The sequence below is a fragment of the Leiobunum rupestre genome, chromosome 9 (genome assembly GCF_980474605.1).
Source record: "Leiobunum rupestre chromosome 9, qqLeiRupe1.1.hap1, whole genome shotgun sequence".
Lineage (NCBI taxonomy): Eukaryota > Metazoa > Arthropoda > Arachnida > Opiliones > Sclerosomatidae > Leiobunum > Leiobunum rupestre.
In genome coordinates this window covers 59,049,118-59,121,206 of record NC_143392.1, presented here as the reverse complement: position 1 = coordinate 59,121,206, position 72,089 = coordinate 59,049,118, and the positions used below count along the sequence as shown (strand labels likewise).

Sequence of the window (72,089 nt, the reverse complement as noted above, 5' to 3'; positions counted from 1 at the left end):
TGGTTTTGACGCTAATTAATGAGTTACGTGGTTTGGACCCTAAGTATAAATTGAGACCGCACTCTCAGGCTCAGGTTACTCACCTCGGTTATGGTTTGAAAGAGGTAGTTTTGTTGAATTCGAAAATATGTACGGCGGTCAAAAATTTTAATTCCTGCAATTTTGAAGAGATGTAAAGCTTGAGTGGGATTAAGACCGGAGAAAAGCATAGCAGCAGCAATCAAAATGTTTCCCAATGTCTTTCTGGAGAGCATGGGCGGACTTTTCTAAATCCGCACATGTTTTTGGGTGCAAACTGCTTTCACAGTAAGTAAAGAGCCGGAAGTTGTTTTTTGTTACAGTAAAAGGTGACAAACATTGTAAACAAATTTGAAAAAACTGTAATATGGAAGCTTCAAATACCCCAAATTTTCTACTAAATGTGGCATCCCTTATGTCCTAATCAAATTCCGTAGCACTAAAAACAAAAAAAATTGTCAAATATATTAAATTTACTTACGTTATGACATCATCTTCATTTAATTCAGATAGTGTATAATGTCGAAATCATTATTATAATCGTTGTAGATGGATGAAATGATAGGGTCCAGGTTTTCATTAACTTCAACACTATTTGAACTAGTTTGGCATCCCATATTAGCGACAGTTCGCAAATAAGTTTTTACTCTTTCTGCGATATGGTTTGACTACTTGTATTTGCGATAGTAATAGTGAGTGACTCAATTCCTTCCTAATAAAGGGCAAAGTAAATAATTACAATAAATAACTAAAATAAACTATTATGATTTCACCGATTTGCGCTGGTGCTGAGTCTTCAACTTGCATATCAATAACAGTGTTGTTTGGTAATGCCCCACTTTTTAAACTCACCTGTGTTTGAGGTAAACTTACGTTTGAAGACATTAAAAGCCTTAGAGTTTCTGGATTCTTTGAAAAACATTCCGCCGAAAAATGTTATGAACATATTCTACTTGACTTTTTCACTATTAAGTTTCCAGAATTCATTTGCAAATTCACAAGCCACTTTTGTTTACGAGTTTGATTTGAGGGGAAAGAATGGAACGATAAACGCGTTTGGTTGCTATTGTTCTTACAACTAGGAACAGCACAGTACATTTTCGCGTTAGGTCTTGGAGTATTGCTTTGTGGTGGCATTTTACCTTGATTATAAACGAGTTATAAATGCAACCTAAAATAAAATTAACTTAAAATTTCCTTTTACGGAGATTAAATATTAATAATTTACAATAAATACCTTGTTCTAATCCCTCTTGAAATATTGTAAACAATAGCTAATGTAATCAACGAGCCCCAACGACTTTACCGAACTTTTGCAATTATAAAATAACCTTACTCTTCAAAACTCCCGGTTTAATCCTACTAAAAACTGGAATGGAAAGCACTGCGAGAAACGCTGTTGTAACTTACGAGTAAATCCTCTTCTAAAATTTTATCCCCCCCTCCACGTAAACCGGCTCGAGTTCTCGACCAAATATGACGTAGTTTGCGGGGAAGATAACATTTCACAAATATTTTAAAGTAAATTTTCATAAATAAAGACTTATTTAAAGTGGTAAAACATATATATTTTCGGATTCACGGCATTCTACTCTATCCAATGAAGGTTATTAAGTCAATAAATTTAACTTTGCTCCAAGCTGTCACTATCTCTTTAACCATTACAGTACCAGTTTCTCGAAGAGGGTTTTCTAAAGTGAGACGCGTTTGAAGTCAGATCAAAAGTGAGGTCCTGGCAAAATAATGTTTATCCCGAAAATACGTAATCTCTACTTATTTATTTTCCCTGATCACTTCTCTGAGCGGTTTGCAGAGAAATATTTTAATTAGGTGGAATTAAACGATGACACGCCAATGTGATTTTTATTGAAATGTTAGTAATTTGAAGGACCAAGAGCTAAGTCCCAAAAAATGCACTCTGTTCAACAAAAACAACGTTTTTGAGGGATGGCCCTGTAAATAGATGGTCTTGAACAGCAGTCACGTTCGTTTTGGTATCGAAAACGAAGTACACTCCGTTCGGTTTGTTGGATACTTCGCTCTAGCTTTAATCAAAACGTTGGTGTGACTTAATGTAATTTCAGAAATTAAATTTATTTTCCGAATGTAAAAGAAATAAGGTAATAGATTAACTTAACACGGGATGTTAGCGTGCAAACAAAAATACAAGTTAGGTTTTCTACTAAATTTCGAAGATATTTGAGTTGCTGAAACAAGTCTAATTATTAATTACAATTACACCGTTTTGAGCGAATTCAGCTCTCTTCTGATGTTATTTTTGAGGTCTTTATTATATTTTATTATGAAACATAGGTTTTTCCGGTTCTTAAAAACTGCAATAAAACAATTCTGACAAGAAATCCTTGGCTACAGTCGTCGCTTCCCGTGTCTCGAGGAGGCCTGGGTATTCGCTATGCCTCTACTCTCGCTCTCCCGCCTTTCTGTCGTCGGTATCTAGCGTAGAGGCCTTAGTCCGCGCTATTCTACCTGCCTCTATCGACCCTCATGGGTTGGATTTTTACGACGTTTCATCTCACGAAGAGTGTTCCCGAGGTGTAAATCACCGATTTTGATAAAACTCGGGGGTATGTAGACCTTGGGGTAATATGAATTTTCACCAGGGGAAAAGTTACGCTGGGCTTCCGTTTTGCTTTGGCAAACAAAAATGTTTTTGACAACATAAAATGAAAAAATCTACATTTAAAAAAGCATGGGATTTTCTCGGTTTCACAGGGGGGTACCCTGTGAAAATTTTTGAAAACCGAAATAAAAATTTAAATTTCAACTAAAATGCTAAATTTCAACAATTTTGGGTGAAATTCATCAAGTAGTCCCCCTGTGAAACCGAGAAAATTCCATGCTTTTTTAAATGTAGGTTTTTTAATTTTAAATTGTCAAAAATATTTTCGGTTGCTATAGCAAAACGGAAGCCCAGCGTAATTTTTCCCTTGGTGAAAATTCATGTTACCCCAAGGTCTACATACCCCCGAGTGTTATCAAAATCGGTGATTTAAACCTCGGGTACACTCCTCGTAAGAGGGAAATCCTTTCGTGTGTGGTCTTGCCATCGCCGGATCTCCGAAGTCATCAACGCGCGTGGGAGGCCCCTCTGGTCGTGCAGTCTATCACAAATTTGCGATAAACAACGAGTCTGAACAACGTCATACTGATATTGATAAAAGTTTTTATAAGGGAACTCAACGATCATCTTCGTTGCGAAAAAGAATTCAATTGAAATGGTTTGAAGACGAAGTCATGGTATTTTGGCCACAAAAGCTTTTGGTTCAAAATTTCCGTATGACGCTATTAACCTTTTTGATTAACTAATGACTTATTGAAAAACAAGATACAGAAATGAGAATGGCTGTTCCACTAACCAAACGCGTTGCAATTTTATTATACAAACTCGCAACGAATGGACAGTATAGAAAAATTGACAATTTCTTTTGTAAAGGTACATCCACTGTTGGAATAATTGTTCTTGACCGAAACCTCATAGAAAATCATTTTAACGTTATTATTCTCAATGAAAAAAATTGCGATGGGTTTTCAAGAAGTTTGGGACTAGCCCCAGTGCATCGGTGCGATCGATGGTACATGCATCCCAATAATTGCTCCTGAAGAAAATCACGCCAATTATAACAGAAAAGCTTTTTATTCTATTATAATGCAGGCCGTTGTTGATTTTCGATACATTTTTCGCGATATTTATGTGGGTTGGCCAGGAAGGGTACATGACGCCAGGGTTTTCGCTTACAGTGGCATATGTGAAGATATTCGCCAAAGTTCCTTTTATGCACCGGAAAACAAAATTGAAATCCCTGATATTCTGTATATGTTATTGGTGACGCTGCTTATTCGCTTATACCGTTGATAATTAAACCTTTCCTTAAAACAAAGAAAACTTTTGGTAGGTTAAAGGGGTGTTGGATAGTTCAGTTAAAACGAGTGGACAAAAATCTGATGAATGTCAACTACAGCGTATCTACCTGTTGCGTTTTGCTGTACTTATTTGAACTCCAAAACAAAGATTATTTTGAAAATTTAAATCCTTTAACAAATGAAAGCCAGTGCGACGAAGCACCAACGAACGATACTTAATCGACGAGTTGATCAGCTGACGAGGCTTAAAATATTCGCAACGCAGAGTTTGAAATATGAACTTTAATTGAATACAAAAGTATTTTTTAAAATGCCATTCGTTTTAACTTCTTTTTTTCGGTGTTATTCATAATGATCACTTGAGTCCACAACGTGGAATCATTTTCCAAACTTTCCATCATTGATCCTGGTAATTGTTGACTCTGGTTTTGGTGATTGTCGCAGGAACCCCAACTCTGGTCTTGATTGACGTGGCAATTCCAGGGACCTCATCATTGGTGGCATGAACGGAAGTTGTGTGGAAGAAGTGAAACTTTTTTCCCAAATGATATGATATCGTACAGTTGCCGGTCTCGTTTCCCATCGTCGTCCATTCTTTTTCCCTTTAAATCGGTCTTTTTCATCGTCCACAAAATCAGCGAACATCTTTTGTTTCAATTCCAACATCTTCGAGCTTTTCTCCAAGAAAATCGATACGTCTCCAATTGAATTTTACTTTTTCTATTCCGTTAATTTTTAATTGGTGCAGCAGATTCTAAAATATAAACACGTAAACAAATGTGCAACGCAATAAAAATATGAAAATACCAAAGTTACCATGTGTAGCCGTTCCTATAGTTGTTTCCACTTGATCTATAGCGGTGATGTCAATACTTTCTACATACAGAACATGACATGTGAATTGGTTACAAATTACGATTTAAAATAAAATCCACTATTACAGTTTCAAATATTTAAATTGCGCGCTACGCACGTTTCGACTCGATCGCACGAGTCTTCGTCAGGACTTTCTTTTAAAACTTCTTCATATGTACAAGGCTTAGCCAGTTTTCCATTCTGACTATTGTATCTGGTTCTAGGATACGCGTACCTTCAGAAGCGAGAGGCTGTTAAACAGATACTTCACCAACTTCTTCGGGTGTTGTTGAACACTCCCCAGTCACACTTTTATTTTTTGGATGACGTGATATTACGAGGTTTAGTCAAGGACCTTGTTTACAAAATTTCGTTGATAAAACTGCTATATTTGCATTATTTTCTTCCACGACCAAAATTATTGTGGTTGTTGATTGCATCTCTACACTCTTTCTTTAATTTTTTTAATTTATCGTGGCACTGAATATAGGCTCTCTCGTATCCTTTCTTACGAAGTCCAATGGCAATTTTTTCAAACACTGGACTATTTCTTGTTGTATCGAGTTGATTTAAAATGTTATCCTCGCCCCAAATCGAAATAAACAACGCGTTTCGTTATCGAACCATATATTACCACGTTCAGTCATCCTGAATACCAACCACGCAACGACTGTTATTACCTCTCCGAGGGGACTTTGTACCCTAGGAGGGGTTATACAACCACCGTGTCAGTCTGTCTGTCTGTCTATGGGTCTGTCTGTCAGGGGCAAAGGGTAATCATTGCGTACGCAGTTTCTTGGATCTCTGCGTACGCAGTCAAATAACCGTTTTAGCAGTTTAAAGGTTGGCAAAACCAACGTGTGACGGCAAGCGTTAACGGCTAAATTTGCGATTACGTTGCGTTTGGTTGCATTTGTTTTTCGTTAAGGCTCACCGTCGCGCCAGTTGTTATGGGTGCGTACTCTCCAACTCCTTCTTATTGACTTTGGGACGGACCGAGTGCTGAGTGTTATGGCAACCTATCAACGTCCAATGGCAGGGTTTCCACAAATTGTTCAATGTCTTAGTATCAATTTGCGATCGCATCGGGCGGGTTTCGAACCCGAGACCGCCTGCTTGACAGGCGGACGTTCAACCACATAACCACCGACGCTTATTACGCTTCAATGAAAAGAAGACCTTCAGCTTTATCGGAAGCGTATTTAATAGAGTATGAAATTTAGGTTTAATTGAAATAGAGCACGATTTCGTGTAAGATTTAAATTATTTTAATATAATATGTATTTGGGTTTTAGGCAAAGGAAGGGTCGTATGTTATTTTTACTGATCGAGATAATGTTGTTTTTTGTCTATTCTTTGATCTTATATTTTTATCTTTGGTTTTTTTGAGATTATTTTGTTTCCACGAAAACGTCCAGTTTTGTAGGAGACTTTATTGTGTGTAAGTCGTGTTGTTTAGCTTATCCGGTTTCATGATAATAACGTCGAAAATTCCTGTTTGTTAATGGACTAACTATTCCGTCTACGGTCATTTATTGATATACGAGCTGTGGTTTAGTCAAGTGGCTTTCTGTGCTTAGTGAGGGTAAGTTTTTCGCTTCTTGTTAATACATTATTTATTGGTGTGGATATTTGGACAATCTCCGATTCCTAATGCAGTCATTGATTTCCTGGGTGTGCGAGTCATTATATGATATTGGAAATTGGATGGTATTGGTCTTTTTCATGCGATATGTGCCACAACGTCAAGAGGAAGTCTACGAGTCGTCCACTACCATCTTCATCAAGGGCGAGTGTTGAAATAAAATGAGCGTTAAAGATGCGGCAAGTATTTCGTAAGCGAGAAAAATACAAATACCCTCTGTAGATATTTCTTTCATTAAAATTTGCTTCGTATTATTTACTGATAAACTTGTTCTGTAAATAGGGTTAAATTCAATTGTGCATTGTTTTAGTAAGTCTAACTCGCTGTTGTAACTACTTAATTTATAATATTCTGAATAAATTAAACTCGGTTGTTTTGTCTCAACTATTTAAATTAAAATTAAAATTTTATACCGGGCAGGGATTGAACCGAGATTAGGTTTTTAGTATATAACTCTGAATTGCGGAGATATCTTTATGGGTCGTCTCGAGAAATTATTACCACTAGGGACCATTCTTCCGAGGAGAGGTATATTTTGGCTTGCCAACTTGTTTTTAATTTGACGATTATTTATATTACTAAACCACGAGATTACTTAAAAAACATTCAGCTATGTTTTAACATAAACATAAAACTATTTTACCTAAAAATGTGCTTAGCATAAGCATTTATAAGAATATGACCTAGGGCTATTAAAAAACTGTTGTATTATTAAAAAATAGCTTTATAACTGAGATTTATTTTAGGTAAACGTTCATATTCATACTGTATATTTTTATTATATTGAAAGAAACTTAATTTTAAATTTTTAAAAATTAAATTTGTTAGGTAACCAAAAGTTATATGTTACTAAATTATTCGATAAAAATATTTAATTTAAGGATTGCAAAAAAAAACCTTTTTAATAAATTGTAACTGTTACGGTTGATGCGTCCACACGGACTTTAACAATGACGGAAAGCATTTTTAAACTGGGTCAAGACTACCTCTCGAAGTAGTCTCAGGCTTGGCCTACTTCTAAACCGCTTTAAAGTGTTGATGTGGTAAGGGCTTAAGATAATGATTTGAGGGTTAAGCAGCTTACGTACCTTATAATAACTTATTTGCTTTAATACTTATGATCATCACAATTACAAATGTCATTGTTAAAACGATTGACCGTTTTGGTTTCAAGCAGCCGGATAATATCTGGAAATGTGATATAAATTTAAACCGTTAACTTACGTGGATACGAAATCTATCGAATCGTTTCTTTAATTGGTGAAAATACTTAAAATGGTGAAGTGGGCTTATAAGGTTATAATATAAATATGATGAACAAGGAATTAATTTACGTTAAATAATGTCAATGATTTAATACCTGGTGGGTAGTTTAACAGAGCTTTTCCGGATAATAACAGCGAAATTTTAGAAGATTGTGCCGTTGACGGATTTCTAAAGGGGATGAAATATTAAATTGATAGAGTTGACGTTCTATGAAAATCGAAGCTATTCGATGTGATAAATAAATTCGCCAAATATTTTCTTCTCCAAGCTCTTCTACTGCCAAAAAATTCTTTATAGGCATTTCTTAGGGAAAAGGATAAATTTTCTGTCAATTAATTTTACGTAAAAATAAAATTTTAACAACGACGGATACTACCATGAAATATCCGTCGTTGTGAATATTTTATTTTTAAATTATATATTAACCATGGTAAAAACTTTTAACCTATATGATTTTAATTTTACCTTAAGCTTATTTCAAATCCATTTTTTATAAAAATGCACCTCATGATTATCTTTAATGAGACTTATCTTTTGAAAACCAAATAAAACAACTTCCTCTTAAACGTGTTCACAAATATTTATGAAGCCCATAATTAACCCCAAAATATTTAAAAATTTTAAATTTTGAAAATATTTTTGTCGTTAGAGTAAAGTTTTGTATTCGCCTCGAAGGCCTATTGTCTGAAGTGCCACGCTTGTTTTCCTTAAAAAGCCTAGTTTTCCATAAATATTGGTATCATCTTACTTTTTCGAGTGATTAAGTTTTATGCAAAATATTTATAAAATAAAATTCCACTGTATCAGTGATTATTGTGCCGAAAATACGGACCATTGAATTCTAAACAAAATAAGTCTCTTTTTGCAGAAAAATTATTTTCCACTTCCATATTCAACGTTTATGACTCCGGAAGCCTTAAAGTTTCTAAACTTGAAAGGATTGAGTCATCCACCAAACCAATCATTTGAAAAATTTAATTTGCGCGAAATTACGCGTCCCTGTCTAGGCTGCTTATTATCTTATTGTTATTATCTAGTTGTTTCCTGCCTCTTTGGGTTCGTACCTGTCTCAAGTTACCTTCTATTAGTATTTGCTGTCAACTTAAATATTGCTATTTTCAATTATATGATTATAAACAAATTCATTATGAAAATGGACGCGAGCAATATCACACAGCTCCCAAAATAGTTAAAGAATTTTAACCCTTATAGTTACAAACAGTTAAAGGAGCAATTCTTATAAAAATCTGTTAAAATAAATTAAGTTCTTTTTCTTCCGGGCGTGGAGATCTTCAAAAGATGAAGCAATCGTGAGAGCGTAAAGTGTGCTTTTGATTTGTGTTATGATGCTATTGATCTAGGGGCTATATAGCCCAGGACAGATAAACTAAAAAAGGGCTTGACCCGGAACATTTTCCCATAAGGATGAAAATTGGCACATAGTTAGATTTTGACCCTAAAAAATAAACTAAAAGTCCCCACCTCTAGAGCGTGAGCTTCCGACGCCATTTTGGAAAATGGCCTCCAAGCACGCCTGACGTCCTAAATCTAATGAAAGTGTCCAAAAATGTTAAAAATTGGTACATTAGGGCTTTCTGAATAGTATTGTAATTTTTTTTTGGTGTACAACCGTTATTTTTGCCGCCATCTTGGAAAATGGCAGCGAAAAAGGGTTTCCACGTAACTTTCCAGTATATGTCTCAATATGATTGAAAATTGGTTTATAGTTTTTTGCGGCTGTGTGAACATATTTACAAAATCTTATGGATCTGCGACCGTTATTTCGTCCACCATCTTGAAAAAAAGCGGACTGCAATGCCGAATTTGGCCTTCAAAACTGTATGATATAGTCCTATTGTTTTAAAATTTGGTATATTTTTTACCGCTCCGAGTGGACAAAGTCCCCTAGGAGGGGTTATACAATCACCGTGTCTGCCCGTCTGTCTGTCTGTCTGTCTGTCCTGCGAACGCGTTCGCATTATCCGTGCGAAGGTTAATCATTGCGTACGCAGTTACTCGAAATTTCTGCGTTTGCAGTCTCGAAGGGCTGGCAAAACCACCGTGTGACGGTGAGCGTTTAATTTGCGATTGGGTTTGGTTTGGATGTTTTTTTTTCTTTAACGCTCACCGTTGTGACAGTTTTAACTCAGTTTGATTGGATATTTCGTTATTGTGTAGGGTGTGAATGTTAAGTTTATGTAATGACGGTTGTCGGTGTTGAGTCTGTTGTGTTATGATGGTTGAGGATGTTGAGTTTGTTGTGTTTGTGTTACGATGGTTGTGGATGTTAAATCTGTTGTTTGTACGGGCGTTTTCTCTCCAACTTCTTCTTAATGACTTTGGGACGGACCGAGTGCTGAGTGTTACGCAACCTCTCAACGTCCAATGGCAGGGTTTCCACCAATTGTACACGGTATTCGTCTAAGTATCAACTTGCGATTTTTTGGCGCCGGCCGGGATTCGAATCCGGGTCTGCCTCGTGCAACAGATGTACTCTAACCACTCAGCCACCAACGCTTGTTCAGTTGCGGTGTTTTTCTAAAAAACAGCTTTGGCGAATGTCCTTTACAAAGTTATAACGTTAGGTACTATAATTTAGTCTACATCATTTTAAATATTTATTAATTATATTAATCTCATTTTTAATTAATTATTTATAAATTATATTAATCTTTAATTAATTAAATATTTTTAAATTAAATTAATCTTATATTTTATTAAATATTTATAAATTATATTAATCTTATATTTAATTAAATATTTTAGTATTTTAATGCAAAATTTGATCCTGACCACGAATTGAACTCGGGTCGCATTGTTACAATGCAGATAGTTCACCGCCGAGCCATTGACTTCCTTAGGGAAAATATTAATGTAAAGGAACCATTATGAGAAGGCGGGTTTTTTACTAACGGATGAATACAATATCTGTATATATTGTTTATTGAACTTTGTTTTTTAATTTTTGTGAACTTGTTAAAGTCTAAATATTTTACGTTTGAAAATTAAAAGGTCAAATCTAGTTTTAGCGCAGTCAGCAGATAAAAAGGTTAAAGGGTATTACCAGATAACCCGTTAGTTTTTTGTAATTTATTTCGTTTTTTCAGTCTTTTTTATCTAGCGTATTAGTTTTCAAGGGTAGTAGTTCATTTATGAAGAAAATATCGAGTTGTTTACATAGTGGTCATTTATTTTAAACGTTTTCGTGACTGATTAAGATGTTTAATGTAGTTCAATCGGGTTAGTTTGTTGTATTTATAAAGAGCCCTAACCATTCCGTCTACGGTAATTTATTATTTAGTCAAGGGGCTTTCTGTGCTTTGTGAATGGTAAGTTTTTCGTTTCTTGTTAATTCATTTTTTATTGGTTTGGATATTTGGATATAATTGATTTCCTGGGTGTGCAAGTCATTATATGATGGAAATTGGACGGTTTTGGTCTTTTTCACGCGGTATGTGTCACAACGTCAACAGGAAGTTTACGAGTCGTCCACTACCAGATGTCGAATATAGCTTTTGACGGTATATTCATCAAGGGCGAGTGTTGAATTAAAATGCGCGTTAAAGATGCGGCAAGTATGTCGTAAGCGAGAAAAATACCAATACCCGTTGTATATATTTCTTTCATTAAAATTTGCTTCGTATTATATTTAACTGATAATCTTGTTCTGTAAATAGGTTTAAATTCATTTGTGCATTATTTTAGTATGTCTAACTCGCTGTTGTAACTACTTAATTTATATTATTCTGAATAAATTAAACTCGGTTGTTTCGTCTAAATTATTTAACAATTAAAATTTTATACCGGGCGGGATTAAACCGGGATTACGTTTTTAGTAAATAACTCTGAATTGTGGAGATATCTTTAAGGGATGTCTCGAGAATTTAATACCACTAGGGACAATTCTTCCGAGTAGAGGTATATTTTGGCTTTCCAACTTGTTGTTTATGACGCTGATAACGCTATTACAAAATCTTAAAGGTATCTGACGGTTACTTCGTTCGCCATCTTGGAAAATGGCCATCTGGAAAATATTCAACTTGTTGATAGCATTCTTATAACTATTTCGAATCACTTTAGGGTTAGGTTTATTAGCATTTAAAATCTGGAAAATGAAAACCAATGATACACATATAACACAATTATTTGTAGAAAACATTTTATTAGGAAATGCCCAAAACTGTTTAATTAACTATATAATAAGCACATGATGTTTTCTTTGGTTCGTAGGCGCCATTTGGCGATGTATCGTTTTTCATCATTTTGGATTCGAACTGTCGGTGGGTTTTCCTTTATCTCTTCAGGCCGCGTGTTTTCATTTAATAGAGAACTGTCTATATCCCCGGATCCTAGCAGTAAAGGGCCCATGTGGTTCTGATTGGGGACACTAGGTCAAGGAGGGGGAGAAAGTCGACAACATTTTGAAAACGTTAGTGGAGCCCGGTGTCTAAAACATTTGTCCCGACATTTACACGACGTTACTGGGATCAGCTAGGTTACTGATATAAGTTCGAGTTCTAAAGCAGTCTAAAAGGTTTCATAGAGGAGTCTATAGGAGTACTTCGAAATTTTAGAGTATAGGCGTTATACAATCTAATAAATCGATTCAAAAGGATCAACTGTGTTTCTTATAGAGGGACACAGTTATTTTTGGATATACAAAACCTATAATATATCAGTGATTAAATTTATGGCTTTACGAATAACACGATCAATGCAACTATGTGGGACCCGGTCAAAAGTCGGGCTCCCATCTACTTCCTAATATTTACAAATCACAAATTGTAAATCTCGTCATCTTCTTCATTCAAATATTTTCAATGGTTACTTCAGCTCATACCACACATTGCAGAGCAAACGAGACCAGATCTTTTGAAATCGCAGTTTTTAAGGCAAGTCGTTCTACAGTTTCACGAAATGAGTGTGAATATGTGTGTGTACGTGTTTTAAAGGCGAACGCTCATTCGTAAAGTGGTAATTTCCAAGTAATCAGAAAACGGTTACTTCCATCAGAATTGTTAGTTAGCAAAATATTAATCATGTAACGACTAATAGATTTTAAATTTTAATATCTATATAAATAAACCGGTGTGTTTTAATTTCAAACTATCTTGCTATAGAGAGATGGGCAATGACATTTATTATTATTTGGGATTAGGACCGTACGAGCTGCAGTAACTGATAAATATTTAATTGAGTATTTTCAGAATATTTAAATAGTTTTGGGCATTTCCTAATTAAATGTGTTATATTATTATTATTAAATGTGTTATATTATTAATATATACATTTGTATCACCGGTTTTCATTTTCCAAATTTTAAAAGGTAACAATCTAACGCTAAAGCGATTCGAAAGAAACTATATACCAATTTTCAATCATATTGAAACATATAGTGGAAAGTTACGTGGAAACCCTTTTTGGCTGCCATTTTCCAAGATGGCGGCAAAAATAACGGTTGTACACCAAAAAAAATTACAATACTATTCAGAAAGCCCTAAATGTATAATGTACCAATTTTTCTTGGACACGTTCATTAAATTTATGACGTCAGGCGTGCTTGGCGGTCATTTTCCAAGATGGCGTCGGAAGCTCACGCTCTAGAGGTGGGGACTTTTAGTTAATTTTTGGGGTCAAAAACTACCTATGTTCCAATTTTCATCTTTATGGGAAAATGTTCCAGGTCAAACCGTATCTGTCCTGGGCTAATAGTTTAATCTAATGCCCCTGCAAATGCTATGTGATCTGGATATCAATTTTTTTAGGAAAAATAGCCTATCTGGATCATTTGAAGTGGTACGCTGCATATATGAAAAAGAACACTAAAAAACAACACGGCTCCAACTTATTTTCAACATATAAAATCTTGAAGAAAAATTTAAATAATATTATGAAGCGCATGTAATCAGTAACACATTATGTAAAACTTAAAAACATATTTAAGACTATCATTTTGAAAAACAACGTTTTTATAAATATTAACTATGAACCCATTTACCTTCCACTTTTAAATTTTGACAATTACTTAACGCTAGTTCAGACTATGCACTGTATTTTTTTATTTTTTTATGACGCACTGAAATCGTTTTTGGATAATTAACAAATGGTATATATTGTTGGAACAGGCGCATACAGGGTGATTTTTGACGAAAAAGTTATTTTTTGCATAAACTGATTTCTAGAAAGTTGAAATTTATACTGTATATTATACGTTCCGGGGGACATACTCTACCAAAATTGCATCTTAATCGAAAAATATTTTCACGTTTTTTGAAAATTTAAATTTTAACCGCTAGGTGCTATAAGAAAATTGTCAAGGAGAAAATTGTAGAGCATCACCGAAAACGTACAAATAGCGTTGGCGCGAACGAAATAGAAAAGTGAAAAATTGTGCAAGCTAAAATATCTTTTTTTGAATTCCATTGGTAGAGTAGTGTTACTTTATGTAAGTCAGAAATTTGTTAATCTGGTGTTTAATGCAATTTGAATTTGAGCGCTTGAATGTTTCGATTCGTCTTGTTGGAAACCAAATAATTGGACCAGTATTCTTACCGCAAAATCTAAATGGCCAGAGTTATTTAGATTTCTTGAGAAATGAGCTAGAACGACAACTTGACGAACTGCCGTTAGCGCAACGAGCAAGACGGTGCCCCGCCTCATTACCAAAGAGCCGTGAGAGATTACCTAAACAACAAAGTTCCACAACGATGGATAGAAAGAAACGGTCCCGTACACTGGCCAGCAAAGTCGCCCGATCTGACTCCGTTGGATTTCTTTCTTTGGGGCTTCGTCAAGGACAAGGTGCACGCCACTACAGTTGAGACCCTTGAAGAGCTGCGTCAACGAATTGTAAGCGCTTGCCGGGAAGTAACCCTGGAAATGATTTAAGCCGCCTTCGACAATACGATTGTTCGCGCCCAATCCTGCCGAAGGTGGTATTTTCTAAACGTACTTATAAATTTTGATTGTAAGTAGATAAATAAAATGACTGTTTTTTAAAAAAATTCGCATTTTTCATCCTACGAAATTAAATCGTCTAATACCTTCTTCAGCATTGTTTATTGCATTAAACACCAGATTAAAAATTTCTGACTTTCATAAAGTTACACTAACCTCCCAATGAAATTCAAAAAAAGTTATTTTAGCTTGCCCAACTTGTCATTTTTTCAATTCAAATTTTTCAAGGAAAAGGTCGTCTATTATTTTCGCGCCAATGCTATTTGTACGTTTTCGGTGACGCTCTACAATTTTCTCATAGCACCTAGCGGTTAAAATTAAAATTTTCAAAAACATGATAATATGTTTCCATTTAGATGCAATTTTGGTAGAAAGTGTCCCCCGGTACGTTTAATGTACAGTACAAATTTCAACTTTCTAGAAAATCACTTTTTCGAGCAAAAAAACCACTCTGTACAGTTTAATACACAACACTGTAGCCTAATTAGAACTGCTGCTTTGATGATTCGAAAACATACAAGTAATGTGATTTTGGAAATTTTTACCAACTTTAAATAGCCGCCTTAAGAAATAATTAAATAAATTGTTGAACTTTTCTTCGTGTTCAGGCACACTATCTTTTGGCAAAATTCCGTAAATATGTGAGCTAGTCAGGTTAAATGAGTGTGTTGATTCTACGTGGAATGCCCCAAACACGAAAGAGAAAACCCTCATAAATTAAACAATATATTCGAACCAGTCGAACTCTTTTGACAAAATCATAAGAATCATCGCATTCGATTTGTGGTTTAGAGCCGGGGGGTCTCGTAACCGCCGAAAAAATGAGATTGAGCGTTTATTAATTTCAGATTCAAAGAAATCGTGACACTTAAAACTTATTTAAATATTATCTCACTCCGCCCTATCCTTAACGACCAAACAATTCAACGCGTGGTCGTTTGAACGAATCATCCACGAGTTATAGGTTAAAGAACCCAATTTTTCAATAAAAACGAAAGATTTTTGTAAATATTTGTATCAGAAGTTATTCAAATATTTGAATTTTTAGCCGATATCTGAAATATTGATATTGGAATAGACAACATTTTTACGGTTTATCAAAGTCAACCGTTAGATTCCTTTAAAATTTGATTAAAACGAGATAGAATGCCCAAAATTATTTTTGAATTGATACTAACAGAGTAGCTAGGCTAATACCCAAGGCACCACCTTAGGCCTAAGTCATCATGCGACTTTTGTAGTAGTTGTAGGACTAGTGCTTTAGATCTCCCTAGAAACCTAAATGTTATTAAACATAGACGTAGTGTCGAAGAGAAATTCCATTAAAGAGGACCAACACAAAAGAAGAAAAGTTGGAGTGGATGAAAGAACCTATACTCGAACAAAACTATTCTATATTTACGTTTAATCCGGGGAGCAGCTCACTTCGATGATTAAGTTTTCACCCTTGATCGATTTAATCAGACAAATTCATGATCAAGATAACTAAATTGACTAAATAATGTTTAAATCACGATTTAGTCGATTTGATCGTAATTTAACAGAATAACTTGTGATTAAAACATCATAAAAATATGAATGCTTGATTAAATAAAATCAAAAATGATATCGCGATTAACACGATTTAAAGAATTAAGTCAGAATAAATCTGATTAAGCATGCTTCTGAAAGAGGAGTTTTCTTACCCTCGGTTTAATCTTTGACCAGACGAAAAACATATCTTGGATATCGAGTTAAGGCGTTCTGCTCCCATATAAAAAATCACGAAAAGCTTAAATTTAAAAGACTGGATAGTTACGTTGAAGCTCATAAACTAAAATGATTATTTTATTAAATATGAAAAGATAAAACGGATAAATCAACTATTTCGTAGCGATTTTCAGAAAATGGGAAATATTTGTGAAGCTCTGATTTTCGTCCCGTTGCTAAAGTTGTCGGTATGCAAGGACCAGCGATGGAAATGCGAGAAATTGGAGTGGTTTTTGCCTGTGATAGTTTAAAAGCTTAACCTAGGAAAAACTCATAAACAGCAGGAAAGTAATTTGTCAAGTACACATTTTTAACGTCTAATAAGTCCGCAGAAAGGATCGGGCATTCCTTAAGAAAGGAATCGTAAAGGTCAATTGTCGCGGGAAAATCAAAACTAGAAATGAAGGCATTATCCGTTAATTAAAGATAAAGAGCGTTTTTAAGTAATTTTGATAAAATTTTTAGATTTTGTTTTACAAAAATTAACCAGAAGTTTCATTTAAACCAAGGTATACCTCTGCATGTGGTGCCATACCAGAGTGATTGAGAAAATTCATTTCACCTCTGGCAGGTATCGAACCTACGACCTATGAGTTACCGTCTCAACGCCCCTACCATTGGACTACCGAGGCCACGAATAATTAGGCCTTGGACCCCCAATTTAAGAATGACTCGATCTGGTTCACATTATTGACGGGATACATTTAACCCGTTGATGACGGTGCCGTAGCTTTTAACGTCAACAAATTTATAACACGTTCTTGATAGCCTGTTGTAATAACAATGATAATTTATTTTGGTTATTACGCAGGAATTTTAATTAGAAGTTTCATTTAAACCAAGGAATACCTCTGCGTGTGGTGCCATACCAGAGTGATTGATAAAATTCATTTAACCTCGGGCAGGAATCAAACCTACGATCTTTGAGTTACCGTCCCAACGCCACTACCATTAGACTACCAAGGCCATGAATAATCAGGCCTCGGACACCCAATTTATGAATGACTCGATCTGGTTCATATTATTGACGGGATAGAATTAACCCGTTGATGACGTTGCCGTAGCTATTTATTATTTTATAAGTTATTACAGTTTATATAGAAACTTTATTTTATAGTTTTATTGTTGGAGGTTTTAGGGGTAATTTTTTTGGCTTATCATATGCGAAACTGTGCTAAATCATGGTAATACTGATACGTTAATTTCTAAGTGAAGAGAAGAAAAATGGCTGTTGGTATAAAATTAGGTTATATCCCTGCTCGAGCAAATAAATATGTATTAAAGATTCGATCTGGCAGAAAAATAACAAAGTGATTAACTGCCTCAACTTGCAAAGAATGAAAAAATTATAATATCTGTCAATTTAATAATTCAAACAAATAAGGTAATTGTTCAAAGACCATTCCCGTAACTCGTAAATTAAAAACAGTTGAGATAAAGTTTATGGCACGAGAAAATCTGTTAATCAACAGAAAGACCACGATGGGTTGTGTTTCTTTAAATGGACTATACTGTTGATCCTTAACCCTAGCAAGGAGTCCGCCGACTGTGTTGGGCAACCGCTCTTTAAGGAGTCGAAATGTCCTACCGGCGCCACCACCCGTTTTGATGTTGGGAAAATTGCATAACCGAACGTTTACCGCCTGTTTGCCGCCCCTCTGCGGACTGTTTGCCGCCCCCTCCGAGCCATAAAAGAAAAATCGCTAACTACAATAATTATTATAGTAAGCGAAATAGGTAAAGTTAATTTTTTTCTGATACTAAATATACCTAATCTGATTGTGAATTTTATGTTTGAACATTCAAATACATTTATCATGAAAAATGGTTTTTATTTTTAGCATTAAAAAAGATTAATCTACATTTCCGAGTTTTCGTTGTCTTCAGATTCTTCATTGCTTTGCCTAAGACGACTTGCTCGTTTTTCTCTTTCAGCTCTGCCACCCTCTCTATTGTTTTCTTAGGAAAAATCAATTCAGTGAACTTTCCCTATTACCTTTGAGACCCTGGCCTTGACTTTTTACGTAATAACGAACCCTAGATACTAAGCCTTGTCGATCGCCGTGTATTGCTTTTCATTATGGTATCTGTATTCTGTAATAAGAAACGCGGTCAAAGGAACGAACGTCTTTCGCGTTATTTATGAAACTGAAGTTAGAAAAATTAATACAAATACCAACTTATTCGAACTTATTTCATTAAAATTAAGACAAAAAAATTGAGAATCACTAGTACGCGGTAAACGCGGCAAAAGCTACTGCTTCTAGAATCTACTTCACCGGGCTGCCAAATAAAAATATTTTTGGAAACCGGCCTCCAAGGGCTAGAAACAGCGACAGAGAAAAACACGAAAAATAAAATACGTTTAAAAACTAATAATTAAACTATTAATTTTGGACTGAAGTTATTAACTGCTAACTGATAATGATTTTCCATAAATACCTCATAGCAGTGTCAAGTTTCGAACAATACGGAAACCACAGAAATCTTAATTGATTTTTTTAGATATTTAGTTTAACTTTAACACGCTGCGGTGGATATGGATTTCAATATGGACGAAATATTGCTAATCGAGCACGCGCGCATCCACCACGCTATTTTATTGATAAATGTGATTGGAATCCAATTATAACGTTAAGCAGGATATCACATCGTTTACAACGTTAGTCGATTCTTACTAAAATATCCTCGACCTAATGTGTCCAAGCCATTATAGTTATGAAAATTAAGCGCCTCGTAACTGCCTTACCGCGCTATCTGTACGAATATGTGTCGGACTTGATAATTTAAAAAATTTATTTAATTTCAATAAGTTTTGACTTATATGTATATGACTATGTTTGGTGTATCACCCTGGTAACCCCCCTATTAAGAATTTGCCTCTGTGGCTGTAGCCAGAATTAATTTATATTTTTGCAAATTTAAGCTGGCGTTTCACTGTCGGCTAAGAAATAGAATTTTCTCAACTGACGGGCAACAAAAAAAAAGGACTTAAAAACGACCGCGACTCGAATCGGACTCCGCGACGCACAGCCGACTCTAAAACGTATTGTGTTGTGCTACTAGGGTACCCTTGCGGTACATAAAAGAAGGATACAGGATATAAGAAATATTCGGTCTTTGGCCTTTTTCCTGATGAAAAACATCAATAAGCTGCCACTTATATTAATAGTACTAATACATTTCCTAAGTGGCCTATCCTAATAGGTAAGCTGATAAAGAAAATTAAGAGAATACCTTAGAAGTAACAATTTAGTTTTTAATTTGGTAATCATTGCCTAATGAACCTGATTTACCCAATTACCTTGGCAATTAAATACTCGAGGTGAAGCCTGCTATTGCTGTTCAAACACCAAAAATTATTTTTGTGCTCCAAATACCCCATGGTTGGATGAACAGAATCATCGTGTTAAATTTTCAGTTTTTTTAAATGAACTTGTCGTTTTAGTACATTCAATGACAGCGGTAATGGTACCATAAAATGAACGTCATTGTTACCGGAAATTTACAACTTCATAGTCTAGACTCTTGGATGAAACTTTAAATTTCACGAGGAAAACAAGTTTTATTATCGTCAATTTGAGATCAGAAGCAACTGTGACGAAAACAATTTACCTAAGATATAAATGACATCTATACCTAGTTGCTTCTGTTTCTATCTGTGAAATCAACATGAATAATACTGGCCTTCCTTAAATGTTACTCAAATAAGAGACTGCAATTAAATCTTTTAGATGAATTTCCTATAGCATTATGCAATACGCTTAACCACAATTAAGCAGTACTACAAATTTAACATTTCAAAATTTTTTCTGCTCGTTTAAATAATATTAACTTGCCATTTTTCAATTTATTTTCTAGGGTTTGCGTTAATAACTCATCAATCAGCTATTTAACTGCTTATCTTTGCAGTGAACACTAGTGTAGCCTTATTATATACAGATATTAATAAAGATGATCGACTTGGATTATCTGGAAGGAGATGAAAAAGATATCGGTTTGTAAGGCGTGTCATATGAACCAGTGGCGTAGATAAGGCCCCCGCAGACCCCGCAGTGCGGGGGGCCCCGGAGCTTTAGGGGCCCCCTAATTTCATATCAAAGTATATACTAGATACCGGATAAAATTCCGAATATTGTTTTGCGGGGGGGCCTCGCGGGTCTTAGCTACGCCACTTATATGAACTTTAAGGAATCCAGCAATAGGTTCGAGATGTCGCGAGTCAAGGTGGGCTTCCATGGAGCTACCTTAAAATATTTGCTTTCAGTGCCTCAATTATATCTTGCAAAGTTTAAAAATAAGTTAAAATAAACGAAGATAAACAGAAAATCGAACGCGCGAGGCCAAAATAAAGTCCGGAACCAAACCCAATTTTGACATCGGTGGTAATTTGTTTTTAAAATTTCACTTTTTGCATTTTCAAAATCGCGAAAATGGTTCGGCTCAACTTGGAAGACTTAAGATACTAAAGATACGCACGAAGCACCCGGAGAATAGTGCAAAACGAAAAACAAAGGCTATTTAATTAAAGGGGTCTTGGAAAACTGATAGAATAAGAATAAAAGATAAGTGCAATGAAATATCGGTACTTGAAGGTTCCAGGCACGGTCAATGTGTCCACTCAAAGCCTGGGGAAATCAGTTGGTTTTTGTAAACATATAATGTGTTGATAAAAAGCATAAGTGTTAAATCCACGATTCCATGAGCCATTTTAAGTACAAAACTTTAGCCTGAGCAGAAATGCCAAGGAAATTTCATAAATGGTTCTGATAAGATTTTTAAGCTTTAACTGCCGATTGGTTATTTTTAGGAATATATTAATTTTAATAAGGTTTGTGACCCCTTAATACCATGAATATAAAAAGGTAAAGTTAAAATTAAAAAAGAATTCGGTTAACACTTCTACTGTTATTTAAGGCAAAAGTTCTTCTAAACAAATTCATGTTAAGGCACACGGTGAAAGAAAACGATTATAAAACTTACTGAAAAGGCTGTAAGAGTCGAAGGTACAAGTGATTGAAAAAAATGTGGCCCCTTAACGTAAACCTAGTTATGAGTAAAAGCTCATGTAGAGATAGCATGAATTAGTTAGACGTTTCACGCAGCATTATAATAAAGTTAACCGTTATAAAGTTAATTAATTGGCTTATAGCACGAGCATTACTGACCTTTGACGTAGCATTATAATTAAGTAAATAATTGGCACTACAACGAATTGACATCTAGCATTAACCATTTAAAACATATTTTAATTAAATTTTCAAAATTAAAAAATAGCTTTTAGCATAAACCGCAATCTTTTTAATTATGGTAGAAGTTTCGATAATCCGTCATCCTAAAAATGTTATTCGTATCATTTGACCCTTATAAGAATCGCCCCCTGATAGGGTTGCTCCATAAAAAAGGATGGCCCAATGGTAAGGATACCCCATAAGGAGTTGGAGTGTGCAATAAATGGTGGCTTTATTTGAGGAGTCCGAGTCCGGCTCTTGTAACCCATAAGGACAGTTGTGCAATGGGAGATGTTAGATCTTATCAAATGGTCATATCTTCACCTCCGACTTCAGTCAGGTATGGGCTGGAATCTCGGCTTCGGCTTAGACTTGCGGAGAGGGTCCATGCAAACTGGTCACCTCGAGGGAGTGGGTAGCCTCCTGTGGGGCGGCGGGCCTCCAAATTAGTCGTTTTTCCTGGCCTCTTGGGGAAACACCTTGTTGTCTGGTTAGGAGGTCTTTCTGAAGGGTATACCTCTCTTCCTACGTAGTTAGGGTGTCGGCTGGAGTTGCTATAGCATCCACTCTCTATATCACAGCTGTGTGCGACGTGAAAGCTTGTCACTTCTTTGCTGCGCCTTTGGTCGGTATAAATGGCTTACGTCGAGGGTGAGACCATCAGTAGTAGGGTACTATTATCCATGGTGGATTTGTCACCTGTCCGGGCTGTGGACGCTGGGGTAGGGCATTGTGATGAGACCAACGGTGTAGTAGGTTTCTCAATATTTCGATACGAATGCGACATCTGCGTAACTGCTTGTGACACCAGTTTAAAATAATGAGACATTATTTTAAATTAATGCGACATCATTTAAATGCATGCAAATGATTGCGACATAAATGCAAATCAATGTGATAACAATAAAATGAATGCGACATCATATAAATTATTATATTTTACATTTATCAAAGTTTATCGTAAATGTGTGTGAATTTTCACGTTAAACCAATGTATACATTTTAAGGCACAATGGTTTTAACACTTTAAGAGAAATAAGGGCACTGGGTTCTCCTCCCCCTTCCTCTGATATCTGATTTTCAGTTACTTAGCTTCTCAGCTTGCCCAAAGTTGTTAACCTAATCAAACCTTTAATTATCCAGGTTACATTTCTAGGGGTACTAGGAGGGAAACGCGTAGGAGATGCCACGAGAAGAATCATGACTGAAATTTTAACTGTTTCCTTGGCGCCCACATTTAGACTAACTGGTCGGGAAATAAAAAATATCCTTTTCGGGATCTAAAAGTTAAGGATGTGGTCATAAATATGGTTCAAGATGCCAAATTTACGCATTTATTTGTTCATTTCATGTATACAATTCTCATTTGATTAACGTGCTGTAAGGACAAACACTTTCTTAAGTAAAGTGCTACAGTCAACGATTGGACAGTGCGTTAAAGAATGCCTGAAGCACGCTCCCACAAGAATTTCAGTAAGAACAAATCCGCAAAACTTCTTCAGTAGACGCGCAATCGACTTTAAACAACAAAGATGTTGATAAAAATGTTACTGCTTTTGTGAACGAAATGACCTAAATATTTAGTGTATATTTATATATTATTGATAAATAAATGTTGATGCATAAATTGTTTTTTTAGAGAGATGTTAGTGTTGCAGTTTACCTATAAGTTTTTTATCCCATAAATTACAACTTGGTGGGAAGGGAAGCGAGTGAGGAAAGTTTAGGACTTATATTGTTATCGGAATACCTCGAACTCCCCCTTTTCCATTGTATCCGTCAGAGCCGCTGGTAACTGACGACACCAGGTCCCGCTTCCAAGGTCAACTAGATTAGTTGGAAGATAAGCTCCAAGGGGCGGAGGAGGCAAAAGCGAGGGACGCCCGAAGATCGGAAAACGACCCTCAAAAAATCTCCTGCCAATATAAATTAATTGTGTCAATTATATTAATTTATTCATTGCTTTTTCTTTCGAATAATATCTTTTTCAATTATTTTATAAATCTTTAATTTATCGTATTTATTTTGTATTTCCAAATTCCTTTCACGCTCATAGTGTATGATTATTTCGTTTATGCCTATTGATACTTTCAGTAATACAGTGCCTTAAAATTTTCAACCCGTAATGGATAAACTAGTCGTTCGCAATATGTAGCGCCTCTAAACTTATAATAAAGTTTTTTTCCTGTGTAACTAAAGTAGTCATTTTTCATTTTTATTAATCATATATCATTTGAAAAAACCCGATTAATTAATTTTCAGGAGCCGAATTAATAGAGAAATTGCTGAAAATTTTCAAACTTGTGACTATCAACTAACGCACATATTTTATGGATTTATATTTATTACATTTAAAAAGGATAATACCCACTGTATAATACCAGGGGTTAAGGGCGTAATCAAAAACGCAACGGGTGCCTTCCGCGGCCGTTATTACCCCTTCGCTTCCCACGTTATCGTTTGGTACGACGTAGCAGTGCGTTGATGATAATAAGTAAAAGAAAGATGATGAGGTCGGACAGTGATTAGGATACTCAATGAAACTCTGATTGAAATGTTTTTATTGACATAAAAAATAACACAAAAATGCACCATATAAACGAATAGTTAAAAAGGGACCACTTACATAAATTAGGAGTTTCTTCAGGATACCTTGCAGCCATGTCCGGTAATAACACTTAAATTGAGGCGGTAAAGAAAAATAATAAAGAAAAAGAACTTGCGTTAGGCGCTTAAATTTACTTGGAGATTTTAATACCATTTTATAGGGAGAGTAGCTCTAAATTAAGACTAGCGTGGAGAAGGTAAAAATCGGTTAAGATACAGTTATGGGTTGGGTGCTCTCGACACGGGGTGTTTCTCGCTCTCGGGACAGGAAATTAGCAACACATTCTAACTTGGTATTGGAGGAATCATTGGGGAGTATCGATTTAACATGGTTTTAGGGCTCTAGACTTTGTCCCCTGGGAGTGGTAAAAATGGAATATACTACATATGAAAATATTATTGGAAAGTATGTTAAGTTTGTTTTTCTCCTAAGTCACGGTTACTAGTAAGTCTGACACGTCTTTGGATTATGGCAGATTTTTCCAAAATGAAACTTTCAGAACACAAATTTTTAATTATTTTTTACTTTTTTTGAGATAGGACGGTTCTTGGGGTCTGTGTTTGAGAAGGAAAGAAATTATGATCAAAAGTTTTTTTAATAAAGTGAACTTCTCCTCTCTGTAGCTTTTACGATTTAGCATATTTTTTTGGCATCTTGTAAACTTGGCTTCCACCAGTTCTGGTAGTTTCACGCCAACGTTTTTTGTGGATTTAGCTGATTCAAAGTTAAGAAAGTTTTCAGTGGACTGTGGGACTACCATCATATCTTTTCTACTTTTTCTCATTACTTCTAATAAGTAGTCGTAATCTTCAATTTTTTTCTTTTTTCATTGCACTCTCAATGTTACCATACGCGCTGTCCACAGACATGTGTGTATGTCCCTTTGTAAGAAAATGTATAACTATTTCATGAACGTGTCGAACTTCTATGCAATTTTACAATTTGAACAAGAGTTGTGAAAAACACCCAGTTTTTGTTTGGGGCAGAACAATTATCCGCATAGAAAATAAATTTTTGTTTCTGAGTTTCAATTTGTAGAGTTCGGTATAAAAAGCTGGCTATCGATTCTGCTTTGCGCCCTTCTATAGCCTCATGCCACACCACACAGTATGTTTTTTCACATACTGATGGTCTAAGTGGTGCATATGTCTCTTTTAAAATGACTAATCTTGGAGTAAAAAAACTTTCCTTGAAATCCAGCATAATGGGAAGTAAAATAACCTTTTGAAGGTCCATTGAGAACACTATTTTGGCAGAATTTAGTTGCCGGGTAGCGTCGTTCTTTAAAATTTCTTTGGCCTCATTTTCCTTTTGTATATGTTGATTGAAATTTTCGGTTTCAGCTTCAGTAACACTTCCAAAATCTTTAGCCTAGTAGTTAGCACAGTCAGCACACTCATCTGATTTTGGTTCTTTAAATGAGATATTCGTTTTTAAGCATTTTTCTGTAACTTTCACGACCTCATTTATTATCTGGGTAACGTTCATTGTAATCCTTAATCATACCTTTACAAATAGTTCCCGGGGGAAGATAACGTATATTAGGTGCATTTACTCGTCTATAATGCACTTTTTCTGGATTAAAAAGCATTATGTGCTTCTCAAGAATTTTATTGTCAATTTAATATGAGTCTGTTTTCCTCCCTCTATTCTCCAAATACTGAAGCTTTGTGTGCTTTTGATAACGCTGTTATTACAGACCTTCCTTTATAGCCAAGAGTAAAGAGAAAAAGTTACCACACACCCGCAAGTGTCCAACATCTTTCTTGAACGAGTACCTTCTTGTCTCATTCCTTTTTTCACTTAATTTAACTTTTCTCTTGGAAATATTTTCTAACTTAACTTCTGAGAGTAATATATTCCTCCGTTCTAAATATGGCTGTTGCTAAAATGTATCCCAAAAAGCTAGTCGCTCTTCTTCAGAGAATAAAGAACATTTATATGACTCGTCTGTTTTGTGTCCCTTGCAAGGACCTTGCACTGGGTGCTCCTTTCTATCTCGTAATGTTTGCCTTTTTGATTCCTGCATCTCTTTTTGCTATTGTTTACTCCAACATCAAGATATTCAATGATTGGGTCTCTATCTTCCATTGTGTTTGAAATTTGACCATCTATGTCGTTCATGTTTATTTCAACAGACACATCAACTGTGATTGATGTCATTGAAATCGGAAATATCACAGTTAATAATTGTATTTTCTAAAGGCATTATCATTGAAAGTCGATGTACGAAAAATATAAAATATTACCGCCTTCTAATATAAAGCCAGTGCTTTCCAAAGGTATCACGTAATTATCACAGTTCTCTATATCTAAGTCCCAACTATGTTATCAGTAGAAGTACTATTTTCTTACACCAAGTTTGACTCAACAATTCTAATTGGAGATACTTAAGTACCAAAACTCAAGTTTGAGCTTTCCGCTAACATAAAAGTAACAGAAACAATAGTTAAAATTTCATGCTCTAACTCTACAACATCTACTAAATTTCGAACTATTTGAATCACTTCTGTATCTACTATTTCCATATCACGTTAGTGATTAATGTTTTGACTAGAGTCTATATTATTATAGGTTCTATATTAACACTTGAAACGCGGACAATTTGCTCGTTGACTGTGTCATTTTCAATAAAGATTGATTCCTCGTTAGGAACTGATTCTTCGATAATTCAATCACTCAGGTTAGGCACGCAAGGATAAGAAGGAATAATTTCATTTTCTTAACCTAGTTGAGGCTTTTCCGAATTTTTCTTGCGGCGAATATTGTATAGATTTGAAACTTTTAGTCCCATCTCTCAATGAACTTGCAAGATTGCTATCACTGAAACACTGGTTTTACTTTAACTGTTGCTTCGAAGGAAATTTTTCCCAAAGGTTTTTTTTTTCATTTAAACTACAATTAATGAATTGAATCATCATTAAAACGTAAGTAGATATATTATAATACAATTTTCTAGATAACCAAATTACCTTCACACGTCATTTTTAACCCTTGGTTAATATGTTTAAAGAATGTAATAAAAACTTACTATTTATTTATTTCTTGGGCTCTCTTCTTTGCTGATGCTTTGAACAACAATCTACCTCTCGTCGAATACATTTTACAAAATTAAAGTTCATTGAATTAGATTCGACCTAAACGAGACCTGGCGTTACTTGTTACGACGTGAAATTTCCAGGAGAGAAAACCCGGAAAATTTCAAAGACAGTCGATTTTTTAAATGTGGTAGAGGACCAGTCTATTTTTTTATAGGATGTTGATTCCCAATGAAAATTATGTGTTTTATCCTCATGTAATTATCCGAAAATCAAGGCTTATAATGGCTTTAACGAAATATATTTATTTGCAGTCAGTTTCAATATTTATTTTAAAACTCGCGCACATCGGTAAAAGAGATTAAATATGTTTTAGTATGTTTTTAATATAAGATTTTCACAGGTTTAGATTATTATTATTAAAATATTTTTTAATAAACTAAACGTTTATCAGGTAGTAAATTGGAGTAATGAGTTGTTATTATTACAATCATTATTATTAGGTGAAAATTTATTCGCTTATACTGGGATATAAGCTTACCAGTTGAACACTAATTACACTGCACCGTAAACTTTTGGCCGAGTTTCGAGTTACGGTGTATTTGTGGCGTTTACGATTACACTTCTTAGTAGAAGGGCAATCAGTTTAAAGGTTTATTTAAGACGTACTGAGTACACCCCTTAGAATCAGGGTGGCTCCTTATGGAGCACAGCAAGTAATTACAACGCAACAATAAAAAACGAATATACGAGCGAGAAGCAAGCCAAAGTTCCAAGTCATCATCGGACCAAACTCAAGTAAGAGAAAGCACTTGTAAAATCGATAACTCCCTTCTTAACTTTTAACGACAAACTAGTAAGAACTACATGTTTAAAAAAATTAAAATAGCTTTATCTTAAAATCAACTGCAAACTAAATAACAAAAGAACTATACTAAGACCCTTTTTGAAAAAAAAATATAAATTTACAACATATTATTCCCTAAGAGTAATACAATTAAACGGAAATTCATTGTAAAACATTTTTTGGTTTGTTGTGTCAAGTTGACCGTGGTTGCGTTAAATTTTAAATGACGCGCTGCCTACAATAGTGGCGCCATCAATCGAGAAAGTCAGCTATTAAATACACGTGGAGACTGGAGAAGAGAGAACAGAAAACAGAAATTTTCTTCCTTGTGATTCCCTCACCGAAGCGCCATTCTCATTCTCCTGGCTTTACTACCTACGTTCGACTATTTTATTTCTGAAAGTAAGTATTTATCATAATATTTGATATTTTTATATTTCTTTCTTATAATAACGAACCGAATAATTTTTTCAATGGTTCTAGGGTTTTAAAATAACAGACGAGTCTTTCAAATACGAGAATCTTATTCTTCAGACCAGTTATCTTGTCACTAAAGCCTTGGTATGTTTTTAAACAATACCAGAAGTAAATAAACCGAAGTAATCAGACCCATATATTGGCCATGGGGGAGACGTTTCCCTTATGGAGTAGGTACATCACCATAATGATTTCTACACAAACGTTAAAGATTATGAAATAGTAGTCTACTAACGCTGATAAATAATCATAAGAGTAAGTATTTTATTAAAAACTGTTTGATGTTTATAATGATTTTAATTCGTCTTTTACAGAAGTAGGAAGACAATATGTTTTTTGACAAAGTCTATTTTGACTCGATACCCTTATGGAATATTAATCTTCACACTTACTGAATGGTGAAATTGGAATTCAAAAAGTAAAAATTTTACTTTTAAGGTTTATTATTCATTACTCTCACTGAACGGTTCGCCTAAAGCTTTATTTTGTACTGTGATTTTTTATATAGTGAAATTGTAATTCCAAAAGAAAGATTTGGGGTGTATTCTTTGGAATTAACGGACGTTTTGCTGTTTTTAAGGTCATTTTTGCCCTGTACATGTTTCAATTTAACTTTTTAGGTTTATTCATTACCCTCACTGAAGGTTCGGTTCGCCTAAATCTTTATTTTATAGTGTTATCTATCTATACTATATTCCTAAGTGTCTTCTGTCTGTCTTGTCTATCTTCTATCTATATCTTATACTATATTCCTAAGTGTCTTCTGTCTGTCTTGCGTCTCTTTCTCTAAAGCGTTCGAGCCGTTCAACCTAGGACCTCCAATTTCTCACAGCTTATCATATGGCCCAAAGGTAGCGAGTCGCGCTATTTTCATCAACTTACAATTCCATGAAGTATCAGTCTTTTTAAAAAAAAATTTAACTATTCAAAATAACCATGGAACAAAATTTTAAAATTTATAATTACAATTTGTTTTAAGTTAATTAATAAAATAATGTTAAAAAGAGAGTCAAAATCTATATATTTTTGCCGTGAATCCTGCAACCTAAATACACCTATACAACCAATCTTTTTCTGCCTCAGTCAATTTCGCAGCTGCGTCATCGTCACTTGGAGAATGGAGACTGTGGGGAGGGAGGGAATTGTTTGGTTTATGACTCAGTCTTCACGGGATTTTAGTTCTAGCTGGGGCCCCACCGAAACAGTCTTCACGGGATTTTAGTTCTAGCTGGGGCCCGGCCGAAACAGTCTTCACGGGATTTTTGTTCTAGCTGGGGCCAGGCCAAAACAGTCTTCACGGGATTTTTGTTCTAGCTGGGGCCCGGCCCCAGGGTTCCGCGAAAGGGCCACAGGGGTTCCGAGAATTCGCAGTGCGGCCATCTTTGTTTGTGTCAAGAGTCTTTTAAGATGCGTTGGGGTTCCGCCAGAATTAGAAGGATAATTTAGGGTTCCATAGCAAAAACAAATTGGGAGCCGCTGACCTATACAACCAATATTTTTCTGCTTCAGTCAATTTAGCGGATGCACTGGGGGGGAGGGTTTTTTTTGTTTATGAGTCAGTTTTCACGGGATTTTAGTTCTAGCTGGGGCGCGGCCGAAGGACGGGCTACCCAGCTAGTATTTTAAAAAGGGAAATTGTAATTCCAAAAGTAAGATTTGGGGTAGATATCAGGTTCAAAGTCCTCGTCGTATTTTTTGAAAACCCTTCTTCAACCAGTTGAGCCTTATACTTATTAAATTCGCCACTCGGATAATACTTAACTTAATTATTTAATGGATGCACGTGTTAAAGGATTGATGGTAGGATGGATGTATAAATGGTAGGAATAATTGATGGATGGATGGGTGGTAGGAAAAATGGAGGAATTATGAATGCCCGGTGTGATGGTAGTACGCTAGTAAAGATAGATCGTTGAAAGGGTGGTCGTATCGGTTGACGGATTTGTGTACGGACGGAATGATGGTTTAAAGGAATCGACCAATATAGAATTACCAAATACCTTGCCGCCTAGTTGGACGAAAACTTCACCTGAAACCTACTTGAAGGTTAAATTGCAAAAATAACGTCTAGTATCTATACTCTTAATACAATTTTGACAATAATAATAATAACTTGTATTCGATTAAAATGTTTATGGACATAAATTTTTATTTTTACGTTATTGCAATTTCTTAATTTTTGTTTATTTTTCTAAGTCTCTTTGAAAATGTTGCCACATCATTCTCTTGTGGCCCATAACCTTTAAAGTAACACTCGCATAAATAAGAACTTGTTCTGTCCTGTTCTTGTCGAAATGGCAATCCATTTGGGAACCGCTCAGTTTTAGTTTCATGGCAGAAATTCCGGCAGTTTGGGTTTTCATTGAAAACGGCTAAAATAATTCAGACTGATTTTTATTCTAGTAAAAATTAGGTCTTTTTTGTAAATAAGCATTTCGGAAATAAACTTATTTAATAGAGTTGTGTTTATGGCGACTTGTGTAAAGTAACACAGAAATAAATTTAAATAAGCCTTTGCCACATCAATAATCACTTACCTTTAAAATAACACTGATGTCGTTTTTTCTTTTTTATTATTAAATCTCTAGTCTCGGGTTTCAGCAAAGCTGTGTAATTTACGACTTTCTTTTCGTAATAATTTGCTGCGTCGTCACCCATTAAACTTTTTGAAATCGCTACGCAATAAGCGGAATCTCCGCCCAGAAATTCTCTTCTGTATGAAGAAACTCGTAAGTGCGAAACAATCTGAATACAATCATTCTTCTCATCTTCTTTGCAATCTTAAGATAAATATTAATGTGAGTGATATTTAAAGTGTAGTAGCAAAATAAATCTATATAAATTGCTTTTTTATTTTAACTGCTCAGTTTAAAGTGTGTTGGTTGTTCAATTTAAAACCCTTTTTAATGCAGTTGGATTTTCTAAATTCAATTTAGCAAGGATCACATGTTATGAAATAACACTTCAGCGGAAATCCTTTAGTTAAATTTAAAAAACTTCATGACTCAGATGACGGTTAATATTTATAAAAATATATTTTGCTCGTTTGACACTAAGACCACTGCGATTCATTGATTAGAAATAATTCAAAATAAACAGAAGATACTAATTGTATTTTCCAACTGAACCAGAGTTACTCGCAAATCACAAGCGGAAACTTCCACCTGAGCGAATTTGATTCCAACCTTACTATAAATAACTATCTACCAACCAGAAGTGAATCTTCCTTCAACGAAAGACGTTTTTTAACATTGATTTCGAATTCTAAGTAAAAATGTTTTATCATTACCGACTTTTTCAAGTACAACCCTTCCTTTTGCATTGATTTCGATCATTCCAAAAATCACCAAGTGGACTGTACTGCAGACAACGTAAAGTTTCATTTCTCTGGCCCTATTTCGTAAGCTGAAAAACAGATTAAGAATTACTTAGGAACGTAAGAATAATTATGACGCGCAAATCTATTTAATAATTCATAGCAAATTAATTAATAAGTTCAACTTATAAATGATCGTTTTCTAAAAATGAAGAATTCTGATCAATTTCAATGTCAAAAAATGCGCATCTACTTCATATAAAAAACACATCGACGAACAATAAATAAGTAGGAATTTTGAAAACCTTTAAACAATCATCGCTAGGACTCTTAACAGCGACCTTAATTATGAAGTCACTGAAAATTTCAATCTGAAAATCACCTGAAAATAGTCGTATAGAATTTGTCCTACCTGTTTGATCTCTTTTGTACTTGCTCCTAACGTTTTTTTAAACAATTTAATAAATAATCGTGTTTTAACCCCTAAAACCATTAGCATTATATTTAATTAAGATAGCACGAATTTATATTTTATAAATAAGCATAAACAAATTTAAACCTTAGCATTATATTAATATTTTTTTCCAAAATTAATTATTCTTTTCAAGTGTTATGAGTTTATATTTATTTTTTATGTTAAACGCTAAATTTTCAGTTATCGTAACGAAACCAGTATAATATTAAAATATATATATCAATTACTTTTAAGGGTTGAGTTCTTGGGGGCTAATAATATGCGAAATTAGGACAAACTATGTATACAATAAAATGTTAACTTCTGGGTGACCATCAAATCGAAAAGATGTTGGCAATAAATAATCCCCCCCCCCCTGCTGAGTTAAAGAACGAAGTGTTTTGGTCTGTTAGAAAAGTCATAATAGGCCGTGCTAAGACTGGTAAAGAACGGATGATGAAATAATATCTGTAATTTTTAAAGTTGTAAAACATAAAGGTTATCATTCAAATATCGTGACGATTAATAACGGCTGTGATAAAAATTATGGATTTTTAGAGTATTAGTAAAGGAAAATATGTAAAATCAACGGAAGAACCTGTGTAGGCTGGATTAATTGTGAGGGGGCAAACTGTTCATCCTGTAACTCCTGATCATTCTATTTTTGTGGAACTTATAAGAAGGTTATACGATGGAGTTAAAAATCAGAATCTTTGATTATTAAGTCGGGTGGATTCATTACCAGGTGCCCCTTATATAAGTGGAATTAATCAAAGTACAAAAGCTAAATATTATTGAAGATAAAACTGTGAAGAATATAAAAACTGCATGGTAAGTTTTAATCACGATATACAATGGAAGTATATTAATTAATGAACCTGGTTGACATAATTTATATCGGGATAAAATAATTCTATCGCGGCTTAAACTTCAAATATTATGTTTATAATTGTTCCCATTTCATTATATGTTTCGTAAGAATTAGGAGCCAAGTTGAATGAGATTAGACGAAAAAGCTCAATTTCTAGGACAAGCATGGAATGAAACCGTTAAATGAACAAATATTTCTGAAACGATGCTAAAAAATTATAGCTTTCTTTTAATAAATATAACTTAGAGGTTCAAGCTCTTGTCATGTGAGATTCAGAAAGGCAACATCAAAAGTGAAGCTCTGATTTTAAGTAGTAAAGCTTATGAAGATGATGAGTTGGTAAATTGTATTTTTTTCAATAAATCGAATAATAAGGAGGGAAGAATAAACGTCTTGTAACATTTTGAATTAATAGTTGTAATAAAGCTTAAATCTCATATGATTTGTATGATATTTCATAGAAATTGTAGATGAAATCAATTTTAATATCTTCTTCTCAGACTTAAGTAACTACTGCGGTTTTGCGTTAAGTTTATATAAAATTTGTTTTATAGCCTAAAGGTAATCCGGTGACTTAATCAACATTTACCGAAATGGTCCTTCGTCTAGCGTTGCTTTCGGCGTGGGGTTAGCGAGGTTGATGGGGTTCTAGGGGTATGATAATAATTAAATGATTGAAAGTTGCCATGATCATAATTAACAAAAGAAAGTTTAATGGTAACGTATAAGAAGTATTAGGTTAACCTATTAAAGCATTGACAGTGGTAATTACGTTACAAAACAAAAGATAACACGAGATAATTATAGTTCAGTTACGTCCAAAATTTGGATACTAAGTGTGACCGTCCCGGTTCGAGTTTCGATTCTGTCGCCATTAAGTCCGCCCTCATCCGCATGCCGCACACGCTTAGTGATTTTTTGAAATCCGCAGGTTCGCCCCTTAGACGCGAGTTAAATTAATTCGCCTCGGCGACCGACGGAAAAAGCTTGACCCACCGCCACTTGTGCCCGATGAGTTGTTAGTTCCGGTCACTGCCGTGATCTTGATGTCTCCGTGAGACTTGGTCAAGAACTCTCAAAAGTGCGTTTTGTTCATGGCCTCGTCACCCCAATCAACCGATTCGAGACCAGGCCAGACCAAACCAATCATCCTAACTAGCGGGTTACCTTAAAGAGTTAGCCGTAGCGTATCCAATAAATTACTGGTTAAAAGTTATCTCAAACCTTGCGCCATCTAGTGGCCAGGCATTCAAACAATAATCTATTGAAACTCCTTAATATATAGAACATCAGAGAATTTCTCCGAACTGGATAGTTGGCACCCTGATAAAGGGAAGAAAAAGGGTGAAAGAGCACTCGCGGCGGCAAAAAACAAGGAATTTGGGGACTCGGTTATCCCAATAGTGAAAGAACGGAGAGAAGAGATAATAAAGAGAAGGGGAAAACCCAGGATACTTTTGCCCACAAGGTCACCTTTGACGATCCCTTACCAATGACCGTTCGTTGCCCCCGAGCACGTGTCAGGGCCCTAGTGAGATAATCTGCTTCTATACAGAAGTCAAACTTTAGGGATAGATGACGCAATCGATGAGAGGTTTATGTGTGCTTTTGATTTGTATAACGATGTAATAACATACGAGATATAGTTTAATCTAATGTCCCTGCGCATGCTATGTGATGTTAAAAAAATTGTAAGGAAAAATAGCCTATCAATTACTAGCTCTGGATTATTTAAAGTGAGCACCCTGCATATTTGAAAGAATAAACCACAAAGTCCTCAACTTTATTTAAAAACTAGAAATAAGTTTTAAATGATATAATGAAGCCCATGTAATCAATAACACAATGTTAAACGGTATTTCACTCAATACATGATTAACGAATCATCCATGTATTATAGGGAAAAGCACCGAATTTTTCAATACAAAAGATTTCTTCAGAAAAGTTTGAAATATTGAGTTCGAAAGCGACAACATTTTTACGGTTTACCAAGGTCAACCGTATGATTCCTTCTTAATTTGATTCAAACGAGATAGAATGCCGGAATAAATTTTCGAACAGATACTAACAGAAAAGTAACCAGAAAAGTGCTTTAAATCTCCCTAGAATCCGTACAATTACAAAACATAGACGAATAGTCTAGAGGCTACAGGAAATAATCGTGCACTTTTCGATTAAAGCATGCAAATAAGTGGAAAAATACTTTGAAGTATGTAAAATCAAAAAAAGATTAGAGGCATTCTCTACCTCTGCTGTGACAGGTGTGACAAGCTGTCAAAGTTGATGAAAAAGTGTAAACTTACCTTTTTGAGCAACCCTTTCGAAAGGCAGCCGGGTGCGCGCGCCGCTCGCCGCTTTGCGCTATAGAGAAGAAACGGGGGTCAGTCTATAAAGGTAAACACCAGCCGAATATGCGTAGATTTGCAGTGTGCTGATATAATATGTATATGTAATATTTTTTAATTCAACTGCCTTATTGCATTAGATGATAAACGTTTTTTAACATAACCTATAATATTAATTAGCGTGTTTATTTTCCATTAGTCTACCATTTTTCAAACTTTTTCAATTATCCATTTCAATTTTTTTTGATAAACTATTCAAAATCGATTTCGCATCCCCCACATTTACAAAGTTCAGTACATGGTAAATTAGTTTTGTGGCATTTACAATTACCCCGACAACCTTTGACACAACCACATTTTACCATATCTCTACAGACATCACCTGCTGGTGGCAGAGTCATCCAAAGAGGTTGCCATTTATGACCAGTTTCACTATTAAATTAGTCCACCCAAAACTCTTATTAGAGCTTGACCCCACACGTGACCCGCCTGGAAAGCTACACGTAATAAGTGTTGCAATAATGCGTCTTGTGTTGGTGGAATTAGTTCATTTCGCGGTTTTTTTGTTTGAAAAGACTTGGTCTCGCTTTATTAACTTCTTCATCGTTACTGCAACGATCGTACATTAAGCCTAAGAACTTCTCAATCAACGGCCAAACCTCTTTAAGGTCCGATTTAGTAGGACACAACGATAGTTGTTTAAGAGCCGGAGTTACGTCTTGGAAACACTTCCATGTTGACCATGCGGTTTTTTACCTTTTCCATTAAAACAGTAAGTTGTGTCGCATCCTGTTAACGCGTGAAAAACTGGCAAGGCTTTCGCTTTGTCTCTACCCAATTGTCTTGATAACCATGTGGCGTCTATGTAACGGAAATCTTTACCAGATTCAAAGGCTATAACCATAGGTTCGCGAGGAATCTTGTTCACGAGGCTGATACCTAGAGTCAAGACTTCAGTATCCACAGTTCTAAGCAGGATGGATTTCATTCCCTGTTTCGCTTCGTCTAGAGCGTGTAGGAACATCCTGGTATCAGCTTCTTCGTGGGAGCACGGAGAAAGGTTTTTAAGATTACCTTTGCTGGAACTAAGAACATTTTCTCTGTTCGTAATGTATATAGCTCCAGGATTTTTAGCTGTAACGGCGTAGACACTCAAGAATCTAAAGAGTTCTTTCTTGTTTTCGTTTTCTCTTAAAAACTCTGGCTAGTTTTTTGGTAAAACCTCGCGACCATCCACTCTTATTCTTGCACCTTTACCACGCTTCTTCCTTGCGTTCTCTTTAAGGGTACCCGTTATGTACACGTCAAAGACAACGTCAACACGACGAACGCAACCGGTAAACTGACCAACTAGGTATTTAGAAAATGTCGCAGCGTAATCTAAAAATGTTTTAGCGTTTCCACGCTTTATCATATTGATGATTGCAGCGCCGTCGATGATGACCATGTCGGATTCGAGACCTGATTTTAGAATATCCTCCTAGTCTGTCAACAGATCTTCTAAACACGAAAGTTAATCGGATTTTTTGCAAAACCTCATGTTTCCATTATTCGTCAATGATGGCGGAAAAGCTTGATTTTCATGATTAAAAAAACATCAAGGTCTCCACTTCGTACTTGAGACGCTTTATAAAGTCTCAAAAATAAATTTCTGTCGCTTTCAATACTCGAAATTTGAAGCTGGCTTTAGCATTTCTCTTTTTGTGGCGGTTTGCTGAAAAGAGGGAATTTGTTTTTCTTCAGAACATCCGTAATTTCCACGGTACAATCGACAAGACGCTTGCAAAATAGCTCATTTGATTGGAGTTCCCCAATGGTTTTTATATTTTTTAGAGAATTCGCTATTCTTTTGTCCAAAATTTGCCGTGTATCCAAAAGAAGCAAATCTTCGCTTACATCGGCAACTGGATTTGCCATGTCATTCATGACTGATATGATTGACTAGACGTCTTCTAAAATTGGTTTTGAGAAGTTGGCGTCTTGATTAAATGTCTGATTTTTAGAACTATTAAATCCAATAATATCTGTAAATTGTTGAACCACTCGACAAATCTCAGGTCCCGCTACCATCCATCGCAATAGAGATGTAAGCTTTTCCATCAGAGTTCTATTGTGTGTGAAAGTTTTTTTCCAGCTGACAGCCACGTGCCAGTTTCGCAATAACGTACCTTTAAATGACTAGCTATGATATATTACCAAGTTAAAGTATGCACCTGTAGATTTACTACAAATTTGCAATTAAAAATAAAGTAAAATAACCTACTTTCAGTCTATTCCGCTCCCAAAATTAAGTATAATTCCGATTTTCTTTCGTTGGAATTATTTCATTTCAATTTTTAAAAACAAATAATTTCAATGAACGAAAATCGGGATTATACTTAATTTTGGAGCGGAATAAACTGAAAATAAGTTATTTTAACATTTCATTATCCCTTTAAGAGAGTAAGAATAAGCTTTTTTTATTATTTTAATGAAAATTTTTATAATTTATATAAGAAGAATATGGCTGCTCTTATTAAGTTCCTTAAACAATATTATATGTATATTTAGAGGATAAAAATATTTAATACATTAAAAGTCGAAGGGGAACTTGAAAATATACACGGTGTTCTTAAATATCTATATCTATAATAATTGTATCAATACACTGCGAATCTACGCGTATTCGGCTGGTGTTTACCTTTATAGACTGACCCCCGTTTCTTCTCTATAGCGCAAAGCAGCGAGCGGCGCGCGCACCGGGCTGCCTTTCGAGAGGGTTGTTCAAAAAGGTAAGTTTACACTTTTTCGTCAACTTTGACAGCTTGTCACACCTGTCACAGCATAGATAGAGAATGCCTCTAATCTTTTTTTGGTTTTACATACTCCAAAGTATTTTTCCACAAATTTGCATGCTTTAATCAAAAAGTGCACGATTTGAGAACAAAACCTCCGAGTCGTAGAGAAATTCCATTAAAGCCAACCATGAAAATGTTTTTAACACAAAAGAATAAATATTGGAGATGATGAAAGAACATTAACTCTAACAAAACTATGTTATATTTACGTTTAATCCGACGAGCAGATCACTTCGATGATTAAGTTTCCACCCTTGATCGATTTAATTCATGATCAAGATAATGAAATGGACTAAATGATGATTAAATTAAGACTTAATCGGGTAAGTGATTTATCTGATTTATCACGATTCAGTTTATTAAATCCCAATAAAAAGAAAAGATCGTAATTTCACTAAATAACTTGTGATTGGAACATTATAAGAAATGAAATCGCGATTAACACGATTTAATACATTTAATCGGATTAAAGATGATAAAGAATCCTCCTGAAAGAGGTGGGATCTACCATGGATTAATTAACTCAGGGATAGTTCTCTTGGGTTAAATATCTGCTCCAGGCGCAACCTGGTGACCAAAGTTGTCTATAACGGAAGTTTCCTGTTTTACCGATACAAGGGAGTAAAATTTTGGGGAAGACCGACTCACCGAAGACGATCCATTTAACACGGGTTTATGGTTGCGTTTTACACTTACAGTTAGCTATCGCGATCGGTTTAGTATGTTTTTTTCAAATACCTACGAAGTTTTAGGCATCCCTGGCCCAAATATCCTAAATGAAAATCCAAACAACGTAATTACAACAGGTAAATTAATGAAGTAATTTTCAAATTAAAGTTTTTCCTAATTGGAAGTTCCAATTTGTCAAGCTATGACCAAGGCTTAAAGATGCTAAATTTTATTTACAAAGATGATGAAGAAGAATGCGAATGGAAAAATATAGCTTTATCTATTCCAAGTGATGATGACGAAAGCAGAAATATATTATTTCCAATAGAAAATATTCAAACTTCGTAAGATAATATTTTTTATATTTGACATTTTTTTTAAAACACTCCGTTTTTAGAAAAGAAACTTCATTAAAAAAAGCCACTAAGATACGAAAAAGGGATACATTTGCGAAAGAAATAGTTTCAAGTCAGTTACAATTTAATCAGTCTACCATTAAACTTAAACAATAACCTATATAACTTAATCTAGGTAATTATTATGAAACAAAATTTCGTGAATTTTGGGAAGAAGCGCAGATTTCTTTTAAAAAAAAATGGATCTACCAATTTCTGAAAGAAGAGAAACTACTTTACGATATGTATTGTCGTTGAACAACCATTCATCAGTTTTTCAGGAAGTTAGAAATTCTTGGGAATGTCTTTTCACTAAAACGAGCGAAGACAAGCAATATAGGCTTTTCAAAAGTCTAACAACTAGGGAAAAAATAACATTTGTGATCACCCAAAGGTACAAATATATATGCATGTAATACAAGAAGGTACTTAATTTTAGAATTATTTTTTCAGACTGATGATCTCACGGATAGAGACAAGTATGCGGGTCTTCATTGTTTTTTAACTGATCTCTTTGGCATTGGACAAATACATATGCATTCAAATCATGATACTAATATAACTCAAGTAGTTATTAAGGAAGATGAACGTGTTTTATATTATGTAGCTGGATTTATTGTTCACAAGCTGTTAAAGTCAAAAACGTCTGACGATAACAGGGCCATTGGTGATATTTTAAGAGAAAAAGACGAGTCAAAAGTGCCGAAACAACTAAGAGAATGGGTGGATGCCCAAAACAGAAAAAATCTCAAGAATCCCACTTTGGAAGCTATGGATATAATAGTCATGGTCATGAAACACATTAAAAAATACCTCAATCAAACATACATTACAAACAGAAAACAGAAAGTTATTGAGGACGTAAAAGGCGACTTTGTTTTAATAACCAAATTCAACGTTTTAGCAGAAAAAGCTCAAGTAAGTCCTGAGTGGGCAAAGAATGTCTTTAATACGATAGTTAATACAGCAATTAACACTTCCGGAAATGGTCATAATAAAAATCGGCTCAATGAACTAAAGACTAGTGTAAGAAGTAAGAGACTAACAACGAAAACAAACAGCAAGGAAAAAGTTAAAACAAAAATTGAGAAAAACCTAAAATAAGAAATAAGTGTCAAATACAATATAAAATTGTGATATTTTTTTATTTCTAGTCAAATGCAATAATGATTTATTATCAAGAAAAGGAGGTTTTTAATATTTAAGAGAACCCGGGTGTAGAAAATCCCAGGTTTGGCGATACCTTTTGACGAGGTCAAAAGGTATCGCCAAACCTGGGATTTTCTACTCCCGGGTTCTATTAAATTTTAAAAACGTTGTTAAAACATTTTTAAATATATGCAATGAGTTTTGAAAGTTCCTATTAAAATAATTTATTTACTCAGCATTTGAAAATTTGCTTTTTTTTAATTGATAAATGCCCTCGTGTAATCGTTGGAGCTTTTACCCGTTCCTCGAAAAATCCCATATAGAAGGACAAGAACCTGCCATCAGTGCTTGCCTGTGTCTACTAAAGAGTTGTTCTAAGAGGTCTTGGTTGAAATGGGATGTTAACACAAATGGTGCTCCTTGGATTAACAAAAAAGGTATCATTTCCAAAATGGCACAAGCTACAAAATTAAATATTTGTTAGCTAAATATTTTTCATATTATAGTTATTAAATTTAATAACTTACTAGTTTGACGAAGTCCCGTGAAAGTTTCCTTGGGAAATATCATTTTTTTCTTAGCCTCTCTGTCAACAGGTTCATTTTCAACGTAGGTTTCCCACTCATCCAGGTATGGTAATAAAACGTCTTTTAGCCACTAAAAATAAAACCAAAAAGGAAATTAATATAAATAATGTACTTCATCCAAAATGGTTCAATGACTAAGCAGTAACTTACACTAAGTCTACAGTCGTCAGGGCTGATAAATGGATTCAGATTTTCATTCGCTTTGTTTCTACCCCCAAAAAGATGTCCAACATTCATTATGTCGAACCACTTGTTGAAGAGTTCCAGGAACCTAACAGTTTGGGGATATTCATCTGGGAACTCAATTCTGATGGCGTTAGCAACAGATTGACTGATGACTTGGGTAGCATAGCGAACTTTCATACGGTTCTCTAAATTAATATGGTTTGAAGTGAGTTTATGAAGCATTCGCAGATTTCCTCCATTTTCAATGTCTTTGTTGTAAACAGCTCTTATGGTGTCCCACACGATGAATTCTCCATTGATTTTAAGCAATCGATATTTACAACTACTTGTGCTATTGGCCAAAGCGTTTCGAACTGTTTTTATTAGGTGTGGTGGATCAAATACAAAGAACAGGTTTCTATCATCTTCGGAAGCTGGGTTCTGGCATTGATGTGGCTCATTCACTGAAGTGTTCAATCCAAAGCATTTTCTATTTGTAGCGGCGGCATCACCTGTCACGCACAATATTTTTATTCCACAATATTCTAATTTATGGACAGCTTCCATTATGAGGGAATCTAGCTTCTCCGCTGTTAGGCTGTTGGTGGCAAAATATGCCATTGGATATTTGTATCCTGAGGTAATTCCCCTCAACATGAATTGAAGAGCGTGTGTGGCAATAGGTCGATCTTTATAGAGTACGGCTTTCGCATCAGCTATCCTATTATGAACGTCATTTAGAGATGTAAATCCAACCACATCTCCGGTTTCAACTCTGTATACGAGATCTTCCTTGACTTTAATTTCGTCAATTACTAAACCAAAAAATTTCTGGTGCGGGCTTAAACCAAGATGTTCAATATCTTTTAGTACTTTTTCAATCACCTCTTTGTCAAAACCAGGTTTTAATCCAATCTTTGGTGCTTGCCTGTTTAAAGTACTCTTTGAAGGCAATTTTAATATGCCTGAATCAGAAAGTACTCCATAGAGAGATGGAGATTTCGCATACATAAACAGACAAAATTGAATAATTAAAGGGTGCCATTGCCGACCAATAGAATTTTTCCCATTTAGCATTTTTTGCTGTGTTTTCAAGAACATTTTGGCAAAATATTTATTGCCACAGTTATTCATGTTTTGGTTCAAAATATTTTTCAGAACATGGTTTGTGTTTTCTCAGATATAATCCCCATCGACTGAAATAACTTTGGTCAATCTTTTCTTCAGACGTAGAACTTTAGCATTTAATTTATATACAAGTTTCTTGGTGGTTTTCAGGTTGCTGACGAGGCTATCTTTGTCCATGTTTTTGAAATGTGTTAGGCTCCGATTGTTCTTCTTCTTGTTTCGCCTAATTGTGACTTTAAAACAAGCCCTTTGTTTAACACAGTAAAAACATCGCGAACGTTTCTCATTTGGTTCCACAAGACAACATCTTTCGCTATGAATTCCCCCAGTTATTGGACTAAAAAAACCAGTAGCTTTACTACGATTTTGGAAATTCTTTATAAACTCATCTTCATTATTCCCGGCGCAAGTTTTAACTTTATCCATTCGAGTTATTATGGTTGTTAGATCTGTAATATTATTTACTTCATTTGGAAAAGATTCAATGAGAGCGCTGTCTTTTAAAGATTTCCCTAAAACTTCGTAGGTTACAGCAAAGCTTTTGTCAATTGTTAAACCTAAAATAAAACCAGTGCCACTAGATTCATTAAGTTTCTGAATTTTAAATTCATCTGATTTCTGCGTGAATGACCAGTTATGTGGTAATGATAAGTTGCGGAACACCGATATAATATTTTTTGGAGGCTCATTAGCTAAGGTTTCATCATTTACTATTTGTGGGCGCAATTCTTCCAATGCTACTTCATTAATGGTTGGTACAATATTTTGCCTACGTTGTTGAGAGGTTTCTTCTAACAAGGTCTCATCAATGACTTATGCTTTTGGTTTATCACGTACCATCTCTGCTAGGGTACGTAGTTGTCGTTTGACATTTTCTTGCACTGAAGTAACTACAACATTCTGAATTTCATGTAAGGAACAATCAATCCATGTGAACGTAGAATTTGGAACTTCGTTTGTTTTACTTTTCAAAATTGAAACGTAATCCTGGTGGTCAAAAGATTAATATTAAACAATTTAGGTAGTATGTAAATATTAAAGAATAGTCTGCTTACACTTGAATATACAGGATCAGTAAATGTTTTGGTGGGTCCATTTCCTCCAACAAAGTGTTTTGAGCAAAGATATGTGTTATAGTTGATGCGTTCCATGGGAAAATCTTCTCGTCCTAACCACTTTAACCACCGTGTGCATTGATCCAAAGACCCTTTTGGCTTAGAGAATGGATAGAAAGTGACGTTCTTCATGTAATCTTTCCCACTGTATCGGGAATCACTGTTGCATTCCTTATATACACATCTTTTGATACACATGATTGATGAAATTATTACTATGGCTTATCTATTGAAAGCTAATTGTTTAGTTTAAAAACCTATAAATAATTAAATCCATTAGATGATGACATAGATCACTTACAGTATTTATTTCCAATAATCAACCAGAAAACTCAAGAAAATGAAGTACTGAAAACGAATTATATCCTTTTAATTTCAAATCAAACGTTAAATGAAAACAACCGTTGAAAAATATTAAATTCGCCAAAAACAGAATCGAGATGGCGACGTGTCAAGAAATCTTGTTCCGGATTTGTATCGGTAAAGGGGTAAAAAAGAGGGGACGGTAAAAATATCTGGCAGTATGTTAGAAACAAACCTCTTCAACTCGTACTACAGTAAAATATACGCGAGTGAACTATCCCCGAGTTAATTAATCCATGGATCTACCCTAGGGTTAAACCTTGAATCCGACGGAAAACAGTTACTTTTCTTAGAAGTGGAAATAGTTTTGAACCTATCCGTCAGTTAATCCGAAACCTGGCCGAATGTTGGGCGTTGGCTGGAACGAAGTGTGCAGAGCGCTGCTTGGCGGGATGCCCGCAGATCTCATACATGGAATTTAAGTTATTTCTGGTCACTCCGAAACGACCGCGTAACGAAGTATAAAATGAATGAAAAAAAAACCATACGTAGAAACTCAAACTATTTCCCCGTACTACACGAGAAAATTCAGACCTTTGAAATATCATTGAGATCGGGTTATGTCGATCTGCTCCCATATGAAAAATTACGTAAAGCTTAAATTTAAAAGACTGGATGTTGATTAATTTAAAGTTCATAGACCAAAATGATTATTTTATTAAATATGTAAAGATAAAACGGATAAATCAACTATTTCGTAGCGATTTTTAGAACTTCGGAATTATTTGTGACGTTTCTTCTTCATCCCGTTACTAAACTTGTCAGTATGCAAGGTCCAGCGATGGAAATGCGAGAAATTGGAGTTGTTTTTGCCTGTGATAGTTTTAAAGATTATCCGAAGAAAAACTACAAAATTTCAGGAACATAATTTTTTAAGTACACTTGTTTAAAGTCTAATAAGTCCGTAGAGAGGATCTGGCATTCCTTAAGTAAGGAATCGTATAGGTCAATTGTCGCGGGAAAAACAATGCTCGAAATGAAGGCATAAGCCTTTACTTAAAGATTAAGAGGATTTTTATGTGATTTCTTAGATTTCTTTTTACAAAAATTAACTATTAAAAAACCAAACTCATACAACTCAAATGTATTAAAAATTTGCATATTATTGGTAATACTAAAGCAATTTAAATTGAGTTTTACCTTTTATAAAACAATTAGTATTAATTCTCAAAATTGTACAGGAAAAAAGAATTTATACAATCACCAACAAATGAAATGATAACGACTATTTAATTGTCGCTTCTGAACTGCTATTTTTAAATCACTCGACGCCTTTTATTTCGAACAACATGGCGTTATATCTTTAAAAAACTCTTTACCAAAAAATTTTAAATCAAACTCATATTCACATTTAGGGATGCACCGATATGGGTACAGCCGATATATCGGCCGGCCGATATATCGGCTAATCGTGGCCGATAATATCGCCCGATATATCGGCCGATTTTATCAGCCTAGGATAGCCGATATATAGGCCGATATTAACAAAGTTACCTATCACAATAATATGCTTTTTTGTTTACTCTCGTAACCACCTGTTAAAAAATGATATGATCTATGGCTTTTGGAGTCGAAAAACCACTTATGATTCCTGACCGTTTTGGACGCGAATAATTATTTCCTACAACAGCGATCAACTGGCCTTTTTAAAAGGAAATGTAAGGTTGTGGCAATAAATGTTTTCCATTAATTAGTTATTTGAGTAACGCCTTTTTTTAAAGTTTTTCCTGAAAATATTTTTCTAATACCAGAAGTATCGGCTAATATCGGCCTCGCTTAAGCCGATATTGGCCGATACCGATATTTGAAAAATTAGCCGATATATCGGCCGATATATCGGTTACCGATATATCGGTGCATCCCTATTCACATTATAATAAATTATTCTGAAAAGTAAAACGTGGATGATCCGTTCCATATAATATTCTGGCTCTCTTTTAATTAATCTATTGTAATTGATAACAAACCCCTCAGCTCGAATTAATAAAGCTTCATTTAATGTAGATTTCTACCTGCAAAGTGGTGATCTCGCCCTTTAATTAAACAGAGATGTTTTGAATTGTTAGTTGAGACACCTTGGTAATCAGAGTCTGGGTAATACTTTATATAATAAACCATAAATTAATTGAAGAAAAAGAGTATCACGTTCATATTATTCTAGCTCTTAAAATTTTTATTTAAAAAATTTAACATAAATATTACGCAAAATCAATTGTCGGTTCTAGAAAAAAATTCAATTAAAATAGCAATATAAATAACCCGCTAGAAACTTTTATGATTGTCGTATCTTCCACTCATGTAGTTTAATAGATAAGGAAGAGATGAAAAAGCTTTACTTTAATAAGACACAGTTTCTCAATAGCAAGGGCGGCCGAAATTCCTATAAAATCGCTTTTCGAGTATTCCAGTTAATTTATGAAGCCGTTCTCTTTGAAAAAGGCTCATTTATTTCGATCTTGTTTAATTTCTTATTTCTCACAGCAAAAAAAACCTCCAAAAACGCACCTACTGTGTTATACCTTAGATTTTAAATGAACATTGTGACTGATTTTATTTAGGTAAAAAGTAAGGTAAAAGGAGCTTTTTATTTTTAAAGTATGTTTTCATTATTCGTTTAACAACCAAAAGTATTTAAACCCATATCAAAATATAAATATTTCATAACTAAAAACTAATAAAAATTCAATTAGGTTTTTGTAAAAATCGAACAACTTTTATGAGTCAAATAGAAGACGTTTATAATTGATATCTATTTCCGATTTGCGTGTTTGTTGGTGTTTTGTATGAAAGGGGTTTCGTATCTCCAACTTTTATTATTGGTCTCTTGGGGGCGGACTGAGCGCTAAAAGTTACAATAAACGTCTAAACATCCAAATGGCAGGGTGGTCACCAAATGTTATTGGTAAACATCCTATTGGCTGTTTGCTATAACATCGTGCGGTTTTCAAACCCGAGCCCTCCTGCATTACAGGTGACCGTTTTACTATAAAACCACCAACGCTTAGTATACAGTGCGGTAATTCAATTGTAACGAAAGTTGATGTGACGTTACGCGATTTATTAATATACAACATCAATTTTACTCGTAATATTTAACCTCTCTAAGTAAACTTTTTTACTAAAAGGTTTAACCTTCACCTTGTCCGTGAGTGGTGTTCGCTACAAATGCGTTTGCATTATCGGGGCCAAGTGTGATCACGATGTTCGCAGTTTTTTAAGTTGTGGAAAAGGTGAATTCCGAAAACCGTTCTTTCTTCCATTAGGTATAATTAGTGTGTATGTGCTTTCCATAAAATCAATGGCTAGATTAATCTATCCCAACTATGTTTCAAGTTCAAAGTACGGTTCCCTACTCCGCTAGTAGTAGGAAACTAAATATGAACATGTAAATCCAAGATGGCCGCCAAGATGGCCGCCAAAACAACCCCCCCACCCTCCCCAAAATATTTTCCAAAAACAAAATTTTTGTCCTTGGAAAAATTGTAAAAATATTTTAATTTTTAACTTTAAATTTCACCTTGAAGATGATCCTTGACCTCGACGCTCGAGCACGGTCCACAACCACTAAGCCTCGGTCTATCACCCCAACAAGTTTGGTCACGATCGGACAAGGTCGAACCGAGATATCGGCGGTAATATGTAACCCCACCAAATACTTCCACTTATTAACTTTTGATATCGTTTTTTATTTTTTTCGTTTTTTCGCCGTTTAAAATGCTAATTAGTTAATTTCGAGATGGGGAAACGAATTCGCGACCTTCGTTTTATATCCTTGGCGGTTTTGGCCCCACCCAAAATACTTTAAACAGCTAATAAACGTGTCTAAACTTGCGATAATAACTATTTCTATAAATAATAATTGTTTTTACATTTAAAAGTCAAAGGATATGTGTAAGCGTAAGACGTCTCAAAAATCGAGCTCTTTAAAGGTTAAAAAAATGAAGTTATTTATGGGGAAACCAGAAATTTAATGCAAATCGCCTACCGAGAACCCTTTTTATTATGAGGAGGCATGTCGCAAACACGCGTTTGATTTTATAAATAGTTTTAAATTTAGTGTTAAATGTTTGGGTTTGTCAAGCTTTATTTCTGGAACGAAGAGTTTTTAAGATGCATCTGCTAAATCATTTGACATCTAGTTTTTCTAATAAAACACTTCTTAATATTGATGTTTGCGATTGTCTTCATTCAAATCAACCAAAATACACAAGCGAAGAAGAAATATTAGACGACCAAATTATTGATTATTTGAACGAGTTTAACGTAAAAAATCAAGAATGGCTCGACAAGTTTGTTAATGGTACTGGAACTCCAAAGAAAATTCATCGTAAAAAAAGACAACTGGTATTAAGAGTGAAGAAACTTTAAATTCAACAATGAAATCAAATGTTGTATTTCCACCGGACTTTGTCATGCCATCTGATGAGCAGATGGAAGCTATTATTTTTTTTCAAGAATATTGTAAAAATAATCAAATTTTAACTCTTAATCAAGTTGAAACACCCATTGAGGTTTTGGAAAATTTTGAACAAACTTGTCAAATGATTGAAAATATGTGAATAAAACTGATTTTCTAATAAATATATTGTTCTTATTTTTCCTACGTAAAATAGATATTTTAACTCTTTCGTGTTAAGGTTTAGCGTGGTAGATCGGTAGCGTTGCAGGATGTTATTCAAACACTCTCAAGTTCAAATCCCAATCCTTTCGATCTATCACGCTAAATCTTTTTATTAGTATAAAACGAGTTGTCGCCCAACTAAACTGTCATTATAAAGATGTCAAGTTTCGTAGTATTTCTACCTTCGAACGCATCACCCGATATTTACCCGGAAAATACACCTTATAACTTTAAACCTTTAAATTTTAACAATGAAAAATGGTCTTGTGCATTAGCAGAAATAATTCTTCCTGAAACTTATTCGAATATAACAAATGAGTATTCGCATTTCCAAGTAGGGCACGTGTCAGATGTTATTTCACCCGAAGAAAATCAATGAGATTATATTAAAATTGAAATTCCACCCAAACGTTACGAGGGTGATCTAGACAGAAATAAGAATAATATTCCAACATATCTTCAAAATAATATACTCAACGAGTTTGCTAAAACTATTGAGGCGAATCAAACACTTAAAGGAAAAATACAAATACATACGGTAAAAGCAGATGAAAACGAAGCTAGTTCAAAATTAAAAATACAGTTACAAAAAGATGTGCAAGTAAGAATACCTCAAGCATCGCCCCTAGCGTCTGTTCTGGAATTTCGAGAAAATGATTTTGTCGACAGTGATTATCTTTCTAATTATCCACTCTCGAATCACGCCAAAACTATTTCTTTAACTTACGCAACAAATTTTATCGAAGTACGAATTAAAAAAGCGTTAGTTGTGAATAAATATCAACAAAAATATTTACCACGACAAATTCCCATAGAAGAATTACAATCACAACCTAGGAGGAAAAAACAGAAAATTAACAAGAAACCGAAACTAAAACTAAAAGTGAAACAAGAAGAAAAACCAAAACTTGAACCAAAAACAAATTTAGAAGAAAAGTCAAATTTGAAACCAGAAGAAAATCTAAACAACATTTTACCAACAGAACCTTTAATTCCAAATATTAATGGAGACGTCAACCAACCAGAAATTTTAAATCCTTCCGAAGAAAATAATCTACCATGTTCTTTTCCAATACCAGTTAATCTACCATCTCAGCCTGTTATTAAACAAATACAATGGAATAATTACGCAATTGTGTTTGAGGCGGGCAGATATGAGGGAGAAAGACAATATAATAATGAAATTCAACCGTTCACATTACACTTAATTATACGTGATTTATTAGAACGATGTAAACCAAGACAGTTTGATGAATTAAAAACCGCGATATCGTCCGATGTTGAAGATAATTTATATTTTAATTTAGAAATACCGGTAGGGATGGAAATTAAATTTCAAAATCCGTTAGCAGACCTTTTTAAAATTCCAACAGACACTTATTTTACGGGTATTCAAAAATTTGGCCCGTTAAATAATTTAAATAATATTACTTTTATTTCGCGTAACAATTTTATCGACATACGTATTGAGACTACAAAAATACCGCAATTTGAGCAGGAAGATTGGGCTTTTTACTCCGTATCAATTATCCAGCCTTTTTTATTTGAAGGTCAGAGATATGATTTTGGAAATATTATCCCATTATCTTTGCATAGGCAATTAAAAAACGAGATTCAACCAGCTACAAACTACCCCCCTTTGAATCGGTACGAAATTAGTTACGCAATAGAAGAAATAAATCGAGGTCATTACTTAAGAATTTCATTCCCTAAAGATCTACAAATTGCCTTCACTGGGAGATTAGCAAATATTTTTAATATAAACGCGCCAGAATTTCAAAATGGTGTAATTAGCAGTCAAAATCCTTTAAAAGTGTATGAGGAAAAATTTATGTCAGATGAGGAATCGGTTATAGATTTTAGATATAATAAACATTTTCCAATTGAAGTCCCTAACTGGGAAAATGACAGTTATACGTTTGAACGTAACTATTACGAGTCTGATAAGGATTTAAGCGGGAATTTTATACCGTTATCTCTTCATTTCAAAATTTTAAATGAACTTCAAAAATATTTTGATTCGCATATCTCACTTAAGGCTGGATTTATTATTTTCAAAGAAAATGGAAATTATTATTTTCAAATTGAATTAATGAGTGGCTTGGAAATTAAAATATTCGGTCCTCTAGCAGACCTCTTACAAATTGAGTACAAAGTAGATTATATCTCCTCATTTTATAAAAGCAAAGCATTAGACCCACTTCAAATTAGATAATACGGCTAATTTTATAATTTTTCGAAACGATTTAAACAGAGTTGAGAATAGTCGACGACAAAAACGTGATATTGATTTCAACAATTACGAACATGGTAAAAATAATAAACTAAATATTGTAGACAAATTCCATTGTCGAATTCCAACTGGTGTTTACCACACTATTGATGATGTTTTAATTGCAATGAAACATTCATTACCACATCAGAGTTGGGCTAAATTCGAGTTTAATTTAAATTCAGATTCGACAGTTTCAGTTAAAGGTTTGGGTGGAAACAGTTTTTTAACCTTTCCAATAGATAACCCCAAACTCGGGCAAATGTTAGGTTTTTCAAACAATCAAATTGAAAGACCTCTTTTAACGAAATAGGTATGTACCCCGCAGATCTCAACCACGGAATATCTGGAATTTATGTCTATACAAATATTATACAACCTATAATTACAGGACATACTAATACACCCCTGCTGAGAATTATCAAATTAAACGAAAATAAAAATCAAGCACAAGTTGAAAGATTTCATTTTTTAGACTATTTTCCAGTTCTCTACGATCAAATACAAACTATAGAAATTTCTTTAAGGTCGGATTACGGTGAACTACTGCCATATAAAACAGGCAAGACTATTATTAAATTAATATTTAAAAGACTGGATGATTAGTCTAAAGTACACTTAAAACAAGCTCATAATGGAAAGATATTATCATCATTATGTACAAACAGGACGCGGATATAACGTCTTTCGAGGAAGCCAATATCAGACTGGTCGTGGATTTGGGTCAATTTTTAAAAGTTTAGCAAGATTCGTAACACCTCTTTTTCGACCCGTAGCTAAATCACTCGGTATTCAAGGGTTGGTTATGGGGAAGAGAATTATGGACGATGTTGTTGCGGGTCAAAATTTTAAGGAGTCGTTAAAAAAATAGTAAAATTGCTGGAACAAATCTTTTAAATAGTCTCGGTGATACCATATTAAATACACAGAAAGGCTCTGGAGCTCGGAGAGTAAAGAAGCGCAAATCAAAATTACGCAATAATCAAAGAAAACGCAAGAGAACAAAAACCGATTTTCTTGACTAAAGCATTATGCCTCAATTTGAATCTATGTGTTCAGAGTTAGAGCTTTTTAACGAACCCCTGATTAATGGCAATATTGAGGGGAATAAATTTGTAGATTATTTCCCTATAGCTCCCTTGTCTAATGCTACACAGATTGATTTTTCTATCCCCGGGGGAGATTATTATATTGACATGTCAAACTTGATGCTTAAAAATCGAATTCGGGTTAAAAAAGAACAAAACGGTGTTTTAATAGATATTCCAGCAGCCAAAAAAAAGTATCCCTATGTAACCTTCCATTGCATTCTATTTTTAGCCAAATAGACGTGTTTATGAATGAGACTTTAGTACAATCTAGCAACAACTGCTACCCATATTTAGCATATTTAGCAACAGTTTTAAATTTTGATAAGGGAGCCAAACAATCTTACAAAACCGCCGAGTGTTATTACGAAGACGGGTTTTGCGACCCAACGCTAGCGTTTAACGATGTTCATAAAGATAAAAAACAATGGAATTTTAAAAAGAAGTAAAGATATTGCTGGATCGAAACTTTGTGAATATATGGGAAGACTTCATGTAGATTCTTGTAAAATAGACAAATTTCTTTTAAACAAAGTAAATTTAAGAATTCGACTCTTGAAAAATTCCGATGAGTTTATAATTATTTCACAAGAAGATGTTACTAACAAATATAGATTATGTATCGAAGATGCGGTTCTTACGGCTAAACATATTCTGGTAAATCCAGATCTCCAGCTGGCACATAATGCGATATTGCACAAACAGAAATCTTTGTACGATCTAACACAAACTGTTGTTAAAACACTGACAATCTCAGCAGGCGCGAGCGATTTCGTGAAGTCAAATATTTTTTTAGGTAAAATTCCAAATCGGGTAATAATCGGAATGGTAAACAATTCTACTTACAATGGGTCTAGTCGAGAAAATCCCTTTCAATTTAACCATAATAATCTCTCGTTCTTACAACTTTCATTAGACGACCAGAATATGCCAGAAACTGCTCTAACTCCAGATTTTAATAAAAATCTCTACACTAGGTCATATTATTCACTATTCAAGGCAATGGATTTAATTGGAAATAACTCTGGTAATTGTATTGATTACGAAAATTATAAAAACGGTAATACATTATTCGCGTTTGATTTAACTTACGATTCCTCGGCAAACTAACAATCTCTCAATTCAACGAAATGGTAGTTTACGGATGGTAATTAAGTTTTCTTCCCCCTTAACTAATATTCAAAACATAATTATTATTGGAGAATACGAAAACCGATTTGTCATTAACCAACAGCGTCAAGTTACGTATATTACGGAATAAAATCAATCAACGAGGGCAAAGATTGATTAGTTGTTTCGCGAAATCGTAGTGGTAAAGATGTCTCGAACTCACAGTCTCTCACCTAAACAAGAAGTATCGGTGCTAGGTTATGTTAATCCATCCATCAAAATTTACCGACTAGACACTTGCGCCGAATTTGAACTGAATTTGGAAGCCTGGCAATCTCTATTCACATTCGAAAAGGAAATAACTGATTTTTTTGAAGACCAAGTTGCTAGTTTTCACACCTGGCTTCCTCTTGAAGGTTCAAAGATAAAAATCGACTGTTTCAAGGGACAAAAGGAAAAACTCGTGGATGTACGCGCTTGTGCCAGAGGAAAAAACCATTTGTATCATCTTTCTTATTCAACAAATTATGGTTTTACTCTCAACCAAGCATGGTGGAAAAGATTAAAACATTGTAAACATACAATCGATCAGGAGATTAATTTAATTTTGTCGGCAAAAAAAATTATGCGTGACATAATTGTACATGAGCTCACGGATAAAATGCTTGAAATTACCGAAAATTGTGAGAATCCACATTGTAAATCTTCGATTACTCACGACCTCTCTTGTAAACTAGGATTTAGCACAAATTTTGAAGACCGAGTGGAAAATATGATATTAATAGCTATCCCCCTATTAAACTACGATCATATTGTTGTTAGATTCCAAAAGTAATTTGGTCTTGACCCCTTAATAGTAGAAAGTCAATTATATTTTGATATTGTTCAAAATGTGTCAAACTTAAAATGTGATTTAATTTATTAAAATAAAAACTTTTACTATAATCTGTTTTTATTATTTCTATTCATACATTTAAAGATGGTGTTGTCAAAAACAGACAAACAATTAAGTAAAGTTTATTACGATGTTGAAAGCCCATACAGTTATTCTGACAGTGTTACTTTAAGAAAAAAATTTCCCAAAATTTCGGAAAAAGAAATTAAAAATTTTCTCAGCAAACAACCAACTTACACACAACACAGAGCTAGGAGGTTAAATTTTAAACGTAACAAATTATATGTATTAACGATTGATGAGACATTTATGGCCGATTTATTAGACCTCCCTATTTTACAAACTTTTAATAAAAATTACCGTAACACGTTATTAGTTCATGATATCTTAAGCAAATTCGTTTTTATTCTGCCAATTAAAAATAAAACCTCGAGCGAGATTGTGAAGGCTTTTAGAGAGATTTTCAAAAAACGGGTACCCCTTAATTTATGTACCGACGCAGGGACAGAATTTCGAAACGCCCCATTTCGCGCTCTCTTAAAGCGTTATAAAATCCACCATTACCTCACATACTCCGAAAAAAGGCTTCTATGGTTGAGAGACTCGTTCGCACGGTAAAATCTAAAATTTTTAAAATAATTACCAAGACCGGCGATTTACAGTATCTTAATAAACTACCATTAATTGCAAAATCTTATAACGCTCGAAAACATTCAACAACGGGAATCGCCCCTAAAGATGTCAATAAAAACAATGAATCGGCAATTTGGGAAAAAAAAACTAAGGCAAACTTAGTATGATTGGGAAGTCAAGTTTAAAAATTGGGGATAAAATTCGATTAGCCGTTGCAAAAGCAACATTTGATAAAGCATACAGAGGAACGTTTACAGCCGAAATATTTGAAATTCATAGAGTAATTACGAGAGATCCCTGTGTGTATATTGTTTAAGATTTGACCGGCAATATAATTAAAGGGGCGTTTTACGCTCAAGAATTAGTTAAAATTCAAGTGTAGAGCGCTAAAGTCTTTATTCAACATTTTGTTAACCATGGGTGAAGTACACATTCTCCTGGGTCTCGCGATTGTAATATTTGGCGTTAGTGCAATAATAGTAACATCCGCGATGAAATTTAAAAAAAGAAGTCCCGAATACAGCTTAGATATTGGAGTTTGTGACAAAGCCTACGATCTAGGAAGAGACACGTACCTCGTTAAATGTAACGAGACTTTCGACGTGCGACATTTTAAAAAAGAAGACGGGAGTTTGAAGCCATCTATCAGGGGAATCAACTAAACAAAAGATCAATATGAGAAATTATGCATTTTGACAGTGACGTGAAAGATGAACACTAATCAAATCCAATCTATACTTAAGTGTGACCCCCGCTCGAAAGATAAATTTATCGGAGTGTTTCCCGCTAATAGATTACCAAAAGTTCCAATTAAAAAAAATCATATTGTTTCGTAATCAACACCGATCCTGATACATTTCCAGGCTCTCATTGGACGGCTGTTTACAAATCGGGCAACACTCTGGACTTTTTTTGTTCTCTAGGAAGATCACATCGTGACTATGGATTTTTGCTAGAGCGATATAGCAATCGTATTCAATTCAATACTCATAAATTTCAATCAAATAAAAGCCAAAACTGCGGACCTCATGTAATTTATTTTATAACCTCGAGATGTATGGGGATTTCTTACAGTAAAATAATTAACGAATTGTATAATTTCGATTTAAAAAGAAATGATAGTTTAGCGTTGTTGAATATACAGGGTCTTTTTTTTGCTCGGAAAAGTGTTTTTTTTTTCAAAAACTATTAAAGTACCGATTTCAAATTTGGAAGGTCAATTCTCTATACCGGGGGATATCAGTTTGAGAAATTTGAGCGTTTTCGGTAATGTTTTTCACCAATTTTGAAAAATTATTTTTCGACCACTATTTGCGAGTTAAAAAATTTCTATTATAAAGTTGTAGGCCGTCATCGAAAACCCTTAAAAATTGTTCACTCGACGAAAAACAATTTATTTATCAGTGAAAATTCGAGCTTGAAAAATTTACAAGTTGGTGAAGCCAAATTACGATTGTTTGAAACGATAATTAAAACCGAATTACCTAATCCAGTTGAAACTTTGGTTAAAAAAACGACCGGACTTAAAAAAAACACGAGGCTATAGGTCAATCCTAAACATGCATTGGGTATTTAAAGGAAAACTTTGGGAGATTATTATCAGTGTTTGATAATATTTCGAACAATGCCTCGTTATTCAGTAGCTGAGCGTACCGAAATAGTTGCCATTTACTATGGAGAAGCAGCGCAAAACCTTAGAAGAGTGACTGAAATCTTCGCAGAAAGACATCCAAATGGAGCACCATTGGAGGAAGTCCTTGAATTAACTCTATATCGGTTAAAAACTGAGATAAATCATGGTAACCTGATTGCCAAACCGAATAACAATAAATAATTTTAATTGGAGGTTTATCAATTAATTCATTCCTCCATCTAATTAGTGAGTTCGTCCATGCTGATTTGCCCGACATAGTAGGTCCTGACACCATCATTCGAAATGGTGAAAGAAATTTTATATAAGACATTACTGTTGAAACAAAGACAACATACTACGTATTTTGTTAGTACATTGACTGTTTTATAGAATATATGTAAAAATAAACAAACACATTTTAAGTTTAAAAAATATTTTATTAAAAGTATAATGTTTCTTATCAAAACCATTCCTTCACCAGTTATATAAACTTCATAATAACATACAAAAATAACATTTTTGAATAAAAAATAAATCATAATATCTCCTTCACCAAAAAAAATTATTAATTCCCGTTTTTTAGTAAAAATTCAATTTTCGAAGTTAAAAGTTTAAATCTTAGGTTATTTAAAAATAAAGTATTTACTCGATTCTCGGAAGAGATTTCATTAACGATAACTATGTTGTTAAATGACACCTGTTTTGCAAGTTTTTTTGTTACATGTTTTTTAGATTTATAATTAAAAGATGACAACTTTATTTTACAATTTATCATTTTCACATTCTAAAAAATAGCCGTAGGGGACACTAGAAATATTATCTTTTAGAACACGTTTACAAAAAGTCTTTTTGAAAGTTTTACTTAAGTTGCCAACACGTAAAAGCATTTTGTACTTATCTTTTATTACGTTAAAGGGAATTTTCACCTTAAACTCGGTATTTGGTACAAAAATCATTTGTTTGAAAGCGTCGAAATGTATGATTTCTGAATTATCCCTGGTAAGAGTTATTCCTTTAAGTTTTATAATTGTCTGATTATTTTCAAGTTTAAAACTGTAGCTTTTAGGTCCAGTTGATACGAATTTTGTGATATATGTATTCGGAGTCTCGCACGTAAGTTCACCTAAATTACCACCGAGGGGGGGTAGCCACTCGTTTGGTTTATGTGTAAATTTTACTCCATCCGTGTCATAATAAATTACACGCTTTCAAAACCTATTAATTAACTTATGCAGATGAATACGCCCGTAACTGGTGACAAACGAAGCAACAATAACATTAACTTTTGAAAATGTTGGGGCTAGCTCACTTTTTTTTATAGCTTACCATGGCAACATCGTTGTTGATTAAATGAAAGTCTGTTAATTTATTCGATGTGTCTGCTATAATCTCGGTTAATTGGGAGTATCTATGTATAATTTTAGTTGATGATTTATCCATTCTTAACGCCATTCTGCCATATAACGAATTTTGCGCCAATTTCGCGGAAGTTCTTAAGGATGGGTTATCAACAATTTCCTCAGGCTCTAACCTTACTCCATCAGCTTCGTATATCGCGTCTAAATACTCTTTTTGCTCTTGATATGTTTTAATATTGGGTGGAAATCCTGAATTTTTAACTTTTGCTCTAAAAAAAATGTCAATATATGGTTTGAAAAATTTGTTGTAATATTGTAATGGTAAACTTCGAAAATTTCTAACAGTTTGTAGTTACATTCTTTTATTGAGTAGTAGATTTCCACCGAGGGTAAGACTACCGTTATAGCTCGTTCGTTAATACTATGGGTACATTTTTCATCGTTTTTTATTACACAACTTCCGCATAAAGGATAATAAAGTTTTTTATTAAATCGGTAGGGAAGAACGGGTAAGTAGAGGTCTCTGGGGGGAGGATTCGACAACTAATTATTCCAAAATAGACGTCTGGTGCATAATCAAAGTTGTGTGTGATAACTTTAACATTTTTACAACCGTATTCCATTTTTGTAAGCAATACGCATACAGACTACAAAAATCAAAATATCGGATTTGTTCTCCAATTAAGGGTTCTACTTCATGGTACAGCTTAATTGTTTCTACACGCCCTCCAACTAAAGAATCTCTAGGGTTAATTTTAGGAATAATTTTAATTGTATTAAAAAATGCTTTCGCCTCGGCATTCTTTCTCAACAGTTCTAATATCTCACATTCAAAAATTTGAATATATGTGTGGTTTGGTAAATTTCGTTCAATAAATTTACGATTTAATTCTCTTTCTCTAATTTCTTTGAATGTTTTTCCAACAATTGAATTAAAGCTCGAGCCAGAAAAATGTTTTGGACAACCGTGCCAGAAATCACCCATTACATCAATTACTATGGGTGGATTTTCACAGTAGCCATCTACAAAATACGGACCTACAGCCTGTTCCCCAGCCGCGGATCTGACCGTTTGCAAAATTAAATTATTTTCCTTCTCATACCAAGATAAATATTTTAATGCTATCTCGCTTTGATTCTGTCTACTTGCCAAACCGATAGCCGGTATAGTACATAGTGTATATGGTTCTAAAAACTTGTCGATAAATACATTATTAAGTGCCCCAGAAAGAGAAATACCACCATAATTACTGATATCAATTTCAATTAGTTCTTTATATAAGATGCGAAATTTCTGCATAGCTAAGCGTAATAAATTACAATCTAAAAGACAATACGCTCTGGATTCTGATTTAATACAATAGACCGGTTCGAGCTGTTTGTGTGAATACCAATTTTTAAATTCTCGGTATTCAAATTCTTTCATTTTACGAGGCTCAAAATATTTTTCGTCCGGAATTTTACCTGAATAGTTCAAAGTGTCTTTCGTCCAAAAAATATAGGGAAAATATCCTTTAGATTGAGGCAAAGAAAACATTTTAGGAAAATGTCTTAGTGGAGCACTAACATAGTTCAAAGAATCTACAAAACGAATGTCTTCCCCTTTAATATAAATAGTAAGTATCTTGGCTCCATCGTAAATAACCTCGGGAATGACATGATTAATTAATTTAGAAATAATAAACATTCCGTCGAAAGATCTTAGATTATGGGCCATTACGATGAGGTTGGTAAATTTCGGCCTAATTGTTTTTCTCTTCCGTTTCCCATCCGTAAGTAAAATAGTTTCATGTTGAAACAAAAAATTGAGGTAGTTATTTACACAATATTGTCCTTAAAAACCGTGGTTTCCACAGGCTGATTTAAAATTTCAGTTTGGGCCACTAGCAGAACAGGTTTATGAATATTATTCTCAATTATAGTTTGAATATCGAAATATACATAGGATCGTGGTTTTTTTAAAATGTCGACTGTTTAACATAATGCTGGTTAGGAGGATGTTCAATTTTACAAGAGTTGCAAGCTGTTTCACATTTGTGAGTTTTTGAAGTTTCAAATTGAACACAGCATTTTTCACATCTGTGGAAAAGCTTGCAAGTTTCATTTTTAAGGTGAAAACTGTAACATTCACCTTGTTTTAAATATATATTGCAAAGTTTACAACGAATTGAAGGAATTTCTAAAATTTCGTGAAAATCTCGACCTAAACACCTTTTACATTTAATATTTCTAGTGTCAAAGCATTGGTGTTTGTTTCTGTGTGGTTGAATCAAAAAAATTTCACAGTCTAAGCACGAAGCTACTCCGCCCCAAATGGAATGTAGATTTTTAGCTAAATGAACGTGCGTGCCAATTTTTACAAGTAGAATTTTGTGTTCGGCAGGGGGAAAACCCTTGAAATAAATTTGAAAATTTTCCGTGGCGTTAAATATTATTATCTGATACTTTGGGGCTAAATATGATTGAAATTTGGCTATATCACCAATTTCTACAGCTCCTTGTGCAATTCCTACATCATCGTGCAATTTCTTAGCGGCTTTAGTTTGCAATTTACTACGAAAGAATGTTAAGGCTCTATATTCTTTAAGAACACTTGTTAATGGAAGTTTTTTCTTTTTGTACTCGGCAATTTCACAGAGTTTTATTCCGACTGTGAGGCCTCTCGCTACGCATAAATTGTCTACATTGTTTATATAGTAAAAGTTGGTTTTAGATTTCAAGAAAGCATCAAGATCGATAATGTCTCTGTTTTTTAGAGCTAAAATTTTTTTCCCATTTTCTTTGGGGATTTCAAAATAATTATACTAAATTTAATTTCTCCATCTAGTAAGAAATCTTTTTTCGATTGAGCAATGCGAGCTATATGGTTAAATATTCGAGAAACAGTTAACTGATCAATTTTTATAAATTTAATGTTAATTGGATGTTCTAAATTTTCCGATTGAATTGCAAATCTGAGGAAATCGAAACCTGGTGCCTCTTGTCTTACGTATTTGATAATTTTGGACAGAATCTTTTCAAATTAAATATTCTGAAATTTTTTCTTATAAAAGAGTGTTTTTCAACGTATTCCTTTTATAAACCATGGGCTCTCGCGAAGTTTTGACTGTTTCTGGTAAGATTTCTCATCCTCTCGCTATTAACCCTTTTTCACTTAAATATCTAGCATTACGCAAAGTTAGGAATTGTAATCTTTTTAAAATTAACGATATTTCAATTAGACTTGAAAATTACTGTATGAAAACAGTCTTTCTTGAGTGTCAAGCCTTAGGAGAACCTTTTAAAAAAATCGTTTTTGCTTGCCCCTTTATAAAAAAATCTTTCAAATTATCACCAAATGTTTTCGCTTCGGTTTTTTCTAGAAGAATCAATAACAATTCTTGTCTATTTGACGTTCATTCTATTAATTTTGTCTGTCCACACGAGGGTTTTGAGTTTGACGGCTTACTGTTCCACACTCAATCCACTCTTGAAGGCTGGTTTTCTTACGAAATTTTACGTTTAATTGGAAAACATATGCGCATATATCAAAATTTAAATAAGATCCCATGGTTTCATCAACACAAAAATCGTAGGAGCCTTCAACGTGACCTTTTGTTACTATTTCAATTGCAACAAGTTTCCTTTTTTCGAAAAAAAACAATTAACTTTATCTACCGACTTTCATCTAACAAGATATACTATCCGTTTAGAATTAGGCATGATAGTTCTATTTTTTATTAATGATTTGGATAGACAGGAAAAAAATAATTACAATAATTAAAATAAATATTTTGATTTAGTCGCAAATTATCTCCTCCAAATTCAAATTTGAATGATCGTCGACAACTTTTCCAACTACGACTCAAGGTATTTACAATATTTTTTTATTTATTTTAAAAAATTAAATTTTTTTTAAATAGGACTCAAACCTTAAAGTTTTAATTTTTGAGGAATAGACATTTTTTATTTAAAGACTTTTTTGTGTTTTTATTTTTTTATTTGTTTATTTTGGTGAAAGATTTTAATTTTTTGAAAATGTTTTATATTTTTAATTTAAAATGTTTTCTTTTTAAAGGGTTTAAGATTTTTTTAAACATGTTTTCTAAAATAACTAGTTTTATTAATTTAATTCAGGCGGTGTAGGTTCTTTTTAATGGTTCATACTCTATTTTTTCTTTTTTAACTAGCTTTATTAATTTAATTTATAGTATTAGATTTTATTAACTGAAATTTGATTAGTACGCTTTGTACTAGATTTCAGGTTTTTCTATTATTATTATTATTATTATCTCTTTGCTTTTTCATCTCTTGCGCTATTTACCCTTGAGCCTAACCGAAACCTTAAAAGTCTACCTGAGATTATTAACATTTCTTTTCTATAGCAAACATTCTTTGTTTTCATCTTTTTTATGCAATGCATTTTCAAGAAATTTTATTCTTATCTTTTTGTTAGGTATCAATTTTTTTTGGTTAAATTAATTGGTGGATATAAAGATCTTTTTTTGTTTTTTATTAATATTAGTTTTTTTATATTTTATTATTATTATTATTATAATGATTATTTAAAAAATTTATTGAAAATTTCTTGTTTAAAACTGATGTCAACAAAGTTCATCTGGGATACAATCTATCGCTCGTTTCAAACAACCCATTGGTTATTTATTATTCTTTTTAATTTTTTTCATGTACTCTATGTACTTTTTTATACTAATATCGGTTAAACTTTAATGTTTTATGATTTTTTTGGTAATTGATTAGTATATTAACTGAAAATTGTATAAGTACATTTTGTACTAGGTTGTTTTTAAAAATTGAATATAATTGTTTTTATTAATTTATAAAAACTTGTTTAAGAAGGATAGGGATAATTAGTTAACCTTAGTTGTATTAAAAAATTAATAATTATTCCCAAAGACAATATTTTTAAATTTTTAAAATAAAGGTCGGGCTTAAACTATAAAATTTCAATGTAAAGGATTTTACCAAAAGAAATCTAGAATCAAGATGTCTGGTGAATTACATCTAAAGCCTGTACTTTCTTTGCCGCGATCTTTAAAATTTCTCTCTCTTCGAGTAGTAAGAATGTATAATCTTTGTAATACTCCGTCAAATTTCGTGGTGGAATCACAAGAATTTAAATCATTTTGAGTCTGAACTTCATGTGTTAGATCAAATTCATCATGTTGGCATTGTACAACATACCGTTCGATCTGTTTTAATTCAGACATTCTCGAACTGTATACTTCCGAAGCGATTAAGACCAAAACCAGTGTTTTATTCGTGCGATGGTAGTGCAACAAAAAGAATTCTTGTGGTAAATATTTATTTAGATATATTCATTTTTAATAGGTTAATTTATTTATATTTATAAATTCTAGCCCGAATTTCCAACCCGACATGTTGTTTTGTACCGAAGAGGAAAAATACCTTCTACGAATTGATGTAATTATAATTATTTTTAATTATACACTTAAAATATTTTTAACATTGTGTTTTTATATTTTTCAGGCTTCAAATTATTTATACAACCTTCTTTAATTCTTTATTATTTATTAATTTAATTTGTTAGCTTTTAGTTTTATTTGTAGTGTTTAAAAAAATATATTGAAATATCATAGTTATTAAATATTATAATAACTAATTGTGTTTTTTTGATTACTTAAACTAGCATTGTTTTTAAAATAATAAAATATTTGCGAAAAAATTAAAACTTATTTATATTAGTTTAGTTATTTAAAATATTTTGTGTGGGTCAAAAATCACCAAGGATATAAAGCGAAGGTCGCGAATTCGTTTTCCCATCTCGCAATTAACTAATTAGCATTTTAAACGGCGAAAAAACGAAAAAAGTGACACCAAAAGTAAATAAGTTGACGTAATCGGGGGGGTCACATATTACCTCCGATATCTTGGTTCGACCTTGTCCGATCGTGACCAAACTTGTTGGGAGTATAGACCGAGGCTTGGAGGTTGTGAAAATTGTTCGAGCGTCGAGGTCAAAAATCATCTTCAAGGTGAAATTTGAGATTGAAATTAAAATATGTTGATTTTTTTCCAAGGACAAAAATTTTGTTTTTGAAAAATATTTTGGGTGGGTGGGGGGTTGTTTTGGCGGCCATCTTGGATTTACATGTTCATATTTAGTTTCCTACTACTTCCGCTGAAGATTTTAAGGTTAGTAATACATCGTTTTCTGTGTAGTCAGATATGTACATTTTATTATTGTTATAGTATAATGACTCACACCACAGTTCTTTGTGTTATTGGGATATTAAAATTCTTATGGAAATATTTTTCTACCCTGTAAAATCAATAAATTTCTTTAACTTCGAAATCTATTCAGATTTCATCTTTGTCTTAAGATTTACTTTATTTCAAGATAAAGAAAATTCATTTAATACTTTTGAAAGTTCGTTATTATAATAAAAGTCGCTCGATGACTTAGGCCTAAGGTGGTGCCTTGGGTATTAGCCTAGCTGATAAAAGTTATTATTCATTAATAATGTATTTTTAAACATTTAAGTATTAAAAAATCTAGCATTATGTATTGTGGCAGTACAGACCAAACATTATTTTTTAAATAGCCCTTTAATTACACATACATTTTCCCCTTTTATATTTTTATAATCTTTTGCTAAAGCCTAGTTTTCTATTAAACTTTGGAAAAAAGCAAAAGAAATAACTGACCTTTTTTCCAGTGGTCGTCTGAAGTCGACGCTCTTAAAATCCCTTTTAGAAAATACTAAATTAAAGCTAGTGATATGTTATCAAAGCAAATATACAAAGCACTTTGAACCTAGTAAGCTCTACGGTTGATATTTCACAGGTTTCCTTGTTAGCCTCAAAACAAGAATAAAGCAACATGTACATCCATCACATTTAATGATATTCGTTGTACGGTATCACGAAAAAGTACCAAACAGTTCTTTTATCTAGGATCATCTATCATACTTAGAATCTCGGTATTAAATTGTTTTCTACTTCCTGTCATCTCTAAAAGGACTATGAACTCTGTTATATTAAAAACAATGGTAAAACGTTTTTCTTGTCAAGAACTATAAATAGAGAATAAACAGTTCTTTGTACTACAAAAGCACTGTTGACATTTTTAAATAAATAACATTTAACACATTTTCGTTGTAAAGTATATGAAAAAGTACCAAACAGTTCCGTATCAAGAAAATGTTTTGGAGCTTTTAAATGGTTCTTCATCGCGAGATTTTAAGATGGTTCATTCTTAACACCCTTATTCTACATAACTTCTAATTTGAAACAAGAAAATAATTTTTATTTCTACATATCTTTGTAACGGGCAGTGTAGCTTAAATTTCAATTAACTATATGTATTCCTTTAAAATAAGAAGGCAAATAATTAAGTTTAAAACATGACTCTCCACCATTTAAATACAAAATTGATTTTCTACAGATATAGTTGTATTAGACAATTCATCTAGTTTATTGCCAACCAATGTTTTAATTACTCTCCAACTATCAGAGTAACTAAAATGTCTTGAAAATCATAATCTCATATGCTTTGGTGTTTCCGTAGTGGATATATTTTTTTATTGAAAATTTCCTCAAAAATGAAAGCTGTGTATTGGCTCAACTTGGGCTTCTACAAAATTAAACTAAATTTGGATCATTCAATTATATCAGAGTTTTTATTGCATTCATTGAAAATCATGTGAAGACGCTCGCAATTAAGAAAAAGCCAGATAATGCAAATTTTAAATAATCCTATCTTACAATATTGTGGGTCTGACTTAGGTTTATGGCTCACGTACCCCTTTTTAAGACCAAATGTTTTTTACTTTCAAATGGATTGTGAGCAATTATTTCTTCAAAATGCCGACATGAAACACCCGTAATTTTTTAGGCTCTTCTTCAGTTTTAAACGCCATACCTTGATCCTTTTCATCAGGGCTTTTTTATATTAACTATAACAAGCTTGTTCTTATCTCTTTCTTCAGTCATGCATCTAAGAGTAGAGCATTTTTCCAAACAATTATTTTTTCTTCGTTTTCTATTTTGCAAAACTGTTTTGCTCATTCGACAAGAGAGACAAATTCTTGAATTCAGACCAATGTTCAATTTCTCACATTTATTAGAGTGAATTGATGGACTAGTTGCACATAAATATGAAGGTTTTAAGTGCTTGTCTCTGAAATGTGTCGACAATTCTTTTAAAATGCCTCGGCAAGTTTGCCAATTTTCAATTTCAATATTTATCACGTCTTATAAACATGAAACTAATCCGTGGAAATCAACAGAATTTGAGGAAAATACTGCATGTTCAAGTGGAACTAATGTTTTGCCAAATAAAGATTTAAGATCAACTAGTCTACGTGGATGTTTAAACCAAAACTTAACAGCTGTCCCCATTTCTTCGAAAATTTAGACATTTTATGCCTCGCAAATTGCTAACAAATTCCTGTATTTTTTCAATAGACCAGTTGTTATTATCTATATTTTCCAACTGATGTATATTAAATAATAAATAGTTTATTGAGAGGATGTTCTACCAATGATTGATTATGTGGAAGGTTTCAAAAAGGAGAGGATTTTTAACTTCCAACAGGTGTTGCGATATTTTCAAAAGTGGAGGCTGGTTCATTTAGTAACGTGTGTGTGAGTGTTGCATTGCTTTCAATGATTTTATAATCTTGGACAGATTCTAAATCTGGAGTACCACATGGTAAGACAACCGCATCCACTGTGGTCGTTAAGAGTACAGGGCTTTCTGTAGTTAGTGGTGCATCTATGTAATTGTCCATGTAGCTGGTTTGATCTGCATCTAATGATTAAATAAAAGTACACATTGTTAAATATACACTCTGGGTTCTTATTTGATCAGATGTTGCAAATGATAATATGGCTAACCTTTGCCATCATGGGCTTCGTAAAAATCAATTATATCCGTTTGCGAGTTCATTTTCCTGTCTTGGCAATAAGTGTAATCCAATGCAACAGGGTTCTGAGTATAAAGAGTTGCAATAAGTCAATTAACTTAATCAGAGGTAGTTCAAAATAAAATCTTGCCTCTTCAATTCCTTTAACCGGATCGGGGTGCTCTTCCGAAGGTCCATTACCACCAACAAAAGGATTGGAGTAAACCTTATGATGTGGGTTAACATCATAATGAGTCTTAATATCTGCACGATTAATTGAATCAATCCACCTTAGACACGTATCCCAGCTTTTCCTTGGTTTTGGTACAAGATAATAATCAACTTTCTAACAACGACCTTGTTGAGCTGTGTTGTAATTTTTCAGTTTTTATACGCACAATATTGCCCCATTTTATTTTTTATTTAAAAATCAAAATACAGCTTTAAATCTCAGAATAAAGCATGTGAACGGTTATTTACATTCAATTTGTTTTTCAAAATAAAGAACACGGTTACATGCCGCTATAGCCCGCTACGAAATAATTAAATCTAGATGGCGCAAGCTAATGGGGACTGCCTGAGATCATGGGTTCCAAGGATGCGTTCCCCACGTACGTTTTCAACCCATCCCATTCTCCCGATTTTGGGGTACTCAAATCCTAGGTCAAATCAGAGCTTCCTTCGACAAAAGTCCTCCTTCTACTATTCCTCCATGTTCACACCTGTGATATTCGTAGGTTGATTAAATACAAATAATTATAAAACTTAAAATTATGTTTAATGGTCAATGAATATTAATTACATGTCAGCGTCCTTGACAACTGGTGCTCACTAAAACTGAAACGGTTTCTTTTTTTAACTCAAGAGACGTCTGCTTAGCCGTCTGCTACAAATAAAACAGGGCAGATAAAAATATCTTTATGATCCTGGTTTTAAGAACCTTACAGCACCTACGTGCTAAAAGACGTCTGCTACAGAGCTCCAGCAACTGGATATTGATCTAACTCGTTATATATATTTCAGGAGATCCGAACTAAACAGAGCTGTCCTGCATTGCCACTGAAATTATCGCCAACTGCAAGTCTGGACCACCCAACCGTCGAAATTCTGCTGGCTACTATAAGTGAAACTCCAGACTGCCCAGATTCTCGCCTAGTGCATCCAATTACCTATGTCGGAAGAGAAAATTAAGATCACTATTATCGTATCGAAATACCCGCCTAAAATTATAACCTCTAGAAGGTCGGCGTTCTAATTAATTAGTCACATCGTCTCTTCGCGTGATAATTTATATTTTGCTGTGAAAGTGCACTTCGAATTAACCCTGGCGTCGTAAGGTTTTTTACTGACCACGATTCATCTGTCACTATCAACGCCTGATAAAGAAGAGACTTCTGTGTGTTTTTTCTTTTAATTACCAGAAAAAAATTATTACTAGAAAACCACGCCCCCGTGGAACTTATATAAGGAGCTTACCACACACTGTCGACTTCAGAGCGCCAGCAACTGGATATTGATCTAACTTGCTATATATTTTTCAGGTAACAACTTTTTTTATATATATATATATTCTACAGATTGTTTATATTATGCTGGTGCTCTCTGAAATTTAATTGTGCCTACTCATATATATATCGGAAACTGTATAGTGACTGCTCCTACATATAAGTGAAAATCCTTAAGTACTACTGTACAATGGAGAAAGACAAAAACTTAAAACTTATTTTAGATGAAATTAAGAAACTGAGGGCTGATAACCAGACTGAATTTGATAAAATTCGATCGGAAGTGAAAGCAGACACAACCGCTATATACACTAAAATTGAATCGATAAATACTGCAATTAAAGATTCCAATACTAAAATGGATAAGGTCTATAGGAAAACTAACGAACATGAAACTAGAATTTACTAACTAGATCTCCCTGACTCGCTTAATAACCAGAAAACAGAAAACGAATTGTTCGAAGGCCAAGTAGAATCCCGCTTTTCCGACAAAAAAAAAGGAAATTCTGAACATAAAAAATCAAATTGAGTCATTAGAAGCGGATAGGCGGCGTAATAATGCAATAATATCCGGTATGCCAGAAGCAGCCGGTGAGGACAGAGCTAAGTTAGCTTTCTCCGTACGTGATCTTTTCAAAGAGTTATTGGGAATAGAGGTTAGAATCTCGATGCATCAGGTATACAGAAGAGGGAAAAACCGTCGAGTTATCCTAAAATTGGAAGATCGAAATTTGAAACGTGAAATCATGCAAAACGCATACAAATTAAAAGGCTCACGAATATATATATCTCTTGAATTTACTGTTAGGCAAGAAACTGCAAGGTAACACCTTAGGCAATTTATTAAATCCAAAGGTAAGGATAAAGCTAAATTCTCCTCCCAATTTTCTGTCGAACTAGATGGCATAACCTACGTATATAACGAAACAAAATCTAAAGTCGAGATTAAAACCAAATAAATAATATAATTATAAAATGTATAGCCAGTTTAATTAAAAATTTTATGTTCTGATGAAAATAATTTATGCTAATGTGAGAAGTGCGAATTGTAATATCGAAAGCCTAATAATACATTTTCCCGATAATTACATCGATATCTTTGCTCTAAACGAAACATGGTTTCGAAATGGCCATAGTACACTCTGTTTAAAAAGTCTTCGACGGGTGAAATTTTTACCCTCTTTTTAATTCTGCTAGAAAACTATAATAGATAGATCGATGAAAACAATTGCAACTATTATTTATTTTCTAATATCTTTCGTTATTTATCGGTTTTGTCCGCCAAAAATTAATAGTTTTGGCAGCTACTGTTAAAACTAATTTTTGACAACTTTTAAAATATTGGTTCTACGACACTGACTCGCGTGTTTTTGAATTCACAATGGTCAATTCATCTTTAGAAAGTGGAAAAATTGTCCCTCTACAACCAACGGTTGAGAAGTTATCGCGTTTACAAACTTTCGTCGAAATTGGGAAACACCTAAAATGCACCAAGCGATTATTAATAACGCTACTTCGACAGCGATCCAACAACATATTTAATTAAAGGCTGGTTTAAATTGTGGTAACCATAGGTGGTTTCTTCTAACTTAACTTATCGTATATACTATTCTCCACCACTCTCCCCCGTTTTCGGCTTTCCGTTGCTATATGCAACGCGTTTTGAAATTTTTAATGTTAAGGCTTAGTTTATCTTTTCGATTTGACAGTCGCCAGCCAGATTTCCCGCACGGTACTGATGAGTTCCAAATAGAACGAAACCGGTCTACCGTTGGAATTTCTGGCTATTTTATTTATTTTTAATTTAGTTAATTTCTCGAAGATCTATTTGATCCGAGTTTCCCGTTTTTTCTTTGCTCGAAGATCTATTGGTACGAGTTTTTAATTTCTTAAAATTTGTTTAGGATTTAGCTATATTATCCCATTTAATTATGGACTAATCTACTTTTTCGCGTATTTTATCATCCTTCTCACAGTCCATAGGTGGTTTCTTCTAACATAACTTATTATCAGACAACCAATTCGGCTTTAGGGACAAACGGGGGGAACTGAGTTAGCAATTTCTAGTGTTTATTGGATTATATTAGACGCCTTAGACAAATCTCGCTATTGCTTGGGAATTTTCATTGACCTTGAAAAGGCGTTTGATAGCGTCCCTCATAGTCGACTACTACAAAAATTGAACCGAATGGGCATAAGAGGACTAGCACATGACTGGTTAAGTAGCTACTTGGGTAATCGGCAAAGTTTCACAAAAATTAATCAAATATTATCAAAAGCAAATAATATCACAATTGCGGTCCCCAAGGCTCCATAATTTCACCACTGCTCTTTAACTTATATATTAACGATATAACTCAGTATTTCCCACTGGACTTTATTAAACTGTATGCAGATGACGCAATTATATTATTAGAAAATATAAATCTAGAACCTCTTATTAATCAAGCAAACAAATATATCCAGGTTGTAAATGATTGGCTAATCAAAAATGGCTTAAAGTTAAACAAGCCTTAAACGGAGTATATTGTTTTCTCTAATTTTGGTAAAAAAGTTATAAGCGAAAAATGCAAATTATATATAAATGGCTTTAAAATAAAAAGAATCTTTAAATTTAAGTACTTGGGTGTATGGTTTGATAACCATCTAACTTGGAACGAGAGCATTAATCATATCTGTCAAAAATTTCAAGCTCGGCTTACCTGATTCATAAATGTAAAAACGTGTAGTTAGAAACATATATAATGTATCATGGCTAGACTCTACTAAACCCCTGTACTGAAAAAGTAAACTTTTAAACATTAACCAAATGTTTAATTACTGTAGCCTTTATACACAAAAACGTTACTAATAACAATCTAAATCTATTCACTTTTGATAATATAAAATCTAAAACTAGGTACGATTAACTTTAAAAAAATCCGCAAGTAAAACGTCAAAAAATATTAATTCAGTTTTCTACAACGGGGTAAAGCTTTAAAACGAAAGCTATAAAAAATTCAAGTCTTAAAACATACCAAGCTGTTAAAAAATTCCTAAAAGAATATGTGTTAGAAAACATTACGAATCCATAAAATTATCAAAAGCTATGTATAATAATAAGGTTTTTATGTATACAGGGTGTTAACTAAAAAACGATACAGAGCCAATTACTCAAAATGTGTTTTATGTTAGAATTTGAAATTTGCAGGTTACATAGAGGGTGCAGGGGGACCAAGGACAATGAAACTTAAAATTAAACGTAGAACACATTGTAAATAGGAACCATTCTTCTAATCCTAATGGTTCCCGAGATAAAATTTGAATGACCTTGAAGACCTGGTTCAAGGTCATTGAAATTTTCATTGACTTTCGTCACCCTGCACCCTCTATGTAACCTGCAAAATTCAAATTCTTACATAAAACGTAATTGGTTAAATTTAAAAGAATGTAAATGACTCTATTTATAAAAAAAATTCTTACACACAAATGAGCTCTAGCTAAGAAACCTTTGAGGAGTGGAGACGGGTTTCTAGGAAATGTATGAATTTCTAAAATACCCCGGAACCACGTTTAAAAGTCTTTTAAGGTTCCCATTTGTTAATTATTAATTTTTTGGAAAATTTTAAAATCATAAAAAATAGTAATTTAATAAGTGTTAAGGAGCATAACACTAATTTGACTGACACATTTACGTCAAAAATCTGTTCCTTCATATAAATGTAAATTTAACGTTGAAATTAGTGTTCAGTTACAATAATTGCTCAGGGTGTAGGTGAAGCTGTTCGTAAACCTTTGCTTAAAATTCCAGCTAGTTTAAACTCAATTTATTGTATCCTTATTTTATGCCTCCTGTTTAATTTTTAGGTCTATGAATGTTTCCCAAAATACAAAATTTTTCCCTTTCTTTTCTTCAAAATGTACCACACCAGCACCTTTTGTAGTTATGAGTTGTTTTTGTAGAGTTTTTAATAATTCTCTATTGGTTAAGGACTATATAACGTTAAGCGTTTGAAGTGTTTCTATTTCACTCTTTTGCTTCGATACTATTTCCTTTAACTCAGAAGTGATAACGCATTCACTAGGCAACTTTTCTTCAGTGGTCCTAATTTTTTATTTCAGCTTATCCTTATTGGTTCTCATTGTTTTTTTCATCTT

At 33.7% G+C, this 72,089-nt stretch overlaps 2 protein-coding genes across 2 annotated transcripts in view; both read right to left on the bottom strand.

Annotated features, from left to right (window-relative positions):
• LOC149931620 (uncharacterized) overlaps nucleotides 1-254 on the bottom strand; it is a 1,655-nt gene extending 1,401 nt beyond the window's left edge. The window contains exon 1 of the mRNA XM_090158019.1: nucleotides 84-254. Coding sequence (XP_090014145.1) covers nucleotides 84-254 — 171 coding nt within the window. The remainder of the gene's footprint in view (nucleotides 1-83) is intronic.
• Nucleotides 255-30,741: 30,487 nt separating this feature from the next.
• On the bottom strand, nucleotides 30,742-64,316 carry LOC149931619 (uncharacterized). Its single transcript, XM_090159420.1, has 4 exons — nucleotides 64,247-64,316; nucleotides 31,863-31,978; nucleotides 31,111-31,353; nucleotides 30,742-30,945 (listed from the first exon to the last, which is right to left on the bottom strand). Exons 2-4 carry the CDS (start codon nucleotides 31,954-31,956, stop codon nucleotides 30,746-30,748), a joined length of 537 nt encoding a protein of 178 aa, XP_090015546.1. The 5' UTR covers nucleotides 31,957-31,978; nucleotides 64,247-64,316; the 3' UTR covers nucleotides 30,742-30,745.
• Between the last annotated feature and the right edge of the window lie 7,773 nt (nucleotides 64,317-72,089).

What these genes read in the sequence shown, in the direction of transcription:
- LOC149931619 (XM_090159420.1), bottom strand. Translation starts at nt 31,956, where the DNA reads ATGAAACTTTACGTTGTCTGCAGTACAGTCCACTTGGTGATTTTTGGA. An exon ending in GGTTGTACTTGAAAAAGTCG is followed by an intron (nt 31,354 to 31,862) that starts GTAATGATAAAA and finishes ATTTATCTTAAG; the next exon opens with ATTGCAAAGAAGATGAGAAG. An exon ending in ACATCAGTGTTATTTTAAAG is followed by an intron (nt 30,946 to 31,110) that starts GTAAGTGATTAT and finishes GAATTATTTTAG; the next exon opens with CCGTTTTCAATGAAAACCCA.